Source organism: Dreissena polymorpha, chromosome 1 (genome assembly GCF_020536995.1).
Source record: "Dreissena polymorpha isolate Duluth1 chromosome 1, UMN_Dpol_1.0, whole genome shotgun sequence".
NCBI classification, from domain to species: Eukaryota; Metazoa; Mollusca; class Bivalvia; order Myida; family Dreissenidae; genus Dreissena; species Dreissena polymorpha.
The window spans coordinates 128,720,880-128,792,968 of record NC_068355.1 but is presented as its reverse complement, the minus strand read 5'-3'; the positions used below and the strand labels follow the sequence as shown (position 1 = coordinate 128,792,968).

The 72,089-nt window shown below is 35.4% G+C and overlaps 2 protein-coding genes across 3 annotated transcripts; one reads left to right on the top strand and one right to left on the bottom strand.

The window, feature by feature from the left end:
* The first annotated feature begins 13,326 nt into the window (after window positions 1-13,326).
* Window positions 13,327-67,954, top strand: LOC127849431 (fibropellin-1-like). Of its 2 annotated transcripts, XM_052382097.1 has the most exons (18): window positions 13,327-13,527; window positions 15,531-15,662; window positions 16,582-16,752; window positions 17,956-18,081; window positions 18,188-18,301; window positions 19,879-19,992; window positions 20,264-20,374; window positions 21,647-21,760; window positions 22,048-22,161; window positions 22,450-22,563; window positions 24,156-24,269; window positions 25,586-25,699; window positions 25,983-26,096; window positions 27,369-27,482; window positions 27,722-27,835; window positions 28,126-28,302; window positions 29,324-29,433; window positions 67,384-67,954. In XM_052382097.1, the coding sequence occupies exons 1-18, from the start codon at window positions 13,398-13,400 to the stop codon at window positions 67,540-67,542; spliced, it is 2,256 nt and encodes a 751-aa protein (XP_052238057.1). In that variant the 5' UTR covers window positions 13,327-13,397; the 3' UTR covers window positions 67,543-67,954. The 2 variants fall into 2 exon arrangements, with proteins under 2 accessions (XP_052238057.1, XP_052238058.1); XM_052382098.1 differs by lacking the exons at window positions 25,983-26,096; window positions 67,384-67,954 and adding an exon at window positions 31,667-32,024.
* A 140-nt stretch (window positions 67,955-68,094) lies between these two features.
* LOC127849473 (bargin-like) lies at window positions 68,095-70,665 on the bottom strand. The gene is made up of 2 exons (XM_052382100.1): window positions 70,553-70,665; window positions 68,095-70,389 (listed from the first exon to the last, which is right to left on the bottom strand). The coding sequence occupies exon 2, from the start codon at window positions 69,292-69,294 to the stop codon at window positions 68,839-68,841; it is 456 nt and encodes a 151-aa protein (XP_052238060.1). The 5' UTR covers window positions 69,295-70,389; window positions 70,553-70,665; the 3' UTR covers window positions 68,095-68,838.
* Between the last annotated feature and the right edge of the window lie 1,424 nt (window positions 70,666-72,089).

Sequence of the window (72,089 nt, the reverse complement as noted above, 5' to 3'; positions counted from 1 at the left end):
TAGCCTATATTATTTCAGCCAGAACACACAACGTTGTCAGTGTTTTACCTGATCATTTGGTGTCGACTTTCTATAGTCCCTAAGGAGTAATTGCGTACAGAATTCAAACGACTTGATATGTTCCTTCATTATTTCGCGACGAGTCGATATTTCCTTCTTTATGCAATTCCCGTTGCAGTAACGGCGACACTAATTAGACGAGGCTTTTGAAAAACAGGTTAATTCTTAGAAATGACACACCAGAACCGCACTGAACATGACTAACCATAATGCGATAGAAAATGAATTGAACTGAATTTTTTTTGCAGCGAAATTGAGCTCAATTTGACGGTATACACCTGAAATGACATAACCTTGACTGACTGCGATTTCAAAGAGGGTATCTGATCTGGTTGCAAAAAACTTTAACGACCAGTTAAGGTTACTATGTGTTAACTTCAGACCCTAAAAACATTAATTTTAATAGCAAGATTGTTATCAAATTTACAAACATACGCAATATTCGAGATTATAAAGTTGTTTACAATTAACACATAATATATCATAATATCATACTATACTTCAGGCTAAACATTCAAGCCACATGACGCTGCTTTATAAACATAAATTAACATCAAATTTCGTATATAATTAATTGACCACGTACTCAATTTTACTTTTACTGACTCATGCAGGTTAACTGGTCCGGACATTGCTGATTTAAATGCTTTTCAGATCATGATACTCGTTCTTTGCCAAAAACAAATTATTGTTATTTTACCTTAGCTGTTAGGTTTTTATTATTTGTAACAACTAAACCTGTACTGTTATTGGGGCTGGAGACAGATATACACAACTACCAGTGAGCATTTCTATTTTGCCTTTTAAAACCTTATTGCGATCTGTCCTTAATTGCACGACCATGATCAGGGGTGGTATTCCAGAAACATCTAAAGTCATTTCTCAATTTCACTTAAGTTCAAAATTACAATGTTTTGTATTTCTTTGCTAAATAAGGCAACACATGTTTGTTTTTTTGGTATTTCTAAAATAACATATTGGCATAATAATGTTATTTAAATGGATATCTTGATGTCAATCTATTGCAATATGAAATGAAACACTTAAGAAAATTTCCCAATTTAAGGATAAGAATAAAATTTGACTAAAGATGCTTCTGTAAAACGACCCCTGATTATACAACTTTATGATACAATTTCTCAAAAGCTTTTAATAAAGTTGAGACGTAGTTCATGCCTCAGAGAGTTACGGTTCTTGTGCTTTAGTCTGTATATGTATATACATGTACATGTATGTATATGAGCCGTGCTCTGTGGAAAGGGGGTTTAATGCATGTGCATAAAGTGTCGCCCCAGATCATCGTGCGCTGTCCGCACAGGTTTATCAAGGACGACACTTTCCGCTTTTATGCAATTTTCTGTTTAAAGAAAGTCTCTTCTTAGCAAAAAAAATACAGTTTAGGCGGAAAGCGTACTGTACAGGCTAATCTGGGAAGACACTTTACGCACATGGTTTTAATCCCCTTTTGCACAGAGCACGGCCAATATATACTTTTTATTTAAAAGGTAATTTAATTCTGCTTCTTCCGATACAGCACTCCTTCTAAGTTGAAGATGTGTGCCAGTTCCTATTGGTTAAGAAGTGAAAACTGTACTAAGAAAATGTAAATTGAAATGTATTCTCTTTTATAGCTATTTAATTTCAGTCGTGATCAGTGGTTTATTTTTTTATTTACTCTTAAAATGTACCATATGCACTAAAATTTTATATTGAGCATATTAAATTCAAAACAATACAAACTTACCTCGTTGATTAGATAGTCAATTATATTCCAGGAAAACTGTACTTGAATATTATTCCTAGGTCACAGGTAAAATGTATCAACAACTCCGTTTCACGAAAACGATCAAATACGCACGGAGGCTGAACACTAGCAGCCGAGGAGGACACTGTTTGTCAAGAAAAATATGTTGGATTTATAGGGCTTAGTATTAGTGAAAGCAACATCTGTTGCGTTGCACGTTTTTATGTGATACTGAATTGATCAATTCCGTGTGCAATTATGAGATTCTATACATGTTTTCTCATACGACTTTAGTCAATGTAGGAGATTGAAAATGACATGCTGTATATAGCGGATTGGTTTATAGAGATATATAAATTTCACACAGTGTTTTCAGATTCAGTTTTATCACAGCCAAGCAATTTGTTAATAAATTCATTTATAAGTTAATGAGTGCGGAAATACAAATAAACAAAGCAGCTTTAACGTAAACATAATCGTATAGATAGCGACATAATGCGGTAATTGTTGATGCTATAAAAACATTACACCATTGTATACAAACTTGTATCAAGTTATGGCTTAAGGATTTACTGCATTACGTGAATGTTCGCTTGAATTTGATGTTCATACAAGATAACACATTCGAACCTTGGTTCTTAAAACATCGTATTATCTTTAATAATTCATTTTAACACTATTGAATATAACTCACGAATTTCAATAATGAGGTATATGGTGTTAAGCGAAGCTAATAATTATTAGACGTACAATGTGCTATTTTCAGAAAGGTTCATTCAAATGAAATCGTGGACCGAATATACTGGGATAGTTTTATTCGTATTGTGTTTTATCTGTGAATAGTAAACGTTCAGATTCTAAAAACCATATTTATATCATGCATATTTAAAACATGCTCGGGCTTTTTGGGGCACGTCGGGTCATCTGTACTCCAAAAAGACTTCGATATATTACGTTACACTCTCTGGAAACACATCGTTTAAGTCTTTAATGTAATCAAACTTACCTGTCAGATTTATCTATATTCTGTACAATATTTAATCTCCATCGAAAAAAGTCCATTTAACTACATCAATACATATTTCACTAAAACGATGTGATTAAGAAAAGCGTTATTTAATTAAAAATTCACGAATGAAACTGATTTGGCTCAGAATATTTCTGATCTTGTTCCTCTTAAACCCATGTTTCTATGAGCATATTCGTTTGTATGTTTTAACCTATTCAACGACACAATTCCTATCATTATTAAGTTCGTCCACCAATTGAAGATTTTCAATAACGAAAGTCGCGCGTTCAACTTTCACCATCGCATGATCATTGTTTACCGATCGATCATTCTACCATTGAGTTAAACTTTGAAATCTTATAATCTTACCAACTCTACTATACATATTCCTGCTAAAACTTAAAGTGGCGTTATGTTTACATCTTGATTTAGACTGTTCAAAACTTGATAAAGGTCGCTGGACATTCATCCGTGTAATGCTCACACTAATGTTACAGACCATAATTTTGCAAATCAGTATGTGCTTACAAGCCGTAGGTACGGTATGGAAAGACAACCGCTGCCTGTTGCAGCAGAGGACAAATGGAAAGATGACCACCACATTTGCCTGTCTATAGTTCACCACTGGTGCACTGCAGAGGGTTTATATGACTAATAGTGTTTAACAGCTTGTAAGACGAGATTGGCCAGTCTAGTGTTTATCATTGAAATATGTACATATGGCTGCTTTCAGGGAAAACGGGGCTTAATGCATGTCAAATAAGATTAGCCTGTGCATATTGAGTAGCCTGTGCAATGCGCACACGCTAATCAAGGAGGACATTTTACAACAGCGAACACCTACAGTGCCTTCAGCGCTTTGATTATATTTCTGCAGTAGATGTAACACACATTTAACTTATACTCGTATACTCGCAATTGTTGGATGTCATTGTCCTAAATGATATGCATGCATCTGTTTTACTTCAATGATAACATTTTATAAATTATGCAATTCACATAATCTGAAAAATGTATATTGCGGTATCTAAGACTTGGCGCTTTGTGTGGTATAATTAATCATGTTCACATATGTATACGTGAATAGTAATGTAAAACGTAGCGCGAACATAAACATACACGCATTCATAGCCACGATGTCTCGTGCATTCAGTACCGTATTCCGCGAAATATCTGTGACCAAAAAGGTATAATTTGTTTGAAATTACATATATCGCACCAATCTTTTAGTCGTTCACGTTTAATACTATAATAACATAATTTTCTACCTAAATAAGGAAGCTCAGCGACATATATCCTATGTCTATTAGGACATCTTTCATTAATCGATCACCGGTATCATCTAAAGTAGCAAACACTATCGAAAATTCAACGTGGAATAAGAAAATGTTAAGTTTCGGCAATAAACATTAGGGGTAAATGAAGGAAACAATTATCGTTTAATCTTTATTATTACTTATTGCCACTGGATCATGTCATCTCTTTTTTCCTGGAGACACGTTACTACACTGAAGTAATATATTGAAGCCACGGGAGGTAACTTGCATACTTGCATATCAATTGCCACCACGCAGAGTTGTCGTTAATGCTCTCGCATACTAGATGGGGGTAGGATTTATTTTTTATTGGTGGGTGGGGGGGGGGTATTAGATAACGTTATTATATTATGAAAAGTATTATTATTCTCTATTATATTTTGAAAGTTCATTATAAAAATAATAATTAATTAAATTAAAAAAGTACAAATAACAAAGGTAAAATTATTTAACATCACGTGGTTGGTTATGAAGGCAGGGATTTGGACCAGCTATGCTGGTTCCAGTCCAATCTCTGCGGAGGTTGACAATCTCTGCAATCACAAGAAAACTCGTCCAATCCGGATCTTGAAGGATTTTTTAAGTATTATAAAATGACAAGTAGTATCATTTTCTATTATATTTTGAAAATAGTGTAGACTATAAGTTTAGGTTCATAACAATTTACTTTGCATAATAAAAAAAAACGCAAACATAACAACGGGAAAATCGTTGTACCACGTGGCTCGGAAATCATGACGTGTTGATTAAAAACCGCAGGGATTTGATCCATCAATTCTGATTCCAGTCAATATTTTCGCGGAGGTTGCTTGCTAATAACTAAGAAAACAGATTTATTGATCAGTGCTTACTTTAAAACACGCACATGTAAATACTTTTGAAATATAAAATGAAATACGTAATTTCATATAATTAGTATTTTCTCAGAATTAATTTTGAGGTGTAAATACATCGATATGATGACTAAATAATCAACTCCATTGGTTGTTCTTCATTGACTATGAAAACTAATTATTGAATTCATGAAGTCCATTACGTTTTGTTATGCTGTTTTTGCACCTTCTTCTCTTATCCTTTATAACAGCAAGAAAGCACATACAACATCCATTACACAATCAGTAAAAAAAAACTATCGTAAAATTGTTGTAAGACAATTTCCGACGCTAACGTTTTTTGCGGTGTAAACACTGTACTACCGTGTTTTCTTGGTACATGCGATTTTGTCGCGTTCGCGTTACTGTTTTTAAGCTGAATCTATGAGCGAACAGAGACGGGGATTTGGTGTTAAGGTTTCTTCTCTTGCTTGTGTTTATGTTTATAATGAGAGGTAAGATTTTTATTATTATTTAATATTAGTTTAATTATTTAAGTTAAATCCGGTTAGTTAGTAACATTCCATGTTAGATAAATGTATCGTGTGTTCGTACATAAATATTGAAAAAAATGAAAGATGAATTGGTATTGAAAAACTTCTTTAAACTGGTTTTATTTTTTTAACTATTTATTTGTTAGATTCAGGACAATTAAAGAAAGAAAGTTATCGCTATTTTATTTCAACGTTTGAAACATGTATGAAACAATTTTTCCTTACCCATATGAGATTCCTAACATTCATTTATGTATTTGGATCGAACGAATGAAAGATTTGATGTATGTTATTTTTCGATAAATGTTGTTGCGGCCTGGGACCTTATCATTCTCAAAGCCTTTAACAGAAATTTTGTAGAAATTCCTTAAACTAATAAAATTTAATTATGCCACTTAGTATTGTGTATTGAGATCATTTGACATGAACATTTTAAAAAACATCAGAGAAAGTTTACGTAAGTACATTCTATGTTCAGATTTTCATTTGTAATTTTTAGCTCTAGAAAAGAAAATCGTGTATCGTTTTTCGCAGAAAGTGAAACATAACAATGAGCAAAATATCGTGGAAAACCGAAATTCACGCATGTATTGTCCCAGATTAGCATGTTCATTCCGGATAGGTTAATCAGGGACGACACTTCCCGCCTAGACTGCAGTTTCGTTTAAAAGAGACTTCTGTTTAAAGAAAACTTGCACACACGCGGAAAGTGTCGTCCCTGACTAGCTGCGCGAAAACACTACAGTAAGCACATGAAGATAGTTTTTCACAGAGAAAGTCTCAATTGTGTCTTTTACGTTGGCAACATAGCTAGGTTTGATAAGTTTCTGCACATAGGCAACTGTTTTAAAATGCCATTTTAGATAAAACATACCTGTAACAACAAATGGTTGCTTTCAAACAACAAAGTGCACACCATGATAATGTAATTTTTTGAGCACATGGCTACTTGGGAGTATCTTCGTAGTGAACTCTGTTTTTGACATACACATCTGACACATATTTCATAGATTTTCATCTTGAGTATATTTGCCTTATTTCAGGCAGTGCGAAAAATGCACCGTCTATCGACCTACATCTGTGTTGTCAATAGTTATTTGGATTTCACAGATATCAATACCAGCAACTGACACAACCAGACGTACAAACATCTCTCAACCCTGACCCTATGCGACAATTCGTACCTACCATATTTCGAGGGGAACCAGTAGCGGAGAAACACCAAACACGCCGATGGAATCATCGATGCATTTAACTTCAGGGACAGCTTTCTGGTAAGCCGCCTGCAAAACGGAGACACTGGTGCATTCCGACAACTGAACGAACTACGTCAATCAGTGGACACCCCGATCACTTTAATGCGGAACATCTTCCGGCTTTTCCGAGAACCACCGAACATACGCGATCCGAAACGGATTTACCGGTATGATGCATAACATTGCCGTCGCAAGAGGTCTTCTGCCCAACTCTCACGCATTCACTAGTCCGAGATTCACTAACAGAGTAGATGTGCAAGAACTCATAACTAATCCTAGAAATACAACGCGTGAACTGAATAACATCGAAGGAACGACAACGACGTCTTCATCTGTAGACCAGCAGCGGATATTCCCATTTGTTTCCCAAATTCAAGACAGATTTAATTTTCAAAGACAGGTACAATCTCCTTTTAACTTTTTTACGGGTACAAATGACGCAAGGCAAACAACTGTTAACGAACAAAGGGTCCCCAATTTCAAGCAAGGCAATGAAAACCGATTTACAACATTCCAGAACTAGGCGACACCCATGCAAGCAAATGATCTTAATCGATAACACCGTCAAACCAACAAGGCAACCCATCACCAGAAAATAGTAATACTGGCTTTACAGCGTTCAACGAACAAGGCATCCAATTCCCGCCAAATAGTGGAAACCGATCTAGAATAACACAATTTCAAGAAAATAATCTAAACCAAATAACAACGTTTAACGAACAAGGAAATCAGCATCCATTACATATCGGAGACCGCTTTACTGAACAAGGCGCGCAATTACCTTGTACCATTCAATAGTGGAAATAGTGTAAATCATTAAATGAACAAGGAAACCAACCTTCAAGAAATATTGCAAACCGTTTAACAATGATTAACGAACAAGAACCGCGGTTTTCATTAAATACTGGAGACCATTTAATAACTGAACAAAGGATACTTACCAGTATTGCGAACACTTCACCAGTGTCAACTGTTGAGCAAGACAGCCAATCGCCACTAAATAATGAAAATCGTTTTGCAGATTCAATTGATCAAGATAACCGCGTTGCGACAAGTATTGAAAATCCGCTAGGAAATTTACTTCGTCAAAGAATCAGAATTCCAGTTGTCAGTGAAATTCCTTTAGCAACGTTATCTTCTCAAGGACTTCAAATGCCAGACACAAATGGGCTCGGATTGACTGGTTTTGATAACCAAGACATTAGATCAGTTTTTAATTCTGTAATGGATCAACAACGCCGCCGGAGCAAGGTAATCAAAGGCCTGATTGCGATAGGGAATCGTTTTCAAACTTTGTTAGGACAGGGCATCCGATTTACTTCAAATAATGGAAATCGAGAAATAACGTCTGTTGATCAAGCTATAAATAATATCGATTTAAACAATTCATCGTGACGCAGACTTAGGCAGTCAGCTGGTGGATGTAAACAATATGGTAGCAAGTAATGGTCCTGAGACGAACTTAGAGACCATTGAAAGCAACATACTTACTCCAATAGGTGAACCCATTATTGTCGAAAGAGCACGCGCTTTTTAAAATTAACGAAAACACGTCGGGGAGGTCACCTGATGTAGAAAAGAATCCACCATGATTGAAACGCAACTAAAAAGCCCATGGATGAATTGTTGCAAGATTTCTATGACATGTTTCCAAATGGCACTAAAGAACTCGATTTCACGTTGAACACGGACGTTGCAATTCCTAGCTTTTCTGTAATTGGCTTTACAGAAACATTTCCTAAGGCAGAAAATGGCAGCTCTGAATTCAGCAACATCGAGTCAAACATGGGGATAGACTTTCGTTTGGGTGTTTATAATAGATATTCCAAAAGGAATAAATGTTTTCTACAATATCGTCTGTTGTGGCGAATCAAATGAATGACACGCTGCATTTAGACATGTTTGCCGATAATGGTAACCGTTCTAATCACGCAGATAAGTTAATTTTACAGGAAGTTGGTTGAGGTACATCTGCAAACTAATAAAGTGACGCATCAGTATGTAGGTGACCTGAATATGAGCTTTCCGAGAGTATGCTGCAACGCTTAGGAGAAGAGACAGCCGACGAGCGAAGACACTACCCTTGTCGAATTTCAGCCGGATCCAGAAAACACCGGGCCGCGTACTTTACCTTTGCAAAGATTGCGGACAACTGATTTGGTGCCCGGAGAAAAGCTGACAGTCCATGGGTCGGGGGAAGTTAGGTTGGTGACCAGGGAGAAGGTGATTATTGAACATATAGGATATGTCCGCTTCCAACATGTGCTGGATTCAAATCGTACAGCTTCAAGTAATCAAGAGGAAGTAAATGTTCCCATGCTTCGTGTTGAGCCGCTTGATACTCAGACAGTGGTCGTTAATCAACCAGAAAACATGTCAGACATTGTCCACAACAATAATGTTACTTCAAGCTCTGCACGCCTTAAAATACTGAAGTTTAATGCGGGTGGTATGGACGTATTAAACTCTTGGTCGTAACAAATATGTTATATGTTGTTTATAATACTGTTGTTGTTAATAAAATCTGTCCCGCAAGCCAGCATTTTTAATTAATGACACTATTAACTTATCTTAATATTCAAGAAACTTATTAATAGATTCCGTATCTATGGCAATCAATGTCTTTAAAAATGATGCACTTACAAGTTCATATCATAAAACATAGTCTTACACAATTAAAATTGCACTAATTTACCGATTTCTATCGATGAATATTCTCATACCAATATTGTTAAAGTCTGAATTAAATGTTTTATATGCATTTATATTTTTGGGATTTCTCTTATGTTCTGAAACTGTGAAGAAGTCCCTTTAAGGGTGTCTTACGCAGTTAAGTAACCTTACATGAATTATATCGAAGACATCAAAGTTCCACATGTATACACTAAGAAAGTTCAATCATTTCGCGGGTAGGGGATAATTGTTTATTGTAAACTCGTGAACATTTCATAATATTACAAATAATGTACACTTTTGTGAATACTTTTTGAAAATCACGTGTTATCCTGATGTAAAAGTAATTCCACAACCATGAATACAACCAGTAATATTAGATTAAACTGTTGGAAGTTGGAACCGTACTTTGAAATGTTTAACGAATGTGTGATCGTATCTCTACGTTTATTCATGCCACTTAAATGCAAATAAAAACTAAACTCATCGGCCTTGGATTTGATTTTGCGGTTAAATGTCTGGTGCAGTTAGAGGCATACAAGCAAAAAACACCATAATCTCCTTTACGTTCCTAACGCCTCAACTTTTGTTCTGCTAGCGATGAGCCAAAGGGTATGTTAATCAAAGCGCCGACGGCATTTAAAGTTTGTGTTTGTTGGCAAGATACATTTATTTATTTCTCGGAAGTAAATGTTTGAGGAACAGTTGACTGAATGAAAATCTAAAAGGCTATCAAAAAGATTTTTTCAAAGAATACGTACAAACAAATGAAACAAGAAGCAAATATTCTCATAACAGGCTCGTTACATATATTTGAACAAGGTGGAAATAAACGTTATCTTGAGATCATTATTGTTTACAAGACGGAAAGACTTGTTCATTCGAAAGCTAAGGTAAAAAATATTTGTGTGCCTTTTGTTTGTTACTTCTCATTATATTGTTACGATCGCTTCATTTTCAGTTAAGCAAAAACAAATTATTTGTCGGTTTTGTTGTGTTGTTATATTTAAAACAATATGTTACAGAGTTTGCAGAATAAACTGTACTATCAAAATACTTTCATTTGCCACACTCTTTTGCCGCCCCAGATAGCAAGGTACATATTCGCCGTCACAGAGTTTAACAATATAACAGCCATAAAAAAACTTGTCTTCTACAAAAAACAAGACATTTCTCATTCAAACTATTTAAAGTACAGTACCATAGTAATACATAATTATATTACACAAGTATGTCATCACAAAATCTAATGCAACGAGATACACCTCGTAGAAAACACCTAACTATGCACAAAGTTAGCAAAAATGTTAGGAACATATTTATTGGAATGATGACATCTATGAAACAAGTTGTGGAATTACGATAATTTAATTAAAATCTCGTTTTTAAGGTAATTGTGAACAGAGTTTGTCATTTTTCCAAATCCAATTAAATGATTGCTTTTATGTTTTTAACAGTCTTAACTAATTTTCATAGTAAGAAAACAAGTCGTCGCTGTCGTTCTCAAATTTTATTTCGTCTTTTCCGAACATATGAAGTCTGGCGCGTGTTTTATGCTATATCTCGTAGCTCTACGCCAATCAGAGCCCTTGAAAAAGCCACGTGACGAAATGTTGTAGCTTGATTGTTGGCTTTTTTTTTCGGGCGAAAAGTCGTAGCGACGTCATTTCACCTATAGGTACGTCATTTCGTTTTGACAAATTTGACAAAAAACGTTTTTATATTTGCAGCCACGTGGTTTCCTATCAGGACGAATTGTCGTACCTCATACAAACGACAAAACTGTGGTGACACAATATCGTAGCTACCATTTCTGAATATCAGTATGACTTATCAGTATGACTTACGCGTCTACGGCTTATACCATATTTTGCAGCTTCATTTGTTTGGTATTGTTTTACAGAATTTCAATTTCTAAAACATCTTTATAAAAATGTGACGTTTTTTTTCTCTCTCCTGAAAAGTAGGCATTTTGTAGCTACGAGGTTTAAAAACGACTGCGAAGAAGTAAAAGCAAAAAATGCGGGATTCGTACAAGTGTTCTTTGGGACCGTACGCGAATGAGCTACCATTGCGCCACGGAAACTTTCATGACATCACATTTAACATAACACCTAAAGTAAATGTTATCTAAATCGACTACCAATATTCGGACATTTTCTGGCCGCAAAAATACACACCTGACTACGAGACATGTTCTGATTTTTAACTATATGGTCTATTGGAATACTGCCAATAAACTAAAAACTGTTCAAAGAGTCGAATATAGCTTTTAACTATTCTAAAATGCGTGTGTTAAGATACCAAGTGGAACTTAAAGTTGATGCGATGGGAAACAGAAATCAAAGCGCTGAAGGCAATGAAGTAGTTCGCTTTTAAAACCGCAAGTTTAAAATAAACGCAACCGATTCAAATTTATTGTGTGTGTGTGTTTAAACGCAAATGTAGAAATGTGTGTGCACTGTTAAGCATCCTATGGGTTTTATAGAGATAACTTAGACAAAAATAACAACAACATGTTCCTTTTTAGAATATAAAAACATAGAAGATAGGATGACAATTGTAGTATGAGTTCCAGTTAATATAAAATAAATGATGTGCAATCACCGTTTAATCAATATCGTTGGAATATAGAATACCGGTTTCAGTACGAATAGATGTTCATAATGGAAATTCCCTTCACAAATATTTTGTTTTATGCCATATAAAAGTTGTAAAATAATCAATAAGATAATTGATTAAACTAAATAAAAAATAATCTGCGAACATGACATTTTTTCACCACATTTATATAGCGCCCTTTTTATACTCATGGGCGTTCAAAGGCGCTTTACATTTTTTTCTCTGATCACTGGGTAATAAGTCGTCCGTTAACATCTTGGCACAGTATGCAGCCACGGCCCATCGGCTTATTTCCCTCACAGGTACCCATTTGTACACCTGGATGGAATGGAGCAGATGTGGGATAAATTTCTTGCTCAAGAAATTACAGTGATCAGGGCGGGATTCGAACCCAGGACCTCTCGATCCCTAAGCCAGCGTCCTACCATTAGAATACTGCTCCCACAAATTTCTCACAAATTAGGTAATCATAAAGACAGCGCTGTTCACGCGCACTTTGGTGGACATGCATTTCTTGTTACCCTGGCAGTTCACATAGTGTCAACCAGTCTCCGACTTTAACGTCGGTATGGGCACAAAGTACATCTGCGTCTCAATATCTTTGATAGTTATTAAATTTATTTGTTGTTGTTTTTTAATATTTGGTACTTGACAAATTGCCGATAAAGTGAAGGAGGTTATATATAGATTTTAAGAAAGGATAATCATTACAATCGTAAAATAGACAAATCAAAGCTGTTATAGAGATCAAACCAGCAAATATACTTACATCAATGATGCTGAGTCCTTGCGCACAGGTTACACTTTTAATGTAACTAGCTTCTGATACAAATATTATACAAATATTTGAGTATTTGTACGTGTATGCAGGCATAAAGAATAAGATCAGCGCGTCTACATTATTTTGATATGTAGTAACCCGCGACGGAAACCAGCGAAGACCCAACATAAGAATTATAAGAAAATAGTTATTTGTTATTGGAACAGACCGAGACTCAAAATCAAATTAATAAGAGCTATTAGATACTAATTCTAAAATATGTTCTGTTAAATTACAAATTATTTGAGGATTTGGAGTATAAAATGTTCACCCTGGAATAGAACTGTGTCGCAACATACATTTACTTGTATATTTATAGTAATACTTTACTCTAGATGATACACTTTGCGTGACAAAATAAGATAAACAATTTTCTTCCGCATAATCAAAAGAAGCGAAACAAAGAATAGCATTAAAATTTCCTGCTTATACGGATAATAAATGTTACCCCATTGTCAAATCCCCGTGAAATTTGTAAACTGTAACTATTATATTGAAATATATTGAAATCCCTGAAGAGAAGGTTTGCATATGAATTCCAAAGTCAGTTCAGAAACTGTTCGATCGAGCATGTATACAATTAATTTAAAAACAGTTGCTGTATTATGGTGGTATCTGATTTGGAATTTCGAATATTTGAACGCCCAAATCGGAGTAACAGGTATTGAACTTTTGAACTTCCTGTATAATTTTATAAATGTGGGAACTTTAAATATATGTAACAAATGTAAGGTAATTCATTCTTGTTTATCATTCATTGATGTAATGATATTCAATGGTATACGTTTTTACCTGAAACTGTCTGGAACTTGTATGTTGCATATCATCATAAACCTTAATAATACTAGCTAACTGGAGATAGCTTTTATTCTGTGTGGTTTTCTTCCCAATTTCAAAGTAAATCGTAAACAGTGTTCTTGGTATTTGGCTACATCCCTCGAAAGACAGTAAGTATTTGTGTTTTTTTTTGTAAAACATTAGACAAACTAACGCGCTTAAAATAAATAAGTGGCATGTGTCAAATCAATCAAGAGAAAAAAATAACAGTAAATATTTGCAAATAAGTGTAATTATTTTTGCTAACGCTATCGGTTGTGAATCTTATAAGGTTACGTTAAAAACGAAAATAAGAAAACACAGCTTAACGTTTTACAGAAAACAACAACAACAACACAATTTGTAAGCGAAATATTTAAAAGGAAAACAAGATAAATAAGACGAAACTGTATTAAATGAACTGTGTAAGCCTACTTCCAAATGAACTATTAACTACTACGATATCTGCTAATGCAAATACTTCAACAACTCGTATTAGGACTACCACATATCACTAAAAACAAGTTAATCGTCTAAAAAAAGCTTGAAATTGTATTTCACCCGTCTGAAAACTGTATTGAATATACTTATGTGTGAATTTAATTTGAAGTTAATCCTCCAACGATATTAAATTGTCTTAAAATTACAATATTCTGTGAAGACTCTATGTAACTGTTATATAAAAGACAGTGTTGTGTACGCAGCATACAAACACATACAGGTGCATATAATTGAAATCCTGACGGCGATATTGAATTATCGGTCATCAGCTGGAGAGTTCACGTCGCGACCGGGACGAGAGCCACCCGCAGATTTTCTTAAAAACTATTCCGAAAAATCGACAAGCGGGACAATAATGGCGGTATAGTGGGATAGTGGACTCACTACATTGTCTGAGGATGGTCGGATAGGGGAACTTCTGCGGGGGTTCTCTGCCAATCCAGCGAACACCATCATTCTTCGAGCCGGATGTCCTCTCCCGATGATTTCGATGACTCGCTGAACTTGTAAGAATCGCCAAGCGGAATGGTAATTGTTCGTTGATGGATAGTGGTTTCACTACATCATCGGAATAGGGACGAGAGCAGCGGGACATCGGAGGTGGAAGCGTTGAGGACGGACGAAGCGGACCTGGAGCAGCGATGCAGACCAGGGCTGCGATGGGATGGCCTTATGAAGGTAATGGAAGTGTCCCAGTATTCAGTACGCTCAACGTGCTTAGGAACGCGTTCTGGAATTCGGGTAAACGGCTGGTGACTTTAAGATCGACCATAAACACGGCGCAGCGCGCTAGGAGCGGGAAGAGATATACCGGTATCTGTACATTGTGAGCACGATGGGTAAATTTGGGGGTAAATTTGACCTACTTTGGCTGAAAATTAAACAAAATTCCTGAAAGATCACATGGGCATATCTGTGCATAATGTAGTTGTGGAGACTCGTCGACGACCTGTGAATAAACTCTGAATTACAGCAACACGATATTGAATATATTTATACACAGACATCTTTGTGTAACAGTCAATATCAACTTCATGCCCACATACATTTCTTTCAATATAACGATACTATATTTGTTCTGACATGAATAATGAAATTGTAAAGCTTACATAAGAAGTACGACAATGTTTGTCATTTTCGGTATAAGCCTTTACGCCATAAACCAACGTGTCAACACGTATGTTATTTTAAGCATACCAATTAAATACAAATATGCATAGTGTTATTGTGACTAAACGTATAATATATGAATATATTTTATTGCTTCAATATAATTTATGCTTACATTGACTTCACATAATAAAGATGTTAATTATTAAAAAATAAGTAAGGTGTGTGTTATTACAGTGTGCACGGATGGTGGAACAGAATGTGTCGCACTACCAAACTCTATTTGTGATCGGTTCAACACACTGACATGCGTATGCTCGACTGCCCAGAAGTACCAGACTAAACCTGATAAAAGTGGATGTGATTACAGTATGTAACCGTTGATAAATTAAGAATCAAATACAATCGCATTTAAATCGAACCGATCTTTCAATTGTTTCCAATATAAAAGAATTGCTCTTACGTCGTCCCATTTTTTCCCCTGTAACTTATTAGGCTTGTTTACGTTATAGTGGCGTGTAGTATAACTAATGGACAGCACGTGCAAATATTAGGCTATACGTTGGCAAGATTATAAGAAAGATATAAGCCTCAAACTGTTCATTAAGTAAAATATCAAACTTTATTTTATGCTTTCCGATGATTTATAGAGAAATATTAATTTCAATTAAAACTGATATTTCACAGTTTCAAACAGTGAAAAATGGCAGTGAAAATTACCGATAATTTTCATCGTTTTACCGGAATTATTTTTAGATATCTTTGGTTTCCCCAACTAAAGTCAATTTTACAAAGGGCGACTACTCTGCATTGAAGTTTATAAAACATTGATTTCGGATTAGGTTTCCTTTTATACATGTAATACGATTTCGAGGCGTCTAACGGGGAATTATTTTGTCCGGAATGGCAAAAATGTAAAAATATTCATTTGAAAGCACAAAATTGAAAAGCAAATTCATTGGATATGGTGGCATATCGGTTTTTTTCTATGATCACTCGTGAACTAAAATCGATATTCCACCAAATCCAACACATATTCTCTATATGTTCGGCGTTATACCGTCCTGTTCGGTCAATATCTATTTCATAGTTTTACAATTGTTGATGTTCGTAAATAGCCTCATCTAAGTGCGAAAGATTCTTATTTATTTCCTAAAAAATAGTGTATTCTTCCTAATTGTAATTTAAGAGCAAAATTTATTTATTTAAGAAAATATAATTGTTTGATTAAATTAATATTCACGTATAAATAAAAAATATACCAGTAATGTTTATTATTTGGTTGTAGACTGTGGTACACTCACAAATCCCACTAATGGAGCAGTTTCTACAACTGGTACCCTGCAGACCTCAGTTGCTACATACACATGTAGTGCAGGCTTCAAACTAACTGGAGTTAGCAGTAGAACGTGTGTGCTTGGATCAGGGTGGTCAGGCGTAGCCCCGACATGTGTGGCAGGTAATCAAGGGACGAAACTTTTGTTGTCAATGTTGTTCAATAAATGCAACCTCTGCGCAGAGATTTTACTGGACCCAGCATAGCTAGATCAAATCCCTGCCTTCATAGCCAACCACGTGATGATAGCCGGGCCACGTTGTACAATAATTTCACCTTTGTTATTTTTATTTTTTTTTATATTAGGTAATTTATGCTTTATTACGAACCTAAACTTAAACACTATTTTCAAATTAAAATAAAATGATACTACTTTTCAAAATATAATACTTAAATAAATAAAAAAATTCTTCCAAATCTGGTTGGATTTTCTTGTGATGGCATGAAACGAAAACTCTGCGTGGAATTTGAAATTAAAGTTAAAACAATTATCGTTCATACGTACTATAGTATACTAACACCAACAACTATTTTAAACACTCTAACACATACATATTTAGATTTGTTTGACACATGCTATCCGCTGTGCTTGGTTTAGGTAAGCTAGATCGTTGGGGGTAAGTCCCACAACGGTTTTATTTTAATTTAAAGAACCGGCACCATCGTAAGTGTCAAGTGTCAAATTATACCAAAAATTAAACTAGTTTTAGGGCAATAACTAGTTTATGAAATTTGCTGCTTTTAGCATTTGACAAATCAATGTGGAACTTTTTATTATGCTGATCTCGAAAATATAAATAAACCTTGGTTGGGCTTAATACCATTCAAATGTCCTTCTTGAGAAACAAACAATTATAATTTTAGTTAATCAGCGAGCTACCAATTTCAGTGGTATTTGTAAACACATATTGATGTTTTCACTCATTTTCTAAAGATATTATATAAATCAATCTTAACTAGTATGGTCACTAATTCTTTGTAGTTGCCGTCTGAAGGCGGTAACTTAAGCTTTAATAAATATTTTATGGTCAGTGCTGTTTTGTATGAATATAATTTTTTTGTTAAACGGAAAGTGCCCTTGCCTTGAATAAACATCTAACGGAGAGAACATATTCCATTCTGGTTGTGTTTCATTTTTCCTTCCTTAACTCTTGCAGCCAAATATCGACTACGCACATAGAATTATCAAAACAATGTAAATCGTATTGTCAAAGTTTTCAAGAGCAATCATTGACAATGAATATTACTATGAAAGTATGAGAATGTCCGTCTTCAAAAAACATAAGCATTTGTTAATAAACATTTCATTTTATATCGTTTTCCTAGGCATGGTAGGAGATTCCTGTGCAACAGTTACCAACTTATGTGTGAACCTGATCAACGCACCATGTACAGGAGGCACCTGCACCTGTCTCCTTGGATACACACAGAGCACTGACACTGAATGCGTGGGTGAGTTTGGCTTTTACTATCATTTTTCTTTATGTTTGCATTCACTTTTTTACTGTTTAAGCAACATTAACCAATCTGAATTGAGTAATTTCGATTTACTCTTCAGAAATAAACGAATGTGTCTCTTCTCCCTGCATGAACGGAGGCTCGTGTACCAACGACATAGCAAAGTTCACGTGCAGGTGTCCTACTGGATTTAATGGAACAAGATGCGAAATAAGTAAGACAACATTCGTGTATTTGGTTATAATATATTTTTATGTTTGTCTGGCGACCGACTGGCTGAACGGAACATTTTTGTTTTGCAGATGGAGCAGTTTGTAGTGGAATTTGTTTCTTTTAAGACGGTCTGTAATCGTTATACTGTGAACTCATTTAATTTCATTTGCATTAAAAGTTCGTGATTCCGCAAAAATGGGGATATTCGTTGGATTTCAAATGCGTGGATTATTTTTGGTAATGCCTGGTTAAATCTGTGGAATAAAATATTCTTTGAACATTTGATATTGTAGTTAAGCTTTCTCACGAAAATCTACGAAATTAAGACTCCGACGAATAATATTTCTTCCATAGTACAGCTCATGTACGTTTGTACACAGCCAACCGTTCAAGTGCATGTGCAGAAAGCTTCGAATTTCCTTTAGGCCAATCGCCCATGCAAGAACGTGACTTTCAACTCGATACTCGACAGAAATCATAACACTTCGATAAAGAATTTTCTCAAACCGAAAAAACAAATACAAGATTTATTTAATTTAAAATTGTACGCAACAACGTCCACACAAATTAAAAATCCCTTTCAAGAACTCGAATACATACAATAAAACGTGTACGCTGCGTTGTAAGCGTTAAACAAATTAACTACAGTACTGACTTCCATGCTGTGTGAATAAAGATTGTACAACAAGCGATGTGTTAAACAAATGAGTTTCTGTTTGCGCTATTCACTAAACGATGGCAAGCAAGTAGGGTGGAATAAGTAGATTCGTTGAAATATTTACTTATACTTATAAATAATGGAATTCGTCTCCTTATAGATGTACGCATTAAGGTTCTACTAAACCGATCACTATTTTGAAAACGCCTGACTCGGTTGCGAACTTAGGATAAATAATTCTTAACTTGAGCAGATTAAGACAAAATTGTATAGGAATTAAATCAATATAGACACTTTTAAAACATGTTTAATTGTATTATACATTATTTTGTTTGTACATTGTCGACGTGGCTATAACAATGGGTTAATAAACTGATATTGTTATCTAGTTTTGAGTAGAAAAGTACACTCTGTGTATCAACATACAACAACGTGGTCATTTTACTTGTTTCAAACAAAAGAAATCCATGCTTCCGCGAGTTTCATATAATTCATTACTTGAATACAGAAAGAAGTTTTGTACAATTTAAAACTTATTCGTCTTATATATATTTTGGCGTTGAATAACATTTGTCCAGTAAGTAAGAAGTTTACAATTCGCTTGTAATTTTCCATATTTTCCATAATTAATGCAGCGTTTGGTCGAATGTTCAAGATTAATTACCTGCCTGCAAAAGTTCACTTGGAATCCATGTAATATCCCGTTTCTGTATGTGCTTGAATATATTAACACAAATAAGCGACACTTTGCAAAAGCAAAAACAATTGTTTTAGCCTGTTCCAAAAATATTTTCCTAGTTTTTGGCCTATATACACTTTAAGGTAATAAGGACGCAGTGGCATGGACAAATTTCAAAAACAATTATCTTTATTAACATCAGGTTCGTACCATATAATTTTTTGTTTCAAACTTATCGTAGATCCAAACGACTGCATGTCAGACCCCTGTCAGAATGGTGGCGCGTGCACTGACGGACTTGCCACTTACACGTGCAACTGTTTGTCCGGTTACACGGGAGCTACATGTGCTACAAGTGAGACAACTTTGTAATGCTTCAACAGAAAAAAACATACTCGTATGGCAAAAGTATGACAACAATGACTCAGGTTTAATACTTTAAGAGAACGTATGTTAATCATGCAGTTACATAAATATTAAGGGGAGCGATGCTTATAGTCCAAACTTTTTTTTGTTTTATTAACTTTAGTAATGTTCGTATTTTGTCTCATTCATCGGATATACGCTATACTTTGAATGTTTTTATCAGGAATGCCAAACATTCTAAAAAAGTATTGTGCTTACAGACATCAAGTGTTCCTCCACTCCGTGTCGAAACGGGGCTACTTGTAACGATGGTGTCATTGGATATACGTGTTCGTGTGTTGTTGGGTTTACCGGTATCCACTGTGAGACAAGTAAGCATTTTGATTGGCTAATTTTATAAAGGGCGAGCAAAAGCACTTCTACCATATTGTCACGTAATCGTTCATAGTTCATAGACGACACATAGTTACTAACAATGTTCTTTACTCTTAAATTACCGGTGTGTAGCCTATCATTCGATATCTCGTCATGCGCGAATTGCCAAGATGACGAGATTTGTATTAACTACCATTTTCTCGTATCACGCATGGGACAAGTCGGTCCCTCTCTTTTATGTTGGTTTCTCTGCATAATGTAGGATAAAATATTCAACAACACCATGTATCAGTTTCTAGTCCAATTTAATGTCTGACTTAACTAATATTTCGGTTATACAAATACGTTGTGATTGCTACATGATTGTGTCTTTCTCGATCCGTACGTCTCCAAGTCTAAACGCTAACTGCCCTATTCCCCTCTAACATTTGCCCCATGAAACTCTGTTATGAATCCCATTGGTCATTGTTCTATGCGTGTTTATTTCTGGTTGGCTGAATTTCAACCTACTGGAGAAATCACTATTCAAGTATGCACACGTTAAACAGCATTGTGATACCAATAAATAATGCAAATACAGCCTAAGGCTTGTGTCAACAGCATTGTAACCCCTTTGTTGTTAAACATACACCAGATCCAAATATTTAATCTTTTGACCGTCATGCATACTCGCCACTGATATACTTGTCAATATTTCGTACATAAAGAAAACCCAAATATTTCACCCAATGTCTCATCATTATTTGACAATATGAAGTTAATGCAAAACCATTCGATATCACCTACCCATTCGTATTCATATAGGAACTATGAATAAAGCTTGTGAAAACTGTTTTCACATTTGAATAAGGCTTGAAATTATATTATGTTAAAGCACCATATTTTATAAAACAATTATTGATGTAACACCCTATTGATGCAATTGGCTGTATGTAACCCACTATTGTCTATAACGTCTGATGAAACTTTATAATAACGTATGAATTCGAAAACATGCGGACTGCGATCTTAAAAATCGCTGCATTTATCTTTTATTATAAACAAATTGTACGGTTCTAGTTAAAGATCGTATTTTTGGTCGTAACTGCTCATATTTGTTCTAATCGATTCCGAAATACATGCCGTTACATCTGTAATGCACATTTTACGCATTTATATTAATTAATATAATTTTGTTTGATTACACACATTGTAAAAATGACCTAATGGCGCTATTCCAAGAAACTAAACACATACTTATTTTGCCTAACAATGCTGTTTATTATCAGACATAAATGAGTGCATATCAAGCCCATGTAAGAACGGCGCTACCTGCAACGACGCCGCTAACAAGTACAGTTGCACCTGTGCAATCGGCTTCACGGGGACACATTGCGAAACAAGTAAGACAAACCATCATTTTGTACGCATATAATTACTATTAATACATAAATTATGTATCCCACTTTGCATGTTTGAGACATTCTGTTATAGAAACTTTTGAGTACATGTGGGACTTTTATGTTAATAATATATTTTAAACAAGCATCCATCGTACGTCAAATCCGATTTTCTTACATAAGCATAGGTGTTAGTGTTTTTTATTTAAATACACGCAGTATGACTGAATGGCATGTTTTGCATACTACAAGGGCATTTGTATAAGATACATTTCCTTTTTTAATGTAAGACATTGACGACTGCGGATCTAACCCGTGCCAAAACGGAGGAATATGTGCAGACGGAATTGCCAAACATACTTGCTCGTGTGCTGTGGGCTACACAGGAACGAACTGTGAAAAAAGTGAGTTATCATTATAAAGATATTTGTTGTATTGAGTGCGAGTGATTTTAATTTTGATAATGGTCATTTAATTTATCATATAACTATTATTGTAGTGGGTTTTAGTAAAATAGTTTGTGTACGTCCATTAAACGTTAAGAGTTGTAATCCATCAATGTAAACATGACATTAGTGGCGTTTAAGTTATGTAATTATGTTATCTTAAACAAGTGTATGTGTTCGATCTTGTCTCACGTGTAGTGAAGTGATTGCAGTGATTATGCCGGGCTACTGCGTATTAATATTTAGATATCGACGAATGTGAATACAATGCGTGCAACAATGGCGCAACATGCCAGGACAAAGTTGCCGGTTACACGTGTTCTTGTGCAGCGGGCTTTACAGGCGCTTTTTGTGAGACAGGTAGTTTGGCATATGTTTTATTCGTGCAGTTAAGCACAATTGATGAAAGACACATGCTCGTGTACGTATCATGTCAATTCAGAACACGGTATATCGATATTAATTACTGAACGTCTTAACAACAGAAAGTATAATGATCTTTTATAATGATCACGATGGTAAGATTAAAGTCAAATACTTACCGATATTTATAGTACTCAAACAATAATTTATGCGTTATATTTAAACAAGCAACATAACACTCCTCAATAAGAAAAATGTTTAAAATTTATATTTGTTATGTATAATCATCAATCGAAATCGGTGGAAATAAAATATTGTTACGCCATTAATAAGAGAGCCAAATTGTTTAAACTTCCTCATTGACTTATACGCCTGCGTGGTCCAGTGGAACATTAAGTGATACTAGTAATGTGTTTGCTTTTCCTTGGAGACGTCATGTGTAGGCACTTTTTGGATCTGTTTCCTTGTTATTGTATTTTTTTGAAAAATAATTATGTCAAACATTACAATGTTTTAACTACTACCCGTAATTACTCTATGTTTTCGGACACTCTAAGTTTTCGGACACCCCTTTTTTTAGCAAAATAATTATTTTTCGTGACTCTTAATTTTCGGACACACGAGTTTTCATCCATAATTAATGTCTCTAAGTTTTCGGACAGTATATTTTACAGCGCTATTTTACCAAATTTCGGTCCTGTTTTCGACATCTAATGACACTTCGATCATGGGGTTTTACAACCAGATTAACATCATAAAACATGGCAGGTGTATATGCCTGAGGGCAACGGACCATTACATTTGCGTTATTGGGTAAATAACCTTGTAAACCGGTATTAAACACTGGTTTCGCCCGATAGCATAAGCGTTATGACAATTACCGGGGGTAGTGCCAATTAACAGTTCAATTATCTACCGCAATGGTACTCCCCCTTCTCAGTAAACTAACTGTGGCAAATACCAAACGCTTCAAAGTGTGATGCACCCAGGATTGCAAGTTTTACGAACAATGGAAGATGTTCGACAACAACTATCGGAAATGAACAAACAAATAATTTATAGTTTTCTTTTTTATTTCGTTAATTACAGGTTCATACTAGCGAGTATCGGTACATCACATGCTCATCTTTGAACTCGTTGGTCAAAGTACAACCTTGTAGTAACTTTCTGTCAAATAAATTAAGCATTTAAAATTACTTAAAATGCAGTGCAAACATATATAACTGTAATTTGTACTATACGGCTTGGTATTTTACAAGCGCGTGCTATTACCGGTAGTCGTTGATATTATTGGCGCTATTCTCGGACACTTCAAATTTCGACTCTAAGTTTTCGGACACCTGTATTTTGTGAATATTTTTCGCATCTAAGTTTTCGGACACGAAAAAAATTAATTATTTTTAAGTGTCCGAAAACATAGAGTAATTACGGTAGTAAACTAATATGATGCCATTATTAAAAAGTATGAGAATCTTCCTTACAAATTTACTCGAAAAAGTGGTCGTCAAAATAATGTTCATCTGGTTGTCGGATAAATTTTCCTATGGAAATTTCCAAATACCAATACTTGCTGGTTTACTCATTGATAGATATAAACGAATGCACTAGCAACCCATGTCGGAATGGAGCCATATGTGCTGATGCTGTAAATGCTTTCACTTGCACCTGCTTGGATGGATTCAGTGGACAGTTTTGTCAAATCGGTATGTATCAACCGCAGAATGGGTAACATACATGATATGTTAAGTAGTCAAAGAATGGTTTTTAACAGGGTCATAATTATTTTCGAAAACAGATCGTATCCATAAGTTTACATCAACCATACGATTTGAAAATTAAAATTACTGTTGCAAGATGTCTCTCTGTACTAATTTACTACATTTATATTAAATCCGGGAGCATTTTAATGTATACATTATTTTTTAAATTCAAGACAATTTCTTTGAAAGTTGTTATAACTTCCTACGGGGAACAAATCCCTTTAATTATCAAATGTTAAGTAATACGTTTTATGTAGCCATTTCAAATACATGTACAGTACTAGAATAATAGCCGCACGTGATCAATCCAAGACAGCGTTTCGAATATTTTTTAAAAGTAAGATTGAATATATGCGCGTTTATAGCCTTTCATCAACACGGTAATATGTTGAATCACCAAAAACAATGGCGAATGTTGCTACGATGCGGCCATGTCTTGAACTTCTTTTTGCGTGGTTAATGAGTAGATCACAGCGCCTAATTATATTTTTGTCGATATGAAGATACGAGCGTGTCTTATTAATCATTTAAAAATGACGTTTATAAAACGCATACGATAACATACTTGTACATAAACAATGCAATTGTATCAATAACTAATTTGAAATATGGGGCGTGATTTATAAAATCTAAAATTATTTCTGGTATATCAAATGTAGCGAACATGTATTTGTTCTATCAAAACTGTTCAACATTTGCTAAACCTGCGACACAAGTAGATCACTGAATTCCCGCCGCATGTGGCGGGGAGTCATGTGGCGCCATTCATATCTCATTTTCATAACATATTAACTGAACAAATGGTCCATCAGATGAATGTACATGAGGATGGCGAATAAACTTTAAATGTAATAAAATGCACGCATTTATCCGAAACTTGAGTTGACTTCCATAAAGTCATTTAGTTGTAGGATAAAAAAACAACACGTTACTTAAATCAAATCAATGAAACTGAAACACGTGTGGTTAGCGTGTGGCTATGATATTAATTAGTGAACAAATCATTTTGAATGATAAATAATCAAATTATTACGAACAATCAATTTTTCTGTAAAAACTAACAATTCACTATAAAATATTTATATAATCTTGGTCTTATTCAACGCAGAAATAAATATCCTTTCTGGATATGTAATCGGCACTTTGTCTAATTGTCTTGCATGACTATTTCCAAAATTCTAATTTTTTATTAGAATATTTTCAAATACCAAACAATATATTGGGCCGCTTCCAAATCCTTCACTGTTCCTCATTGATAGATGTAAATGAGTGCACAAACCACTCCTGCAAGAATGGAGCAATATGTGTTGATGCTGTGAATTCTTACACTTGCTCCTGCATTGATGGATTCAGTGGACAGTTTTGTCAAATAGGTAGGTATCAGCATTACAATAATTAGCATAAATGCACCGTTTATTATTCGAAAGATGGTCCTTTTTAACAGGGTCATTGTTATTACCAAAAACGGATTGTATCCATAAATATAAATCAGACATACTAAGTCGCAATTAAAATGGGCTTCATTTTGTCATTCAGAACTGCAACGTCAATGCTTATGGTTCAGTATATATAAAATTTCATGAAAATATTTCTGTATTCAACAACAACTTTGTGTTATGCATTCGACATCATTATTTGAAGAAGATTACGTTATAGATATCAACAACTGCATTAATCATTCCTGCCAGAATGGCGCAACATGCTTAGATGGCATCGCAAAGTACACGTGCGAATGTACGCCTGGTTTCAGCGGAACATTGTGCCAATATAGTATGTTGTACACAATTGAGAAATTCTTTGAAATAATCGTATAACAAGTACCTTCCTAAAAACCTATCAACCTTCCAACCTACGCACCTACCCCCCATACTCAACCCTAAAAAACACCCACCCAAACCCATCCACCGACAAACACCCAATACGGAAATCCATACAATGCAACCTACCACACACCTACCGACCCAACCATCCTCTGCCCGCCCGAAACCAGATCACCCGCCCGAAAAACCGCCCGACCACCCGCCCGCCCGAAGCCCGACCAACAAACCCGACCACCGAAAACCCATCCTGAACCTCAAACCCACCGAAACCCATACACCCACCTACCGAAACCCATGCACCCACCCACCAAAACCCATACACTCTCCCACCGAAACCCATACAACCCACCCACCGAAACCCATACCCCACCCACCGAAACCCATACACCCACCCACCGAAACCCATACACCCACCCCACCGAAACCCATACACCCACCCACCGAAACCCATACACCCACCCACCGAAACCCATACTGCCACCCACCGAAACCCATACACCCACCCACCGAAACCCATACACCCACCCACCGAGACCCATACACCCACCCACCGAAACCCATACACCCACCCACCGAAACCCATACAACCACCCACCGAAACCCATACACCCACCCACCGAAACCCATACACCCACCCAACGAAACCCATACTACCACCCACCGAAACTCATACACCCACCCCACCGAAACCCATACACCAACCCACCGAAACCCATACACCTACCCCCCGAAAACCATACACCGAAAACCCACCCACTCACCGAAACCCAATAGCAACCCATCCATCAACCAACCAACCCACCCACCCACCCATCCACCCAAAAACACCCACCCAAACACACCCACACACCCGCCGAAACCCATCCAAACACCCAGCCTACGAAACCCACCCACCCAAAACAACCCACCCGACCACCAAAACAAATCAAAGCATCCAGCTACCGAAAACCTAAACCAACCCACCAAAACCCACCCACAGAAACACTAATCACCAACATACCTGCCTGTTTGCTTGTCTGTATGCCTGCTTGCCTGCATGCCTAACTAGCTGCTTGCCTGCCGGCCGACCAGCAATCATGGCGGCCTGCCTGCCTGTCTGCCTGTCTACCTTTCCACTTGCCCACCTACACACCAAACCACCCACCCACTCAGACCAACCCACCCTTGTGAAACAATAATGTATGACAAGGTATATACTTATCATGTTTTCCAATATTTTCAGCTGTGAATGCATGCACATCTAACCCTTGCAGAAATGGCGGAACTTGTAATTACTCATGCGGTAAATATACGTGTGACTGCACACCTGGATATACTGGAACAACCTGCGCATCAGGTATAATGAAGTATAATAAAGTAATTTTAAATATCTACTATATTTGCGATTACGACACAATCTTTATGAAAGCAAAAATAGTGTATGCATTTAATGTCTATGGTACAGCTCAGACATTATATTTAACTTAACTTGCCCGCATTTTGGCACGTGTACATTTCCATGTAGTTTGGGAATTAAATTATTCGTGTTTTACAAGCAAATTTTATTATATGGTGCATTTATATACATTTATTCAGACGTCAACGGGTGCTCCAGTGTCACGTGTCAGAACGGAGGCAAGTGTGTGGACGGTCTGAACTCGTACACATGTCTGTGTGAGCAGGGATTCGATGGAAGACACTGCGAAAATGGTAGAATTCAAAATACGTGAATTTATTAAATAGGAAAATACTGCCGAATCGGGAAAACAAATACAATGAACTAATTGATTGCAGTGTCCAGTGTAATTGATTGCCAATGCCTCTTGCTTTCGTGACAAATTTATTAATATAGTACTCTCTATAATTATTTTACGTAGTCTTCTAGACTATGTTTTATAATTCCAGCCATATCCATAACTATTGTGTTATTAATTGGTTCATCATGTAAATGCAATATTTGAAAACATATCCACTGTAGCAAAAATCCGCGTGTATTACAGGCGCATGCCCTGTGCTACCCGACATTCCACACGGACACGTGGACATGTCATCGGGGCGGCATGTGGGTTCCATAGCCATGTATTCCTGTAACAACAACTACGCACTCGTGGGCCTTTCAGTTCGATCATGCGAAACCAACGGGATGTGGAAAGGAGCAATACCTGAATGTGTATACGGTACAAATATGTGTTTTTATATGTATAGTCTTGTTTATCATTTGAGTCAAATTATTTTATTAAAAACGTGCTTGCCGTCTTTGCACATAATTTGCATAATTTGCCTATAATAGACAACATAGTAGATATTTTTACACATTTTTTGAAACCGAGGGTAGTGCTCACTCTACCCGGTGGCAAAAGCTTAACTTGTCAAAATCGAACAGTTAATTAAGATACTTACACATTTTTAAAACAGAAGGTACACATCGATTCAGCTACATGTATCAACATCCGTCGGGTAACATCACATACTTTAATAGAATGCACATCACAAAGTCTTCAGCTTGATCAAAGTCAAGCATTGTGTACTTACCAAACTAAGAAACATAATTATAATGATGTCGGCTCAGGATTTTCGAGGCCTAATATTCGTTTAGAAAATTTAAAATTTCGAGATTGTTTTGGAAATTCAATTGTAATGATTTTTATATAAACAACGACACAGTAAAAAAGGTGCACGCCTATCGAAATTAATTCCTTGAGCATTTTATTGAGTTAATTCAATTACAATTTTTTTTTAAAAATAGTGTTTGATCAGTATTTCGGTGACATCGATAAAAAAGAAAGAATTTAAGAGTTCGTACCATTTTCCTTACCAAATTATATGTTTTGGGCATCTTCCTAATATCTTTTCTTACTAATGCTAGGTAAGTATGTATATTGGCTGAGCAAAACTGTGGTAATTACGTTTAATTGTTCCGGGAGAGTTAGAGAAGTCATCCGCAGATTCTAAAAAGCTGCCAGACACTTCGTGTTGCGGCCAAATGTTTCTCGCATCCGGATCCCGAATCTGTTTGCAGTAGCGGTTCTCTTCTTTTTCACAGATGACGGCAAGCTTAGCCGTGTTAAAGTTTCTTCAAATCATTAAGTACACATAGACACTAACAAAATATTCTCTATTTAAACCGATCATTTACAATTGCATTGGTTAAAACCACTAAAAGTTTGTACAACAATCATGTCTTGCCTGTGTTTTCAGTGTTTACGACTGGTCTGGTGTGGGTCGCCCTCGGCGAGTTTGGACTACTTATCGTTGCAACCAGCGCTTTCTGCATTTGGAAAAGGCATAGAAAATTCTGTTTGAACAAGGTACATATTTTAGGAGAACATATGGGCATATGAAAACAAATATATTTTCCGATGTTTATCTTTAACGATCACGTAAATCTATTTGTCATTCATTCCAAAAGCATTTTTTAGCCTAAAGTTGATTTTAGGGTAGAAGAAACCTCTTCGTGTCGGATAAACTTGTGCTATTCATGCCTACAAGCCGTCTTCCTTCTCCTACATGCATATAACGGACTACTTGTGTGGTCATTCATTTCCGGTTAAACATCAAATGCAGTTAAGACTCAAAGGCTCGTTAAAATATTACAACATCCTTATTCCTTTTTTTAAATCAGACAAAATACATATATTGGCTGTTTATATTTTACAAATTAATGTACATTGTAAGTAAGCCTTATGTTATTAATCCATAACAGCGTTTCCTTTTATCGTTTAATTGATTGCAAAACACATGGCCCGATTTGCACGCGCTTACCAGCTGAAGTAATCACTTGATTGCATCATTTAATTCAATAACGGTATGTTGAAACGCATTTGTATTTATATATAAGGTATTACAATTTGAAATGGATACAATCATCTAATGTGAATTAAAGTATTGGACTACTTGGTTCGAATGAAACAAATGACGGTTTGAAAACAGTGTCAGTTATCTAAAAGAGTATTATATCTAATAATATTTGTGCATTGTCCCGAAACTTTTCACGGGAAATTGACGTTCAATTCAAATGGTAATTTATTTGATGAATTAGGATTTTCTGTGTTAGTTGATCAAAGAAGGTCTAACCACAAAGCGTTGCCTGTTTGCAATTATTTTAAAATGGAATACACGGATTTCGTGTGCTGATTTTCAACTCACAATTAAATTAAACAAAACATAAAGCAAATAAACATAATGATTGTCACCCGTGGCATTACTTTGGTCAGTAGAGCAAGACCATGTATATGTTCGACTTTATATGCGAGGTTCTAAAAAGTGTGTCAACAGAACAGTTTAAGAAGGTAGTGTATTTACTCAAATAAACAATATCGGCGGGGACAAATACTGCATTATGCTTTACGTAGTGATACACATAATGAAAGTTGAACATTGTAACCATTTGTTTGTTTAGTGTTTTTCTTTGGTAAAACAAGAGTTTTAGTCGGAACAAAACCGTGGGTGTTCAACTTGAGTGTTCAACTTTTCAACTTTAAAGGCTGATTAAATTTGAATAGAAGCATATAACGATATTTTGTCTTGTTAGCTTTTCTACTCTGCTTTTATATATAATTCTTAAAATAACATAAAAACTGAAAAAGCAACGAATATTTCGCAAAATATTTTATAAAATAAAGTTAACCGCAAAACATCAGTGTTCCTTATAGCAAAAGCCTAAATTTCAACGCTAGATATGGCATGGTAACATGTATTTAACGAAATACAAAATGCTGGTTTTTTGTGTGGCACAATATATTTTAATTTCACGCAACGATATCTACTCATAAGACATACGAACACTAACATGGTAAATGAACATGTGTTGAATATATTGTCCCACACAAAAACAAATAAGAGCATTTTGTATCTTATTAAATCTATGTTAGTTCAAGACCAGATATAGAATTTACATTTTAACTATTGCTATATGGAACATTAATATTTTATGTGTTTTCTTAATTTTTCGAAATATTGTACGAAATATTCGTTGATGTTTGTGTGTTTATGGGCTTTTAAGGATGATTTCGTTTGGCATAGCCAGGAAAGATTACGCACAATTGTAATACTACTACGCAGAGTAAATTTCAGTTATTTTAATATTGTTTTGATTATTGTATTTAACAATTGAATTATATAATTTTGTTTCAGCTTAAAATACTTTTTTTCAAATCGTTGGATAATTGAAATATAAACAATTAAACAGACACAAAATATTTTCTATTTAGTTACGATTTGGAGCATGCTTTTTAATCAAGTATCTTAAAATAATAGAACGCCAAAAAATTATGAGAGAAAGACATATTTGTTTGTAAAGGCGTTACAAACAACAGAAATCGAAAACGTCATTGTATATATTTTTTATTTTGCTTATTGTTTTACAAAAATAAAGGGACACTTTTGGACTTTTGCACAAAATAAAATAATTTTACTTTTCAGAATACTCAAATGAGTAACCTATTTTTGATTGCAAGCAAATATTAATAGATAGATGCAAAGCAACATGTACACACAAGCAAATATACAAGACGTAAAAATAAATGTAGGTCTAAATTACAGCCGTCAACTAAAATCGCTGGAGTCAACATCAGAAAAAGCAATGCGTATGATTGTCTGAATGAAGGTGAAGCGTCGGGCACACAGGAATACGTCTCCATGAGTCACGTGGGAACGGAAGTGGCTCGTGGACAGGTGGACACCGCTCTCTCAAACATTTGAAGAGTCTGACAAGAAAACCGTTGTTGCGTTAGTTTATTTCGCCATCAAGTTGAATGACAAATAACAATCAGACGAACATCGTTGCTCCGCATTTATGTCTTATCAATGTCGTTTTACAACGCTTTGAAATTATTCGATAGAGTTATTCGATCTTGTTATATAATTTGCAATTGAAATATTAAATAATATGTGTATTGTATATATTAATTGAATCCAATGTTCAACTGTGCCCCGCCCTGTTCCTACTGATGTTTAATACAAACACTTGTACAACCGTCTGTTGGAGTTTTGAGTCGCAGGTCACTCAAAAAGTGCCGCTGGTACTAAATAAAACATACTAACTATTATGTTGTCTTAAGAATCTTTACAGTTTGTTTCGGAGGTTCGGAGGAATGTTCCCTTTTGAGCAGAATAAAAATGACATATTGATACCCCGCAATTATAATGGCGAAGGTCATATAGTTTTACCCCTGGCTGTCTGCGTGCGTAAGTGAGATTCGAAATCCATGGACGTAAATTATCATCATATCAAGAGAACGTGTCGCGTGGAACACCATGCCGCTAGCTTTAAGGTCAATGTCATAGGGGACGCTTGGAGTTTTTGAATATTTGTAATAGTGATAACAGATGTTCATGTCACTGTCAGCTGTAATGCACTCTCAAATTTCAATAGGACATTTTATATGCACTAACCTTTGTGCTTGTGTAAAGGTCATTTTCATATGTTTGAAATAGTGCTTTATTCGTAGCAACAATTACAAAGGCCTGGTACATGCATGCTTTATTAACTGTTCCCATGATGTCCTTCATACATCACTTGTTTCTGTGTCTAGAGACATGTAGCGGGATCATCCGTATCCTTCGGACTAGTTTCTAGTTTTCCTTGTTTTTACTTGTTTTTACAAAGTATTGCTGCTACAGTGATGACACTTTACAAACATTGACCATCATGTTATGCGTTCCTCTACAGTTTTCAACATAACCGGAGTCATTGCAAATTAAGCAGCAAATTATTAAATAAAAATGTGCGCGCGCAGGTAAAACAGTATTGCTGCAAGATTAATGAAACTTTCATAGCTTTTATGTTCATGATTATGGACTTTGAGAAAAGACACATTAGCAGTTTCCATTAAGACGATATATTAAATGTCGACATATTTATACATTTGGTATTTGGGTCGCATCTATGGTTTCGTAATAACATCTGCAACTTATTGTGAACATAAAAAATACATTGTTATTCTTTAACCTATTACAAGAGAGTGAATCGCACTATTGTACACAAATATTTTCATTTCACTAACAACGATGTTTTATGTACAGGTCTAAGAAATGTAAAAAAGAATAGTCATAATTTATTTTAACAAATAGAGCAAACGTGTTCAATTGTACGGTGCAGACGATTGTTTAATGCACTGAAACTAGATTTCGAATGAAAAAATGCTAATATAAATAATAAAAATGTTGAAAATAGTGAACTTAGCATTTTTAAATACTGACCGCTCGTCACATATTGCCGAGTTTTAAACTATTCCATATCTTCAAAGGTATTGATTTAACAAAGAATATAACGACTGTATCATCTATATACACACACATGTGAAGTTGATCCGAATTAGGTAAATAATAATAATAATAATAATAATAATAATAATAATAATAATAATAATAATAATAATAATAATAATAACAATAATAATAATAATAATAATAATAATAATATAAGAAATCACTTCGTATGGGTTAAAATAAAATATTCATACCGGCTCAGCTCATCAGGGCTTATAAATATATATAATATAATGTCAAATTTTATACATTTAAAATTGGCGTTAATAAATTAATAAATTCAAATACCCAGTTCCAGTATATACATCTACATTTTTAATTGCGTTTATACTAAGACATAAACAGGAAATCACATATTTTGTTTACTATTTGTTTATTTAAACACGGAGAAGGACTTGCCTTTGTTATAAAACAACAATAGACGTCCTCGGCATTTCATATAAAAAGTTTCCCATGACAGAAGACCTGTGACGTAGTCTTCCGCCCGATTAGCAATTATATGAGCCGGCATACATTCATCATATTCATATCTGATCAGTGTGCGCAACCTCAAATAAGTAAACTTATTTTATTCAACAATTTTTAACTGTGCGTCTTGTGTAGATTAACCTGAATCATGGGCGAAACCTTTTTCGTGGCCGATTAATATACCGTGATGTATTGGTAGACAGCAGACTGTACCTTGAACCGCAACATGATCTCACGCTTTCAATTGCCTGCAATAGACAATGACAATTCAATCTTTTATAACAATATTAAATGGTTGTATCGCATGAAAATCGAGTATATACACATATACCTCAAATAGTAATACATCATAGTTTTTGAAAATGAAAAAGAATGATTTAAAATTATAATAACTGTTACTCTTGAAATAAAGGACATGAACGACTGCTCCTCGGTTACACACACAATGCCACAGTTAAAATAACATCAAAGCTGGGGTCGTCACATTCGAACGGTCAAAGCAAAGCACTCAAGAGGTTGAACAAGTCGTTTACTAACAACCCTGTGCTATGATTTGATGGATATTAATTCATTATTGACGTTGATTACACTAGTGAAAAACTCGAGTTTTGGGATAAAGTTTAACAACACTGTTAACCTTATGTGTAAATTGTGAAGGGTCAATTGTTCAATATTCTGACAGTACATTTTCTTAGATTTTGGACTGTTACATAATGTTATGTGACAAGCGCAATATTAGTGCTTTAGCTTTAAAATGAATATTACGATAATGAAAAAAAACGTGGCTTTGTTCAAACAGATATTTGTGATATTGAATCTTGCATACATGCTCGTCGCCAATTACTAAGGAATTGTAGAATACAATAATGTTTTAAAACATAGTCCTTTGCCCATAATATTCCCCTGATGGAAACACGTTTTGTAGGCATTTAATTTGGAACATATAATACAGGAAGTGATTGCAATTTCGGTGCAAGTGCATTTTGTGCTTTAAAAAACACAACAGAAAATACCATATCTTAGCGATTAGGAGTTAACACTAAATTATTGGCGAAACGATTATGAATATATGAATAAAGATCATCTAAATTAATGTTAATGTGTTCACCTGAGAACTTTGTTCTCAAGTGGAGCTATTGTTTTAGCAAATTACCACTCCAGAGGCCACGCATTTTATCCATTATGTATGAAACTGAGTCAATTTGTTCATCTTGACAATACATAGGTAAAATTTGAAATTAGGTCAATTACATCCACAAATCTGGTCACATAGTGCTAATCTTGATAAACGTGTTTCCAATGTATGGCCACATTTATATCACAGTTTTAATGATCTTTGTCTAAAATTTATATTTACATCTAGGCGAGTTTGATTCTGGGTCATGTGCATAACCAACTAAATCACATGGAAAGATCTCAGAAAAAAAACTTAAAACTACTCTAGAAGCCACATGTATGACAAAATCTCGATGAAACTTTGACATAATGTTTATTTTGACAATATCTAGACCAAATTTGGGTCACATGTTTCCAAAACCTAGGTCATCAGGTCATATCTTAGGAACCCATATTACCACTTGAAGCTATATTTATGACTCATTCTTAAAGAAACTAGGTGCGATTTCTTTTTCTTGACAATATCAAGGCAATCTTTTAATCTGGGTCAAGTGGATCCAAATATTATGTCGCCAGTTCAAGTCTTCGATAATTGTGTACTTAGAACTCGGTTGAGCACTTAACACTTTTTCCCTATTCGTCTTTCATACTGGCAATTATTTGTATCATTTGTATTATTGTCTTTTAAAATGAATTCATTTGTAAATAATATTCTGTATTATATTATGCATATAAGTGTATCATGCTATGCAAGAATGTTCATAATTCTTTCCAACATGATTTATTGTTCCAAAGTAAGTGCTATTAATTTTGTTGCTTATTTTGTTCAAATTAAACAGTACAATAACACACATTTCCTTTTAGTTGTTAATACGTTTTGTCTAGGCGTCAGGTACATGTACGTAAGTCACTAAATTTTTTGACACCTTTTTCGGCGTAAGCTGTATTAAGCCAGCTTTTCACCCTGACTTGACCTTTGTAAGTGTCCAATAATATTCAAATAAAATTTCCCGCGGCTAGGTACGAATGAATACACTTCATTTATTCCATTGGCTGATTTGAGTATAACACCAGAACATTGGAAACATATCCGCGTCTTTGTAACACTGTTTTACTGCATGAATCAATTTTATCTCTAATGAAAAGGCTCAATAGATAGAACAGTTTTACAATCAATTTTCGACATAAATACAGTTTGTGCGTTCACCTTTTATTTTCAGAGAATTACCAGCGCAAAAGCGTTTATACTAAAGGCTATATTCTCATATTTAGTACTTACTTGCATTGCATTTCAACCCGCGAGGTTTCGGGTCAATTCGCGGCCAGTGTGTGAAAGTCAGAGTTTATATACAGTTCATCACCGGAGTTCGCAGAAGGGGTTGCGATCTTTTCATTGAAGGAAAAAATTGGAATTTATGCTATTTTTGTCTGATGGAGTAAATAGTTCGTTTAGTCGCTTTGTCGATATATCAATATTTTAGGCACAGCTGTTGCCTTGGTCGTGTACAGTTGGCGTAAACAAGCCGTCGTTTCAGCAGCAGAATTGTTACCTAACTTTAATGCATTGCATTCCAATCTGCAAGGTATCAAGGTCAGTTTGCGGTCAGTTGCAGAAATCTTTATATAAACGCCGTCTCGTAAACTTTGTGCACTTGAAGTCTGTTTTGATCAGAAAGATACTAAATAAAGATATTCGGCGATATTATTGTGGTATGTCAATCATCGATTTTTAATATGTTTTCAACATTTGCATGATAAGGACCAATTTTGATATAATTAATTAGAAATATTTATCCATTTAGACCAGTTTATTAAGCATGAGCACAATAATTCACTATACTATAATTATGCAATTAAATAAGATTCGAGTATTGCCGGCTGACCTATATGCACTCGTTTATTTTCATGTTTCTTGTGTTTTTCTTTTCTGTAAATATAGATATCTGAGTAATAATATCACATAAAGCAAAATAAGCCACGAAATCTGGCGCAACACCCCGTAATTGATTTGCTTGTGATGTAGCTAAGAACTGCGCAGAAAAAAGGCATCCGCTACTTTTTATCTCATAGAGATAACTTTTGATCGTTCATAAACATCGACCACAATCAACGCCGTATATCTTTTTTAAAGATATTTCTTGTTATAGGTTTGGCTGATACTATCCACAGCTAAAAGATAATATGACTGCAACCAGATTTAACACTAATTTGAGTAAACGAAATATACTGTGTAAGGAATAAATCGACGCATTCCCCATTTCCAAAGGAACACTGTATTTGACGGCTTCTTTCTCAAACGATAATAACCAATAGCACATTCATACAAAATAGGTCAGTACGTCAGTAATATACTTATATTATTCTACAAGAATTTTTGCTTTATTTGAGACGCATATATTTCAATGAACAAGATATATTTTAGATCGGATGCATGTACATTTTTCACCAAACATTCGTTAGCAAACCTATATTTGCCCTAAATCCGGCTTTGGTGCAGTGTCCTAGAGCTGGAAATAACTTTTGCCAATACATTTTTGAAGTCAGAAAAGAATCAGCAAAACGGACTTCGAAATGCATTGGTCGGCTACGAGATCTATCAATGAACACATGTAACTTAAAAATGTCGGTGAGGTAATCATTCTGCCTTACGTTTTGTATTTGCCTGGCCTTACATCCGTCGACAAGACATGTTATTACTATTGATACAAACGGGGACTATCAGTTTACCCCGGGTTCGTCCTTGTGTCCGTCTGAAAATGGATGTAAAATAAGTATTTTACCTAAGTTCTCGAAACTTGGTATGTGAATAGAGGGCCATTTTGGGAATATGCAAGTTATCTCTTTTTGTCTTTTGAAAAAAGCATTGTGGTTGCTTTGGGTACGGAATTAATTGAAAACTAAAGCCTGGATTCTGCAATAACTCAAACATTATTTGAGTTAAGTGCATGAAACTTATTTTGTGGACAGAGTGCCAAATGTACTTAATTTAAGATTTTGCCGTAATGCAAAAAGTATTGTTCTGGTAACAGATGTTATGGTTACATAAATAAATAAACACTAAAATCTGGCTTCTACTCAATCTAAAAAAATACGTAAGCTAGGGCGATTAATCTTAACATGTATTAGGAAACCGTTTTTAAGCTGGGATGATAAAACTCAGTAAGTGAAAAGGAGGCCATATGGTGAATATGCATTTGATCGCCCAATATAAATTATGTTTTTTTTATATAGGAGTGAATGAATCATGCGATAACTCATTAAGTAATTAAGATTGCTATAAAGCTTGGTTGATCAAACTCTGTAGATAGAGGGCCATATCTGAAAGAGGGACGTTGCATCATCTGTAAGTTTCTATCCGAAAAACAACAACACTGGATCTTGCCATAACTCAAACAATTGTTAAACTATGTTGATAAAACTAAGTATGTGGATAGAAGTCTTTATATGACATCTGCAGTTTTTTTTTGTCAGACTAATGGTTGCAGGAGTAAACGAAAACTTAAATCTAGATACTTCAACAATACAAAACGTACTTAAGTTTATTTAATGAACGTTTGTCCGTTGGACAGTTATTCGTAACCACTTAGGGGCGTCGTGCCATTGCTAAGAGCCAAAGAAGTATGTGACGTTCGGCAACAACTTTTCCTTATGATTTCGTTGAAAATGGGGAATGGTCAACGAGTGGTAGACATGTAAACGATTCCGCTAATGGAGGACTAGGTTACCATGTCTTTCTTGTCATATCCTTTCCCTTTCATTTGATTTTGTTACGGATCGAGATGAAGAATGTGTAGCTTGTAAACAAATTTGGATTATTGAATACGTTGTACACGTCAACAGCGCCGTAAGCACTTCGCGTATGATATATCGCAACTTCTTGCTCACCGTAAGAACGCATTCGACGTTGTAGGGACGCTAGGGAGATGCATTATAATGCAATGAGTACGCCGTAAAGGCGACGTGTGATCGCAATAAAATACCAATTTTGTATTTAAGAAACATTTCCCGGCGACCACGACGCTTTGATATGTGTTTAGAACGACATGAAAGCGCTATGGTATTACCGTACGGTGTGAGTGGGGTTTAAAAATAAAATGACATATTCATATTGTTGATCAGTACTTCGAGTGTTTTGTCCTACTCGTCTTTCTCGCTTTATTAACACAACCATTTGTAGAAAAAATGCGATCGCTTTGGGTACCAGCTGGTGAAAGTGTATTTTGATCCGGATGTCAAAGATGTCGTAACGTGCGCATGCGCCTTGACCGGAACGAGAAGCGTTTCAAATGTCACACGCGGTATCAATAAGCTTTCCGATCACAGCCCTAAAAAACAAACCTGAAGTAAAATCCATGCGCATACCTATCAACGGATTACATTTAAAATGAAAAAAAAAACACAAAAAACTATTTGTTATACAGACACAAATACTTTTCAAAATGGAACATTTCAGCTATTAACAAAATGACTAAAAATTTGTCGAAATACCAATGATAAGTTCAAATTAAGATGCTATTTACAAAAACCTTTATTGCTGAGGTGGAAAAATTATATGAATTATGATGTGCATGACGTAACTATGTAGAAGGTAAATCCATCTAAATTCACGTTAGACATGTCAAAAAATGTTTGGTTTTCTACAGGTCCAATATTTGAATCACATTAATGCGATTATTCAACGATGTGCGTTTTCCACACATTGAATTATGCATTTTATTTTATTAAGAGCGGGCATAGTCATGTAAGTATTCGGGTGGACATTGAAGTAATTTTTTGCATAATATGGCAATGTTGTTTTCGATTATAAACACAAACCATCCCATCGTTGGAAGCTCATCCGCCGTTACCCGTCGACCTGTAATTACCTCCGCCCGCTACAAAAAGCGGGAAGTACGTGTTGTTGTCGCATACGCAAGTCTACGCAATGGTGCCGTTCGTTGCACCGTCCACGCTATCAAACAGCGACAAATGCTTCAAAATAGGTGAATATTTCGAAATTGCAATGATGAAAATGATAATAAGACCTACGCTTGAACTCGCACCATCTTTTGCACTGATCGTATTTCGGAAACATATGTGAAGAACACGACTTATTTGGCATAATGTAATCAAGCCAAAAACATAACAGTGCATTACTGTTAACTAGGAAACTCTAAAATGTTGTCTTTGTTCACAGAGAGTCATAACTTAGGTGTGTGGTTTTGATATCAACATTGTGCATCTCATCTTGACAAAACTATTGTACACAACCATATAATCGTAGATAGCATGGATTATAAGCCATACAAAACAATTGATACTAGTAATTGAGTTTTCCCCCTTTTTCTTGAAAAATGTAATAAAATATTGACTGTTTGGCCACTAGCTATTAGGATTTTCGTTCAACAACTCATGGCAAAAATTACATGTGTTTTAATATATTTTTCTGACTTAACAGGTTAACTGGGTATTTTTTTCAGATCGACTCCACATACGGTGTTGATCATTTCTTTCATTAATTGTACCTTTTCTTTCGATTTCGACATTGGCTTTCATTGTAGCTTCATCTTATTGTTTGTATGAAGCATACTCTCTGATGTTCAGTAAACATTTTGCTAAGTTGTTTTGAAAATAATCCTTAAATAAATAAAGAAACTGCAGCTCCAAGATGCCCCACGTTAGCATCATGTTTCGACCTTTTGCATTGAAGTATAACCTCGATCTTTATGATCTGATCTCTATGTGTCACACACCATACTGATACAGCGTAACGTTTGTAGCCACTTTATTTTATAACCGTTTAAATACATGATGAACATACAGCGGGAACAATAAATAGTTTTTGCGTGCAAATGCTATTTTTGCACACATGTGACTTTGAACTAAGACATTGATCTTACAAATAGAGCATTTGTGAAAAGTTATAAAAACATCATGCGATGCATATCAAAGTTTTAGCTCGGAAAATCTATGTACAATATTTTACCTTTAAATATAACATTAACCTTTAAAGGGGCGGTCAACCAGATTGACAAAGAAAATTCTAAAATACCGTCATTAAATTTAATCAATGGATCTAAAAAAATCTCCAGTAAAAATCAAGAATAACATGAAAAAAAAGAAAAAAAGTAACCCTGAACTGGGTTAAAACCACTTATCCCTGGAGACCTGAAGTAAAGTCTCCCAAGTAGACCATTCGGCCATCCATACTCATACATTGAGCGTTGTATTTTATACTTTATATAAGCAATCCTCGTAGTTTCACAAAATATAACAACAACAGAACTCTCCAAATTACCTGGTGGACATACTCAGTAAAATTGTATTACCGAATATACTGAAAATATGAAAACTTAACAACCTTTTTAAGTAATGTACGTTATATACCAGTCGTGATATTTTATTCAATATAAACTATAATAATTGGTAAAACAAATACGGTATTTAAGAACTTTTCTTTTTTTTGTCAATCTGGTTGACCGCCCCTTTAAATAAACGACCGCCATCGTGCAGCCAATCGGCAAACCAAAGCTTAGATCTAGGTCCCGTCTGTTCCGGTAGGGTGATGGTCTCTTGACAGTTCATGGATTCAAAATTAGCAGAATAACGCCGTTATGATATTTGCCCATTCTAAAACAATATATAGCTGAATAAAAAAGTCTTGATATGTACGAATATTAAGGAAATCTTTCTGTCCGGTCTTGGTAGAGTATTTCCTTTATAAATCATTGCATTCTTTATATTTTTAAGCGAACATAAAATTATATTGATTAAGACAAAAAGATTAAATTTCGTTAAGAATTTGAAGAATTTTTGTCTGAATCGTTTATTATCTAAATGCGGATTAGTAATTTTAGGAACTTGATCAGAATGCAACAATGTCGCTATGAAATCTAGGGCTAGTGTAATACTGTGTTACCTTTTAAAACAAGTACAACACAAGGTCAACATTTCACAAGTGCGCCTCACTTTTAACCTTTTTATTAAAATAATCTATCAATTTAGGAAGTTCTGCAAATAATGAACTTCGATTATGCAGTGCTTATTATTATTGCATAGAAGAAACCCATCAAGTCGCAAGCGGCAAAACGCCTATGTAACATCACAGTGCATTATACCGGTATTATGCATGCACTCATCACGTATGTATTATTTATGAACTATAACATAACATCGATTTACGAAATAAACTTTAATTTGGAGTTTTTTGTCTTTAGAACAACGATCTCGACATCTGATGCCTACGAGTAGAATCACGATTTATTTTGAAGTATCTTGCATACATGTATGAAAATGTGAACGATTTAAGAATACGACATACATCTTTGAGTTCGGATGAGTGTTTTCACAGTTTATTTAATTTCAATTCAAATGCATGGTATTTTTTAACATGTTAACAATAAACATGAAACGTTAATAATATGCTATAATGTTTTATCAATTCGTAACCATAAAAGTCGAATTGCGTAGGCTATGCACAGTTTTTAATTCAAATACATAGTCCCCCGTTTGAACGATTGATCTTTTATAGAGCAATCTCAACGAGGAGTTATCTTTCCTTGATCATCCAGCAATGCTGATTCCAGACAAATTTCTGCGCGGATGTTGATAAAAGAAATCAGTGTGACCGTTTTTTACCGGTTGTTCTTGTGACCGATTTGACTATTCCTACGCGTGCCTGCTGTCTAGCCGCCAAATTCAGCCTTTCGATAGACAGCTGTTCAACCGAAAAGACGTGTGCGAAGTGATTGACGAAAAAGAAATAAGTGCGCAAAAGAATATTGGTGAAGTGTCTTTTTATATTGTCTATTAGTCCCCTTCCAGTGAAACCGGAGAGGGACTTAAAAGGGTTTGCGCTCTGTGTATCTATCTTTCTGTCCCACTTTTCTGGATCCTGCGATAACTTTAAAAAGAGTTCTTCATATTTTTTCATGAAACTTGAAACGTGGACAAATGGCAATATGGAGATTATGCACGTCATTTCATTTTGTTCCTGCGTCAATAATTCTGATTGCTATGGCAACAAATAGACTAGAATATAATAATATAATAAAATAGAATATGAAATGTAAGATCGCGGTGGTGTAGTGGATTTCCAGTCATTACACCCCCAGACATTACACCCCTAAGTATTACATCCTTTAAGCCTGGACATTACACCCCTCAAGGGGTAGTCATTACACCCCCAAGATATTAACATAATTGATTAGATTACTAAGGTATGATCACACCTATAATGGGGCACACTTCAATTGATTAATGATGTTCCTGCTTTAAATATATTATATATCGTATCATATATGATTTTTGTGTGTGCCGGGTTCCTATGTTTAAGTCAATATCAATTTGTGTTTCAGTGATCATGCATGTGCGTTGAAAAAAGTAATTACCATAAAAAAACAATTTTGAACTTAAAAAGTAATTATTATGAACCTACATTTAAATAAATATACTATGCCTTATCAGGTTACCATAACATTAAACTTAAATTAATTTAATCTATAACATGCCGCAAAGATAGAAAAACTAATAAGTTAGTTGGTATGATCACACCAACGAATAAATAACTTATATTCACTGATTGGGCTTGTAATGTAAATGACACACTTTTAGATGATGGCTGCTCGATAAAATAATTTGAGCAACCATTAATCTCATTAGTGTCATCTTACACGCAACAAATCCAATCAGTGGTTCATAAGTTATATATTGGAAGGTGTGATCATACCTTACTAATCTAATCAATATCTTGGGGGTGTAATGACTACACCTTGAGAGGTGTCATGTCCAGACTTAGAGAGTGTAATGACTAGGGTGTAACGTCTGGGGGTGTAATGACTGGATAGGGTGTAGTGGATGAGGCGTCTGCCTAGCGATGGGGAGTTTGTAGGTTCGCTCCCTACTCGGGGAGCTTTCTTATTATCTCCTCCATAGAAGCCCACGTACTGGTTCCTCCCAGGTAACGGACTCGATAATGTCCATATCTTCCTATAATGCTCGAATGGGCACATGGCAGTATACAAAGATAGATAGATCAAAGACCTATAGACTACATGTGATTTATAGGTCTTTTTTTATAGTATATAGAAATATTGCTGAAAATTGTGGATCCTGCGGTGTGTACAGGGGTACTAGAGGTTTCGGTAAATTGTATTTATATAGTTAATGTTGTCAGGGGAGTTCCTGAGGCTATTTCAGCTATACACACGAGAGAGCAGCGAAGCTGCAATGAGGGGGCGGGGGGGGGGGGGGAGTAGGTGGGGGGGGGATTGGGGTGTTTCCCCCAATAAAAAATTCAAAATATTCATTGCCAAATGGTGCGTTTTGGTGTTATCTTTCAGCCACGCTTTGGCATTTTTTTTCAACAATTTCTTGCTTGAAAAAGACCAATTAAAGGAAATATTTTATAAAACATTGTCAACAGCAAATATACTTTCGATCATAATTTATTTGCTAAGTTTAAGTGTCAATGCTTAAAAATCAAGAAGCCTTATTGGGAGGGAGAATGGATCCGTAGTTGCATAGGTGTGCGAGGGTGTTCAACTCTTTTGCTTGCGGTAGTATGAGGTCCTCCCCTAGAAAATTTTGGGAATTTCTTTGCAAAAGGTGAAATTTGGTGTTGCATTTATCCTCAAATTTAAGCTTGTAAAATTTTAGAAAATTAAATATTTTCAATAAACATTGCCAACTGCAAATATACTGTCAGGGCCCTCATCTATCAAATCTGCCGCCGAATTTCGGCTGCAGTCCCCCACCTGAAAAGTATATTTTTTCCCCCAATAACAGATTTTACCCCCTCAGAAAATGTAAAAAAAATCACAAAAAAGTTTGTTTCTGTTATAAAATCCGCATCCGAATTTAATGTCCAAACTTTACGCACTGCGGAAAGCGTCTGAATCGTTCAGAACTGTTTTTTTTTGTTAAGTTTTTGTTTCATCGACATTTATTCTAATCAATAAAAGCTTTATTAAAAACGCAGTCTTTAGTTTTCAAAGAATATTTATTTGTACAGTAATTTACAGATAAAGACAAAAGCTTTTTCTGTTACAAAATCCGCATCCGAATTTTATGTCCGAAATTTACGCAACTGCGGAAAGCGTCTGAATCGTTCAGAACTGTTATGTTTGTTAATGTTTTGTTTCATTTACATTTATTCTAGTAAATAAATGCTTTATTAAAGATGCAGTCTTTAGTTTTCAAAGAATATTTATTTGTACAGTAATTTGCAGATAAAGACAATCTGGATCAAAAATCTTCTTGTTAAGAACTATATCTGAAAGGTAGTACTATGTCGTCATGCATTTCACACTGCTGATACCTGAAAATAATCACATTCTCATTGCGTTAAATATTCAATTAAGTGTTGTGGTAAGAAAAAAATGCCTACCAACAGACCCACATTTAAATTAGATTACTGTGATGTAGATTGAGTAAAAGTCCACCTTTCTGTTTATAGACAGTCACATATATATATAAATATATATTTATAACAGTTAAACACAGTTGTTTCCCCCATTTATAAAAAATTCCCCCTCCTAAGGGCTGCGGACCCCTTCCCCCAAAGTAGTGTGAGGGCGCTGACTGTTGACCATAACAGAGCTCCAGATAAGGGTCTTATTTTCGTAATTACGAATTATATTCAAGTCCGTTACGTATTTATTTTAAAATCTTGTCGTACCAATAAGAATTACAAAATAAAGTTACGAATATTATTTTTACATCGGTTCGTATCGATTTTTATTGAGTTCTTTTCGCTTATTAGAGATCTTTTCGGTGCTTGTATAAAATGGTTATCGGGTTTGTTTAACAAAGTGCATTTTTCCATTAAAAGCCGCGTGTACAGTCTATCTGTCAAAAAACAATGGCGGCGCCCAGAGAGCGTCCTAACAAACTGCAAAGCGTGTAAAAACACGCTTTTAACATATTGTACGCAAAGTGAGCCGAAGTTGAATGTTTAGAAAGGCATTATAGAAAATATCTTATACAATGTTGTATGTTTAGTTGCCGAAACAGTCGGAAAAGCTAAAAAAAAACGCGACACGACGGGTCCAAACTTAAACAAAAAAAACATTGAACGAGTGGAAGGGACAATTCCCGTGGCCAATCTTTGAAAAGATTGAAGGGGAGACCCGTTTTAATTGTGAAATATGTAAAAGTTCATCGAAGGCATGCAATCTAAGCACAGTTTGGGCATATGAAGGTATTTGATAAATAAAATTGTATAATACTGAATAGACACTGTTGAACTCGTTTAAATTAATTTGCTAGTATGTTTATTTTAGTTTTTTGCATGAAAATAACCATTATTATTTATTTTAGGTCATTTAGAAAAGTTACGAATTATTTTCCAAAACTTAGTAGTAACGTTTAGAATAACATTTCAGATTTAAGAATTATTTTTGAAAATCTGGTAGTAACGTAAAGAATTTCACAAAACCTTATCTGGAGCTCTGCCATAATCTATTAAGTTTTAGTGTCAAGGCTTTAAATCAAGAAGTCTATGACTGCGAGGGAATGGGTATGTAAATGTAAGTAAATGTTTGACTCTTTTTTCATCCCCCCAAAAAATTTGAATTCCTTGCAGAAAGAGCGTTTTGTTGTTATCTTTCAGCCACATTTTGCAACTTTATCCCTAAATTTCTTCCTCTAAAAAAGGTTAAGGATTTAGTATGTTTTCCATGGAAAACTTTCCCATGTCCGTGTCTTTGTTGCGACTCTGTAAAAATATAGTGCCACGCCCACGGTGTTTGTATTTGTTTGACGAGTCGTCAAACCTGGTGCGACGGGGCGCAAACAACTAAGCCCGTCATTCTTTTCTGCTGTAACTGATTTTATTTGGATTATTTGGTAAACTGAAAATTGAATTCGTTTTTAATTAAACTGTAAAAGAAACACTTGTTATGCCCCCGGATCGATAGATCGGGGATATATTGTTTTTGGCCTGTCTGTCATTGTATGTGTCTATGTGTGTGTATGTGTGCGTGTCCCAAAACTTTAACCAAAACTTTAACCTTGGTCATAACTTTTGCAATATTGAAGATAGCAACTTGATATTTGGCATGCATGTGTATCTCATGAAGCTGCACATTTCGAGTGTTGAAATGTAAAAGTCAAGGTCATCCTACAAGGTCAAAGGTCAAACAAACAAATTCAAAAACTTGAACCAAAACTTTAACCTTATTCATAACTTTTGCAATATTGAACATAGCAACTTGATATTTAGCATGCATGTGTATCTCATGGAGCTGCACGTTTTGAGTGGTGAAAGGTCAAGGTCATCCTTAAAGGTCAAAGGTCAAACAAACTAATTCAAAGCGGTGTTTCTGACAAACACATCTCTTGTTGAATGAAACAACAGCATGCTCGCTGAGTCGCGCATACCCACTGTCATTTTCTTAAAGTGGACGTCTTGTTTTCTTGTTTACATAATTATATCCCTAACCCCCCCTTAGCCCTCTTTTTATTGCATTTTTTCGAATTTTAAGAGTTTTCATGTTTATCCCCACGCTTTTTGAAAATCGTGGGAATATTGTGGTTATCTCTGCCATCCATCTGTCCGTTCGTCTGTCCGTCCTGGCCACTTTCTCCACCTACACTATAAGAACTAGAACCTTGAAACTTACACACATGGTAGCTATGAGCATTTGTGCGACCCTGCACTATTTGGAATTTTGATCTGACCCCTGGGTCAAAAGTTATGGGGGTTGGGGCGGGGCCGGGTCAGAGATTTTCACTCATTAGCGAGGCTGTTTTCGGAGAAAACCCAAGCTATTGTCCTAGCCAGCTCATCGTCCGCCGTCCGCCGTAGGAGTCGTGCTAAAACATTAACATTGGACATAACTTTTTTAATATTGAAGATAGCAACTTGATATTTTGCATGCATGTGTATCTCATGGAGCTGCACATTTTGAGTGGTAAAATTTCAAGGTGAACATCATCATTTAATGTCTAGGGTCGAAAAAACAAATTCCAGGGAAGTAATAAGCTTTAAATGGATATAGTTATCTGACCTGCCCACGTATATATTTTTGTTAAATAAATCAAAGCGGCGCAGTAGACGGCATTGTGTTTCTGACAAACACATTGTGGTAAAAGGTCAAGGTCATCCTTTACGGTCTACGGTAAAAAATACAAATTAAAGGGAAGTAATAAGCTTTAAAGGGAGATAATTATTCAATATTGAACATAGCCACTTTATATATTTGGCATGCCTGTGTACCTCATGGAGCTGCACATTTTGAGTGGTGAATCTAGAGTGTCGGTAGTGGCTTTTAAGGTCAAAAGAATAAATATTAGTTAAATTGCCATAACTTCTTTATTTATGATCAGATTTTATTAATAATTTGACAAAACAACACTTACCTGAATACCACAATGGATTCCACCCAAACAATACCCCACGCCCCAACCCAGAATCCCTGCCTCCCTCAAAAAAATAAATTTGTGTTTCCTTATTTTTATTTTTAGCTCCACTGGCCAGAGTTCCTGGGGTGAACCTCTTTCAAATTATTTCAAATTATGCCCCTGGGGTCAAATTTGACCCTGCCCCGGGATGTCAAAAATTGAAAATTTGCTTATATTAGGCCTATTTTGTAGGGCTACCAAATTTGGTATGTAGTAACATCTTATAGTCCTCTACCAAGTGTCTTCAAATTATGCCCCTGGGGTCGAATTTGACCCTGCCCCGAGGGGTCAAAAAATTGAAAATTCGCTTATAAGGCCTATTTTAAAGGAAACGTCTAGTAGTTGGGGGACAAGAATTGTACTATATGTGTGGTTAATGGACAATTTCAAAGGGCCATAACTCTGTGAAAAATCATCCGACCAGAACCCGCTGATAATATGCACATTTCCTGTTGGTAGAGAAGCTTTCCATAAAGTTTCATTGAATTCCGGTCATTAGTTGCTGAGAAATTGTCCGGACAAAAATTGTGCACGGACGGAAGGACACACGGACAGACGAGGCGGCGACTATATGCTCCCCCTAAAATTTTTTTTGGAGGAGCAAAATGAACTAATCGGCCAGGATTTTGACGTTGCGATTAAAAATGTCTGGTGCAGTTAGAGGCATAAATCTCCTTCACGTTCCCAACGCCTAAACGTGTGTTATGCTGGCGATGAGCTAATTTATATGTAAATCATAGCGCCGACGGCGTTATAAATTTGTTGGCAAGATACCGGTAAGATTCTTCTGAAGTAAATGTTTGAGGAATAATTTACTGAAGGAAAATCTAAAAGGCTATCAAAAATTATTTTGTTTAAAGAATAAGTACAAATAAATGAAACAAGAAGTAGATATTTCTTATTTCAGGCTTCTTTGAGATATTTGTACTATGTGGTAATTAACGTTATCTTGAGATCATTATTATTTACAAAACGGAACGACTTTTTCATTCGGAAGCTTAGCTCAAAAATATATCTCTGATCCTCTTGCTTTGCGTGTAACTTTTCATTATATTGTTACGATCGGTTCATTTAAGATAAGCAAAACGAAACTATTCGTCGTTTTTATTGTGTTGTTCTTGTTGGTCTATTTACCGACCACGTTACTTACGCAAAATATTGCATGCACGCTGTATTTTGGAGCACACGTTCTGACGCCTTTCATCCTCATTCAAGTTTGTCAAAGAATTCCAAATAATATGCAACATAGTTTGCAGATTAGTATCAAAATACTTTAATTTAACGATATTACGCTCGCCTTCTACAAGAAACAAGACCTTTATTAACCCTTTTATTTAAAGTACCTTACCATAGTCATACATATATTACGAAAGTATGTCATCCCAAAATGAAATACGACGAGATACGCGTAGTTGAAATTACATAACTATGCTAACAATTAGCAAAAAAATGTTAGCAATATATTTATTGAAATAATGGCATCTATGAAATAAGTTGTGGATCTACGATAATTTAATACAAATCCCATTTTCAAGGGAATTGTTAAGAAATGTTGTCATTTTTTAATGTCATTAAATATGATTGCTTACAAATCTGTTATGTTTTTAGCGGTCTTAACTTATTTTCAAAGTAAAAACAAAAGTTCAAGAAAAAATGCTGTCGCCGGGATTGGTACACGTGTTTTTTGGGGCCGTAAGCGAATGGGCTACCATTGCGCCACGGAAACTTTCATGACATCGCGCGAAACATAACACCTAACGTAAACGTTATCTATATCGTCTACCAACATACGGACATTTTTAGACCGCAAACATGCACACCTGACAGCGAAGTATGTTTCTGATTTTCAACTCTATTGTCTATTATAATCCTGCCAACAGACTAAAAACGGTTCAAAGAGTCAAATAATGCTTTTAAGTATTCTGAAAAGCATTATTAAGATACCAAGTGGAAAGATGATGACATGGGAAACATAACTCAAAGCCCTGAAGGCACTGGAGTTGTTCGCTATTGTGTAACCTTAGACTCCACTCATTTTATAATTAAGATATAGATGTTAAAACCGCTAGTTAAAAATAAACACACACGATTCAAATTTATTGAGATGGTGTCTAAACGGAAATGTCGAGATGTGTGTGCACTGTTAAGCATCCTATGGATGTTATAGCGATAAATTAAACAATATAACAACGACATGTTTCTTTTGAGACCTTCTAAAAACATAGATGATGTGATTACAATTGTAGTTTGAAAACCAGTTAATATAAAATAAATTATTTGCAATCACAATTTAATCAATATCATTTGAATATCGAATGCATGTGTACGTATTTCACTATGAATAGAATTTCATAATGGAAATTCCCTTTACAAATATTTTTTTTAATACCATATAAAAATGGTCAAATACTCAATAAGATAATTGATGAAACTAATTAAAAAAATTATCTGCGAGCAGGACTATTTACTAACAAATTAAGTTATCATAAAGACAGCGCTGTTGACGCGCACTTTCAAATTGGTGGATAGGCATTTCTTGTTGCCATAGCAGTTCACACGGTGTCAACCAGTCTCTGACCTTAACATCGGTATGGACACAAATCACATCTCAGTCTCACTATCTTTTATAGTTATTAGATTTATATGTTAAATCTGTAAGTGTTGGTCTTTGACAAATAGCCGATAAAATAATGGATGTTATATATAGATTTAAATAAAGAAGAATAATAACAATTGTAACAATCAAAGCTGTTATTGAGAGATCAAAAACAGGAAATATACCTACATATATGAAGCTTCGTCCTTGCGCACAGTTTTAACTTTTAATGTAACTAGTGTTTGCTACAACATATTTCACTATGTGTACGTGTATACAGACATAAATAATATTTTTTAGCACCTTTAAATTATTTTGATATGTAGTCACCCGTTGCGGAAACCACCGAAACCCCAAAATCAAAGTTATTAGAAAAGAGTGATTAGTTATCAGATTCCACCGAAACTCAAAATCAGATTAATCAGAACTACTAGTATTTGATACTATTTGTGGTATATGTTCTGTTAAATAACACATTATTTAATGATTTTGAGTATAAAATGTTCACCCTGAAATAGAACTGAGTCGCATCATATATTCACTTGTGTATTTATTTTAATACCTACTCAGTAACTCTAGATGAGTAACAAAAAAAGATAAACAATTATCTTCCGCATAATGAAAAGGAGCGAAACAAAGAATGAAATTAAAATTTCCTGTTTAAACGGATATTTAATGTTACCCCATTGTCAAATAAAACAAAACAAAATCTTATATACGTACACACGAACAATGAGAATCCCCGTGAAATTTGTTAACTGTAACGATTATGTTGAAATATATTGAAATCCTGAAGAGAAGGTTTGCATATGAATTCCAAAGTCAGTACAGAAACTGTTCGATCGAGCATGTATACAATTAATTTCAAAATATTTGCTGTCTTATGGTGGTATCTGATTTGGAATGTAGAATTTTCGAACGCCCAAATCGGAATAACAGGAATTCAACCTTGGAATTTCGTGTATACTTTTTTTTTATAAACGTTCGAACTTCAAATATGTAATAAATGTAAGGTTATTCATTTTTTTTATCATTAAAATTTGTGTAATGTTTGTCTACGGTATAATTCTTTTTTATCTGAAAATGTCTGGAGCTTGTATGTTGTATATGATCATAAACCTTAATACTATTAGCTTACTAGCGATAGCTTTTATTCTATGTGGTTTACTCTCCAATTTAAAAGTTAATCGTAAACAATGTTCCTGGTTTGTTTGTTTTTCGGTAAAACATTAAACAAACTAACGCGCTTAAAACAAATAAGTCGCATATATAAATTAAGAGGACAACAACTGGCAGTAAATATTTAAAAATAAGTGAAATTATGTTTGCTAACGTTTTCGGTTGTGAATGTTATAAAGTTACTTTAAAGATGAAAAATAAGAAAGCATAGATTTATAACGTTGCTGAACTTTTTTATAAATAAAACAACAACAACAACAACATTTGTAAGCGAACTATTTAAAAGGAAAACGAGATAAATAAGAGGAAACTGTATGAAATGAACTGTGTAAGTCTACTTACAACAAAACTATTAACTATTACGATTTGCTACTGCAAATACTTTAACAACACGTATTAGGACTACTACGTATCACGAAAAAGAACTTAATCATCTAAAATATAAGCTTGAAATTGTATTTCACCGGTCTGAAACCTGTATTGAATATACTTTAATTTGACGTAAATCCTCCAACGATATTAAATTGTATATTGTACAATATTCTGTGAAGACTCTGTTTAACTTTTCTATAAAGGACAGTTTTGTGTTCGCAACATACACTCAAACCGCTGAAGGCACAGAAGCTGTTCGCTATTGCATAATCTTAGACGCAACTTATTTTTCAAAATTATGTTATAGCTTTTAAAATCGCAAGTTTGAAATGTACACAACCCATTCAAATTTATAAAGTGTGTGTCTTAACGCACAGGTTGAGATGCGTGTGCACTGTTTATCATCATATTTTTGTTATAGAGATGACTTAAACAAAATAACAACAGCATATCTCTTTTTAAACGTTTTGAAAGCATTATAAATATGATGAAAATGATATTATGATAACAAGTTAATATAAAATAAAATTTGCCATCACCATCATATTAAATGAATATTTTGGGAATATCGAATACCGATCGCACTAAGAATATAATTTCATGATGGAAATTCCCTTTTCAAAACTTTTTTGACACCACATAGAATTCAAAATAAACAATACAATAATTGATGAAAATATAAAATAAATCAATCTGCGAGCATTACTTTTTAATTACAAATAAGGTAGTCATAAAGACAGCGCTGTTGACCCGTACTTCGTTGTTTATGGATTACTTGTTACCCTATTAGTTCACACGTTGTCAACCAGTCTCTGACCTTAACATCGGTATAGAACACTCATGTGCTTTTTCGGCGTAGTTTTTTTATCCAGCTTTTCACCTTAAATGACCTCTACATAACGCAAGCAGGCACGAATTAATACATTCGAATATTTTATAGGCTGATTCGAGAGAACTTCTCTTAGTTTGGCTGCATCATTGTGTCTGTGCACAGCGTAAAGGATGCAACACTGTTCAATGTACAGAATTCCTGACTACTCTCTGCATGTTCAAACGACACAGACACAAATTGTGGCCCGGTTACAATTACGCGTGAAAATCCATCTCGCGGAATTTTAGGGTCTGTACTCGGTCACTAAATCATCAGGTGAAGACATTATTGACTATTGATAAACACAGTTTTGCTTTCAAGATGAGAGAAAAAACTAGCGAAATAGTATAGTGTCACGTCAAGTGGAAAATCGTTTAATTATCTAACCATAAATGTTTGCCGTACTCGGTCAGCACGTCTGGTAATCGTTCCTGAACGCCTGAATAGGCTACCCTTATTTTCCAGTTTGCGGTATTTGCTTTTTTGAATTCAATTTTATATCGAAATGCATTGTGCTAAAATATACTCGTTACAACTCGCAATAAGATTTAATAGACCCGCGTCATGCAAAAATGGGGCTTATACCATATGCGCCCATCATAGTTATAGCCCACCCAGCCTGCTCATGTCTCAGGCTGGTCAGAAGATACATAATGAGATCATAAAACCTTGAGTGATTTTATAGCGGATAGCATCGCCTCCGACCAGACTACGCAAATGCACAGGCTGGGCGAGAGCTACGCTGGCCGAAACGCCATAAGACCCACTTTTGCATGAAGCGGTTATGAAAGTGTGATTTGAATGTTTCCGTAGTATAATTTGTATCTACTAACACTAATGTGTGGTTTGACTATAATAATGCACATTTCATGCGGTACGATAAAAAAATTTGGGTACGAAAATAATGTGGGTAGAAAAAAATGTGAGTACGACAAAAAAAATTGTACGAAAAAAATGTGGGTACGAAAAAAATTGGGCAGGAAAAACAATTGGGTACGCAACATTTTGGGTACGATTTTTTTTATTTGGAAAGATGGGGTACCTGTAAGTATACCGGGGTACCCGAAAGTATCATTTGAAAATCGGTGTACGGTGAAGTATACTTCAAAGTACCCGGGGTACGGGGAAGTAGTACCCTTTGGGAACTTGACCCATTCAACCATAATTACGATGTTATTTATTTAAAAAAACACACTAAGGTTTTCTGTTGTTTCAGTGTGTACGTGGGGTGGAACAGAATGCGCCTCACTACCATACTCCGTATGTGATCCGTTCAACACATTGACATGTGTGTGCTCGGCTGCCCAGAAGTACCAGGCAAAACCTGATAATAGCGGGTGTGATTAAAGTAAGTAACCGATGATAAATTAATTGCCAGAAACAGTCGCATTTTATTGAAACCGATCACTCAATTGCATCCAATATTAAAGCATTGCTCTGTCGTCTTTTTTTGCTGTACCTCATTAGGCTTGTTATAAACGTTATATTGGCATGTGGTATGAATAATGGACAGCACGTGCACATATTAGGCAAAACGTTGGCAAGTTTATAAGAAATATATAACCTCAAACTATTTATTACGTAAAATATCAAAATGTCTTCGTCGTTATCCCGTCCCGTTTGGTTAATATCTATTTCATAGTATTACAATTTTTGTTGTTCGTAAATAGCCTCATCTAAGTGTAAAGATTCCTATTTATTTCCTAAAACATAGCGTATGCTTCCTAATTGTAATTAAAGTACAACATTTATTTATTAAAGAAAATATAATTGTTTGATTAAATTAATATTGAACATCCACGTATAAAGGAAAAAGTATACCAGTTAATGTGTATTAATTGGTTGTAGACTGTGGTACTCTCACTAACCCCACAAATGGAGCGGTTTCTACAAACGGTACCTTGCAGACCTCAGTTGCTACCTACACGTGCAGTGCGGGCTTCAAACTGACTGGAGTGAGCACCAGAACGTGCGCCCTTGGATCAGGATGGTCTGATCGAGCACCGACATGTGTGGCAGGTAATCAAGGGACGAAAATTTTGTTGTCAATGTTGTTCAATTAACGTTGAAACAGTTATCGTTCATAGGTACTAGTGTATTACTTTACTAGCACCAACAGCTATTTACGCATCCTAACACATACATATTTAGATTTATTTGACAGATGCTATGAGGATCATCCTCTGTTCTTTGTTTAAGCTAGATCGTTGCTGTAAGTCAGACAGCGGTTTCATTATAATTTAAAGAATCTGCACCATCGTAAGTGTCAAGTGTCAAAATATAACAACAACAACAACAAAATAAACTAGTTTTATGGCAATAACGTGCTTATGCAAATTGCCGTTTTAAGCATTTGACAAATCAATGTGGATTTGTTTATTATGCTGATTCCGAAAATATTAATATACCTTGGTATGGCTTAATACCATTCAAATGTCTTTCTTGCGAAACAAACAATTTTAATTTAAATTAATCAATGCGAGCAAAACAATTATAATTTAAATTAATCGGTAAGCTACAATTTCAGTGGTATTTGTAAACACATAATGATGTGTTCACTCTTTTTCTAAATATATGGTATAAACCAATCTTAACCAGTATGGTCACTAATTCTTTGTAGTGGCTGTCCAAGGCGGTAACTAAAGCTGTCGTGAATATTTTATGGTCAGTGTTGTGTTGTATGAATTGAATTGTATGTTAAACGGACATTCTCACTATCTTTGAATAAACGTTTATCGGAGGGTAAAATTTCCATTCTGTATGTGTGTCCGAACCGCCATTTTTCCTTCCTTTACTCGTGCAGCCAAATATCGACTACGCCCACAGATTTATCAAAACTATTTAAATGGTATTGTCAAAGTTTAAAAGAGCAAGAATTGACATTGAATTTTAATATGAAAGTATGAGAATATCCGTTTTCGAAAAACCCAAACATTCGTAATAAACATTTCATTTTATAACTGTTTCATAGGCAAGGTAGGAGATTCCTGTGCCACAGTTACCAACCTATGTGTGAACCTGATCAACGCACCATGTATAGGAGGCACCTGTACCTGTCTCAATGGATACACACAGAGCACTGAATATGAATGCGTAGATGAGTTCGGCTTCTACCATAATTTTGATTTAAGTTTGTATTCACTGTTTTAGTTAAATAAGCAACATGCATCTGAGCTGAGTAAGTTCGTTTTACTCTTCAGAAATAAACGAATGTGGTTCTTCTCCCTGCAAGTTCGGAGCGACATGCATCAACGGAATAGCAAAATTTACGTGCACGTGTGCTACTGGATATAATGGAACTCAATGTGAAATAAGTAAGACCACATTCATGTATTTGGTTATCATTTGGTTATTCATCATGTTAATCTGATGACCGACTAGGCTGAACGGAACATTTTTGTTTTGCAGACGGAGCAGTTTTTAGTGGAATTTATTTATTTTAAGACGGTCTGTAATCGTAACACTTTGATCTCATTTCATTTCATTTGCATTAAAAGTTTGATTTCGCAATATTGGGATATTTGTTGAATTTAAAATGCGTGGATTATTTTTGGTAATGCCTATATCGTTTGACTAAAACATTCGTTGAACATTTGATTTTGCAGTTGAGCTTTCTCACGAAAATCTACGAAAATAATACTCCGACGAATAATATTTCTTCCATAGTATAGCGCGTGTAGGTTTGTACACAGCCAACCGTGCAATTGCATGTGCATGAAACTGAGGATTTCCTTTAGGCCAATGGCCTATGCAAGAATGTGACTTTCAACTCGATACTCGACAGAAATCATAATACAAGATGTATTTAATTTAAACTTGTACGCAACTACGTTTATACAAATTTAAAAATCCCTTTCAAGAACTCGAATACAAACAATAAAACGTGCACACTGCGTTGTAAGCGTTAAACAAACTAACTACAGTACTTGACTTCCATTCTGTGTGAATATACTTTTACAACAAGTGATGTGTTTAACAAATGAGTTTCTGTATGTACTATTCACAAAACGATCAAATTGCAAGCAAGTAGGGTTGAATAAGTAGATTCGTTGAAATGTTTACTTATACTTATAAAAAATGAAATTCGTCTCCTTATAGATGTACGCATTAAGGTTCTACTAAACCGATCACTATTTTGAAAACGCCTGACTCGGTTGCGAACTTAGGATGAATAATTGTTAACGTAAGCAGATTAAGACAAAATTGTATATGAATTAAATCAAAAGGACACTTTTAAACACTGTTTAATTGTATTATACATTATTTTGTTTGTAAATTGTCGACGGGGCTATAACATGGGTTAATAAACGGATTATGTTATCTAGTTTTGAGTAGAAAAGTACACTCTGTGTATCAAAATACAACAACGGTGGTCATTTAAGTTGTTTCAAACAAAATAAATCCATGCCTCCGCAAATTTCATATAATTCATTCATTGAATACAAAAAGAAGTTTTGTACAATTTAAAACTTATTTGTCTTACATATGTATATATATTGGAGTTGAATAACATTTGTCCAGTAAGTAAGAAGTTTACAATTCGCTTGTAATTTTCCATATTTTTCATAATTAATGTAGCGTTTGGTCGAACGTTCAAGATTAATTACCTGCCTGCAAAAGTTCACTTGGAATCCATCTAATATCCCGTTTCTGTATGTGCTTGAATATATTAACACAAATAAGCGACACTTTGCAAAAGCAAAAACAATTGTTTTAGCCTGTTCCAAAAATATTTTCCTTGTTTTTGGCATATATACACTTTAAGGTAATAAGTGCGCAGTGACATGGACACATTTCAAAAACAATTATCTTTATTATCATCAGGTTCGTACCATATACCTATTTGTTTCAAACTTATCGTAGATCCAAACGACTGCATGTCAGACCACTGTCAGAATGGAGGCTCGTGCACTGACGGACTTGCCACTTACACGTGCAACTGTTTGTCCGGTTACACGGGAGCTACATGTGCTACAAGTGAGACAACTGTGTAATGTTTCAACAGAAAAAAAAACATACTCGTATGGCAAAAGTATGACAATTATGACTCAGGTTTAATACTTTAAGAGAACGTATATTAATCATGCAGTTACATAAACATTAAAGGGGAGCGATGCTTATAGTCCAAACTTGTATTTGTTTTATGAACTTTAGTAATGTTCGTATTTTGTCTCATTCATCGGATATGCGCTATACTTCGAATGTTTTTATCAAGAATGCCAAACATTATAAAAAAGTATTGTGCTTACAGACATCAACGAGTGTTCCTCCACTCCGTGTCGAAACGGGGCTACTTGTAACGCCGGTGTCAATTGATACACGTGTTCGTGTGTTGTTGGGTTTACCGGTATCCACTGTGAGACAAGTGAGCATTTTGATTGGTTAATTTTATAAAGGGCAAGCAAAAGCACTACTACCATATGAAGTTAATGCAAAACCATACGATATCACCTACCTATTCGTATTCATATAGGAAATATGATTAAAGCTTGATAAAACTGTTTTCACATTTGAATAAGGCTTGAAATTATATTATGTTCAAGCACCATATTTTATAAAACAATTATTGATGTCATTGGCTGTATGTAACACCCTATTGATGCCATTGTCTGTATGTAACCCACTATTGTCTATAACGTCTAATGGAACTTTATAATAACGAATGAATTCGGAAACATGCGGACTGCGATCATAAAAATCGCTACATTTATCTTTTATTATAAACAAATTGTACGGTTCTAGCTAAAGATCGTATTTTTGGTCGTAACTGCTCATATTTGTTCTAATCTAGTTCGAAATACATGCCGTTACATATGTTATGCACATTTAACGCATTTATATTAATTATTATAATTTTGTTTGAATACACAAATTGTAAAAATGGCGCTATTCCAAGAAACTAAGCACATACTTATATTGCCTAATAATGCTGTTTATTAAAAGACATAAATGAGTGCATATCCAGCCCATGTAAGAACGGCGCTACCTGCAACGACGCCGTTAACAAGTACAGTTGCACCTGTGCAATCGGCTTCACGGGGACACGTTGTGAAACAAGTAAGATAAACCATCATTTTGTACGCATATAATTACTATAAATATATAAATTATGTATCCCACATTGCATGTTTGAGACATTCTTTTATAGAAACTTTTGAGTACATATTGGACTTTTATGTAAATAATATATTTTAAACAAGCATCATCGTACGTCAAATCCAATTTTCTTACATAAGCATAGGTGTTAGTGTTTTTTTATTTAAATACAAGCAGTATGATTGAATGGCATGTCTTGCATACTACAAGGGCATTTGTATAAGATATATTTCCTTGTTTAATGTAAGACTTTGACGACTGCGGATCTAACCCGTGCCAAAACGGAGGAATCTGTGCTGACGGAATTGCAAAACATACTTGCTCGTGTGCTGTGGGCTACACAGGAACGAACTGTGAAACAAGTGAGTTATCATAATAAAGATATTTGTTATATTGTTTGCTAGTGATTTTGATTATGATGATGGTTATTTTATTTATCATATAACTATTATTGTAATGAATTTTAGTAAACTAGTTTGTGTACGTCCATTAAACGTAAAAGTTGTAATCCATAAATGTAAACATGACATTAGTGGCGTTTAAGTTATGTAATTATGTTATCTTACACAAATGTATGTGTTCGATCTTGTTTCACGTTTAGTGAAGTGATTGTATTAATTATGCAGGGCTACTGTGCATTTCTATTCAGATATCGACCAATGTGAATACAATGCTTGCAAACATGGCGCAACGTGCCAAGACAAAGTAGCCGGTTACACGTGTTCTTGTGTGGCGGGCTATACGGACACCTTCTGTGATACAGGTAATTTGACATATGTTTAATTTGTGTAGTTAAGCACAATTGATGAAAGACACATGCTAGTGTACGTATCTTGTTAATACAGAACATGGTATATCGATATTAATTACTGAACGTCTAATCAACAGAAAGTATAATGATATTTTATAATGATCAAAGATTAAAAATTAAAGTCAAATCCTTTTCGATATTGTACTCAAACAATAATTTTTGCGTTACATTTAAACAAACAAAATAACACTCCTCACTAAAGAACAAAAAAGCAATCTTCACCAATAAAAATGTTTAAAATGTATATGTATTTACATATTATCATCAATCGAAATCGGTGATATAAAACGTTATTTCGCCATCAATAAGAGAGCCAAATCGTTTAAACTTCCTCATTAACTCTTACGCCTTCGCAGTCAAGTTGAACATATAATAATTATGTGCTTGCTTTTTCCTTGTAGAGGTCACGGGTAGGGAATTTTTTGAGTTGTTTCCTTGTTAGTGTATGTTACTAATCATTATGTCAATTATTACAAGTTTTAAACTCAACTGATATGATGTCATTTTTTTAAAGCGGGTATATACGATCTTGTCAAATATTTATTAATTAATATAAAATGTGTAAAAAACTTATTATACATATATTTCAATATAAACTAAAATAAAAGTTAAGAAGAACATGTGTCGAAAAATGCTGAATAAGCCAGATATTTAATTCTGAAATCGAAAAAGGCTGTACAGCCGAATTCGCCAACATGTATACCATGCATGTACGATGTAAATCTAAATTTAGTTTAACGGTTCATTTGAAATTCCTGCAGCGATATCGATTCATACGACACACGAACACTTACTAAAAAGACGAATGCATCGGTTATTGTAGGAAAATAATTACGAATTATCTTCGTCACAATCGGCTCGGGGCGCTAATTTGTATTAGCTGTATTTTATGAAATTCGTCTTAAATATATCATTTTTCTTGCATATTGTGTGTTATTATAACATATTTGTATCAATATTTTACAATTCAGCACATATAAAAATCGTATATACCCGCTTTAAAGTATGAGAGTCTTCCTAACAAATTTACTCGAAAAAGTGGTCGTAAAAATATGTTCATCGGGTTGTCGAATAAAGTTTGCTACATAGGTACCATTTCCAAATACCAAATGCTTGCTGTTTTACTCATTGATAGATGTAAACGAATGCACCAGCAACCCATGTCGGAATGGAGCCATATGTGTTGATGCTGTAAATGCTTTCACTTGCACCTGCTTGGATGGATTCATTGGACAGTTTTGTCAAATAGGTATCAACCTCACATGTTACGTTTAGAAGTCGAAGAATGGTCTTGCTTAACAGGATCACTATTTTGTCCGAAAACGGATGGAATTCATTAACATAAATCAACCATACCATTCCACAATTAAAATGACCGTTTCAAGGGGTCTGGTTCTACTACTTAGCTACAATTAAATTAGATCCGGGATCAGTTTAATGTATACATCCTTTTTTGAATCAAGACAATTTCTTTGAAAGTTGTTATTGCTTCCAACGGTGAACAAATCCCTTTAATTATCAAATGTAACGTAATACTTTTTATGTAGCCATTTCAAATACATGTACAGTACTAAAATAATAGCCGTACGTGATAAATCCAAGACAGCGTTTCGATTTTTTTAAAAGTAAGATTGAATATATTCGCGTTTATAGCCTTTCATCAACACGGTAGTGTGTTGAATCACCAAAAACAATGGCGAGTGTTGCTACGATGCGGCCATGTCTTGAATTTTTTGCGTGGTTAATGGGTAGATCACAACGCCTTATTTTATTTTTGTCGATATGAAGATACGAGCGTGTCTTATTAATCATTTAAAAATGACGTTTATAAAACGCATACGATAATATATATGTACATAAACAATGCAATTGTATCAATAACTAATTTGAAATATGGGGCGTGATTTATAAAATCGTAAATTATTTCTGGTATATCAAATGTAGCGAACATGTATTTGTTTTATCAAAACTGTTCAACATTTGCTAAACCTGCGACACAAGTAGGTCCCTGACTCCCAGCCGCATGTATATATCATTACCAGGTCGTAACATGTGGCACCATTCATATCTCATTTTCATAACATATTAACTGAAAAATGGTCCGTCAGATGAATGTACATAAGGATGTCGAATAAAGTTTAACTGTAATAAAATGCACGCATTTATCCGAAACTTGTGTTGAGTTGACTTCCATAACGTCATTTAGTTGTAGGATGAAAAACAACACGTTATGTAAATCAAATCAATGTTACTGTTGAAACACGTGTTGTTAGCATGTGGCTATGATATTAATTAGTGAAAACATCATTTTGAATGATAAATAATCAAATTATAACGAAAAATCAACTTTTCTGAAAAAAAAACAACAACAAACATTTCACTATAAAATATTTATCAACGCAGAAGTAAATATCCTTAATGGAAATGTAATCGGCAATTTGTTTAATTGTCTTGCATGACTATTTCCGAAATTCTATTTTTTTATTAGAATATTGTCAAATACCAAATACCGGGTAATATATTGGGCCATTTCCAAATCCTTCACTGTTCCTCATTGCCTGACTAGCTGCATCCCTGCATGACTGACTAGCTGCTTGCCTGCCGTCCGGCCAGCAATCATGGCTGCCTGCCTGCATGTCTGCCTGTTTTCCTGTCCATTTGCGCACCTACCCACCTTCACACCAAACCACCCATCCACGCACCCAGACCAACCCACCCTTGTGAAACAATAATGTATGACAAGGTATATACTTATCATGTGTTCCAATATTTTCAGCTGCGAATGCATGCACATCTAACCCTTGCAGAAATGGCGGAACGTGTAATTACTCATATACGTGTGACTGTACACCTGGATATACTGGAACCACCTGCTCATCAGGTATAATAAAGTATAATAAAGTAATTTAAAATATCTACTTTATTTGCGATTCTGACACAATCTCTATGAATGAAAAAATAGTGTATGCATTTAATGTACTAGTATATGGTACAGCTCAGAAATTATATTTAACTTAACTTGCCCGCATTTTGGCACGTGTACATTTCCATGTAGTTTGGGAATTAAATTATTCGTGTTTTACAAGCATATTTTATAATATGGTGCATTTATCTACATGTATTCAGACGTCAACGGGTGCTCCAGTGTCACGTGTCAGAACGGAGGGAAGTGTGTGGACGGTCTGAACTCGTACACATGTCTGTGTGAGCAAGGATTCGATGGAAGACACTGCGAAAATGGTAGAATTCAAAAAACGTCCATGAATTAGAAAGGAACATTCTGCAGAATCGCATCAACAAATATAAATACTATGAACCAATTTATCGCAGTGTACTTGCAAATACATCTTTCTTTCTTGACACATTAATTCATTTAGTAATTTATTTAATCATGTTCTATTGTTTTCTAGAATCTGTTTAATTAATTCCAGCCATAGCAATAACTAGTGTGTTATTTATTGCTTGATCATTTAAATGCAATATTTGTAAACATATCCACTGTAACAATAATCCGAATGTATTACAGGCGCATGCCCTATGCTACCTGACATTCCACACGGACAAGTGGGTATGTCATCGGGGCGGCATGTGGGTTCCATAGCTATGCACTCCTGTAGCAACAACTACGCACTCGTGGGCCTGTCAGTAAGAAAATGCGAGACGAACGTGATGTGGAAAGGAGCAATACCTGAATGTGTATACGGTACAAATATGTGTTATTATATGTACAGTATTGTCTATCATTTGAGCCAAATTATTTTTATAGCAAAATCGTGCTGGTCGCCTTAGCGCATACTTTGCAAAATTGCCTATAATGACAGACGACATTGTAGATATGTTTGCACATTGTTTTTGTAACCGGGGGAAGTGCTCACTTTATCCGGAAGCAAAAGCTTAATTTTGTCGAAATCGAACAGAAAATAAGATACTTACACACATTGTTTAAACATTTAAGCGGGACAAACATTACTTCACGAACTAGCCAAATGTGACGTTACATGTCACGGGGAAGGTTCACATCGATTCAGCTACATGTATTAACATCCGTCGGGTAACATCACATACTTTAATACAATGCACATCGCAAAGTCTTCAACTTGATAAAAGTCAAGCAAAGTGTACTTACCAAACTTAGAAACTTGTAATGATATCGGCCCAGGATATTCGTTTAGTAAATTAAGAACTTCCGAGATTGCTTTGGAAATTCAATTGTAAGGAACGTTGTATTAAGCAAAGACACAGTAAAAAAAGGTGCACGACTATTGCAGTTAATTCATTTAGCATGTTATTAAGTTAATTCAATTACAAATTTACTTGTAAAATATTGTTTGATCAGTATTTCGATGACATCGATAAAAAAGAAAGAATTTAAGATTTCGTACCATTTTCCATACCAAATTATATGTTTTGGACAAAAAGTTTGTATCTGTTTTTTTACGAATGCTAAGAAGGTATTATTTTTTCTTAGCAAAACTGTGGTAATTACGTTCAAATGTTCCGAAAGAGTTAGAGAAGATATCCGCCGATTCTACAAAAGCCGCCTCGTGTTGCGGCCCAATGTCTATCGCATCCGGGTCCTTAATTTGTTTGCAGTAGCGGTTCTCTTTGTTTAACTATCACAGATCACGGCAAGCTTAGCCGTGTTAAAATTTCTTCAAATCGTTAAATTATCGTACACAAAGACACTGACATAATATTCTCTATTTAAACCGATCATTTCAATTGCATTTATTAAAACATTAAAACCACTACAAGTCTGTGGAACAATCATGCGTTGCCTTTGTTTTTCAGTGTTCTCGACTGGTCTGGTGTGGGTTGCCCTCGGCGAGTTTGGATTACTTATCGTTGCAATAATCGCTTTCTGCATTTGGAAAAAGCATAAGAGATGCTGTTTGAACAAGGTAAATATTTTAGGGGAATAGATGTGCATATGAAAACAAACATATTGTCCGATGTTTATCTTGTACGATCACGTTAATTTCTTTGTCCGTCATTCCTATAGCATGTTTTACCCTATAATTGATTTTAGGGTTGAAGAAACCCATGGTTGTCGGATAAACTTGAACTATTCATGCCTACAAGCCTTTTTCCTTCTCCTACATGCATACAACGGACTACTTTTGTGGTCATTCATTTTCGGTTAAACATCAAATGCAGTTAAGACTCATAGGCTCCTTAAAATATTACAACATCCTTATTACTTTTTTTTAAATCAGAAAGAATACATGTATTGGCTGTTTATATTTCAAATAAATGTACCATGTATGTATATAAACCTTATGATATTAATAAAAAACAGCGTTTCCTTTAATCGTTTAACTGATTGCAAAAAACATGGTCAAACCGGACGCGCTTACCAGCTGAAGTAATCACTTGATTGCATCATTTAATTCAATAACGCTATTTTCAAACGCATTCGTATTTATATTCATTGTATTAAAATTTCAATTGGATTATGATAATCAAATGTGAAAAGTGTTGGACTACATGGTTCGAATGAAACAATTGACTGTTAGAAAACAATGTCAGTTATCTAAAAGAGTCTTAAATCTAATAATATTGGTTCACACTTTTCACGGGAAATTTACATATAATTCAAATGGTAATTTATTTGACGAATAAAATTTTTCTGTGTTAGTTGATCAAAGAATGTCTAACCACAAAGCATCGCGAGTTTGCAGCAATTGTTTTAAAATGGAATACGATGATGTCGTGTGCAGGTTTTTAACTCATCAACACAAAACATAACGGAAATAAACATGGTGTCATCCATGTCATTACTTTGGTCGGAAGAGCAAGATCATATAGATGTTTGACTTTTAATGCGAGGTATTACAAAATGTGTCAACAGAACAGTTTAAGAAAGTAGTGTATTTACTCAAATAAACAATATTGGAGGGGATAAATACTGCATCATGCTATATGTAGTGTTACACCTAATGAAATTTGAACATTGCAGCCAGTTTCGTGTTTTATCTTTGGCTTTCGTAAAACAAGAATTTAAGTCGCAACAAAACCGTTGTTGTTCAACTTAAGTATGCAACTTTTCAATTTTACAGACTGACTTAATTTGAATACAGGCATATAGCGATATTTTGTCTTGTTACTTTGCTTTTATATAGAATGTTTAAAGTATCATAAATACTCAAAATCAACGAATATTTCGAAAAATATTTCGTAAAATAAAGTTTACCCATAAAAAATCAATGTTCCTTATAGCAAAAGCAAAAATTTCAACGCTACAGTATAGATATGGTAAACAAATTAACGAGATACAAAATGCTCGTTTTCATGTTTTGGTGGCACAATATATTCCATTTGTATTTCCCGCAACGCTATCTATTCATACGACACACGGACACAAACATGGTAAATGAGCAACATGTGTTGAATATATTGTCTAATATAAAACAAACAACATTTTGTATCTTGTAAAATTATATTGCTGGACCTGATCTAGAGTTGAAATTTTGGCTATTGCTATGAGGAACAATAATTTGCGTGTGTTATTTTTATTTTTCGCAATATTGTACGAAATATCGTTGATTTAGAATGTTTATTAATACAAGGATTATTACGAGTGGCATTGCCAGGAAAGATTAAGCACAATTGTAATATTACTACGCAGAGTTAATTTTAGTTAATTTATTCTTTTTTTTTGCATATTGTTTTTACCAATTTCTTGATTTATTTTTGTTTTGTTTTCAGCTTAAAATACTTTATTTTCAAATTGTAGGATAATTTAAATATATACAATTAAAAAGGCACCAAATATAATTATTCTCTATTTAGGTACGAATTGGATCATGCTTTTGAATGAAGTATCTTAAAATAATAGAACGCCAAAAATTGTGAAAGAAAGACATTTTTGTTTGTGAAGGCGTTAAACAATACATAAATAGAAACCGTCATTGTATATTTTTTACCAACTTTTGGACTTTTGACAATAAATTAATGTTATCTTTCAGAACACTCAAATGAGAAACCGTCATAACCTATTTTTGCTAGTAAGTAAATATTAACATATAGATGCAAAGCAACATGTACACAAAAGCAAATTTACACAACGTATACATAAATGTTGTTATAAATTACAGCCGTCAACTAAAATCGCTGGAGTCAACATCAGAAAAAGCAATGCGTATGACTGGCTAAATGAAGGTGAATCGCCGGGTCCGCAGGAATACGTCACCATGATTCACGTGGGGACGGACGTAGCCCGTGGACAGGTGGACACTACTCTCTCAAACATTTGAAGAATCTGACAATAAAAATGTTGCTGCGTTAGTTTAGCTGTCAGTCGCCATCAAATTGAATGACAATTAACAATTAGACGGACATCGTTGCTCCGCCTTTTTTTCTAATCAATGTCGTTTGTCAACTATTTGAAGAAATTCGATCGAGTTATTCGATCTTGTTACATAATTTGCAATGGAAATATTAATTAATATTAAGTGTTTTTTTTTAATATTTGTAACAACTGTTTACTGAACTGACGATGGATAAAATATGTATCGTATATATTAATTCAATCCAATTTTCAACTGTGTCCTGCGCATTTCCAGCTGATGTTTAATACAAACCGTTGTACAACCGTCCGTTGGATTTGTGAGTCGCAGGTCACTCAAAAAGTGCCGCTGGTACTAAATGAAACATACTAACTATAATGTTGCCTTACAAATCTTAACAGTGTGTTCCGGATATTTAGAGACACATCCGCATCTCAGCAAAACAAACAATAACATATTGTTTCGATCAAATTTTCACAAGATTGGAAATTTATACTATGATGAATTTTATATAGACCATCTGGTTCACCAGATAAAAAAAAAATCGCACATTGTTATGGGATTAAATTTCATAGATATTAACAAAGCAGTTATATTTAAATTATGTATGTTTCCGAAAGACATGGTAATTTGCCTGAATTTGATTTGTTATTCGGGATACAAAGATAATCTAAGCGCAAACATTAATCATTTATACACATGAAATAGTCATTTACATGATTATTTGTATAATGCAAACACTGGATACTTTTCAATTCTTACACAAATAACTTCTGGTTTCACAAGTGTTATCTGGCCCAGTGATTATTCATTTATTACCTACCGTAATTTTATGAGCATACACAGCCTGTGTAAGTTTCGTTAACATCGGGTGCAGATTAAGTTTCTAATATGCGAAAAAACACACCTTTCTCTGACGGACAACAAATAAGAAGTTGCTTACACAAATAGCTTACTGTAGTGAAATAACATTACTACAATGTTACCTATACACATAGGTAGATGAAGATCTCATCGATCATGGTGCCTTCGACAGGATTCAAACAGATAAAAGTAACAGTAACAATAATACAACACTTGTTCTTCACAGATCTAGGTAGGCACTCTGGTTCCCTGCGTTCTTTGCGGCTAGTGTACCGATTGTCCGAAACGGTCCCATGACAGTTCGGCCATTTCACCACACTCCTCCCCACTTTACAGTCCTCCATTGATACTTTGGGCTCGATTATACTCAATTTGGGCGGGGAGAGGGCGGTCGGGCCCTTAATTGTTCCTTTTTCTCTCCTGGTACACGTTTGGAGCGTCCTCATCCGCTTCCGTGAACAGCGCAATTAATCCCTTTCCAGACATGAACAGATTGGGTCCACACACAATGGCCATGGCCATAGGGCTCATCTTGTTGACCTGCTCGTTGCATGCGACGATGGCCAGGAAGCGTATCACGTGCTTCAGAAAGTCATAATGTTCATTTGGCGGCTTCTTCAGCAGAGGTTTCAGATAAATCACACACGATTTGGGGTCCTTCGGGTACCTTTCATGTATGGCAAAGAACTGGGCGGTCATCCTGACAGGCCCTGAAGAACACCTTGAGCATGCCTGCGATGCCATGATGTTGCCACACTCGTCCAGGCTGGCTTCTCCGCGGGAGTCGAACGGGGCCCTCAGGTTTTCTATCGTGGCATGACTACTACTCGGCCGGAATATGTCCTCCGGGTGCATTCCCTGAAGTTGGATATGCAAGCAGATCTTCTCCACAATGAACGGCACACGATTTCCTTACTAACGAGTTACGAATGTTCGGGCACCTTGCAGTGCTGGACGATACTTCCATCTACAATGCCACATGAAATAAGTTCTCAACCGAAACACTCTTTTGGGCACAGACGTTACAGGTACTTCTTGTGTTATCTTAGCAACATGTGCCACGCGAAGTTATTTGTGCCGGTTTTGTTGTCCGTAACAAGGATGGGTTGGTCACAATGCGGGGTGGGGATTTTAATTGCTTATTCCAGCAACAGCATCCCCGGATCCCATTCTGAACAGCATGAAGTTCAGGGTCCCGGCGTCCTTCGCGTCTAACATGGCAGCGGTGCCGCTTAGCAATAGCGGCAGAGACACAGGCCGCTTCACCAACAGCGGTACCGCTCAGCAATAGCGGCAGAGACACGAGCCGCTTCACCAACAGCGGTGCCGCGTAGCAACAGCGGCAAGGACACGCGCCGCATCACCAACATTATATTCCTCCCCATGTTATAGTCGTCCCTCCCAAATGAAAGGCTCTGACCTCATGCCCACACATTACCCTTGTTCATGACACAGCCCTCTTTTGACCTGCTACTTATTAATAAGCATGGGTCAGGCAGACTCCCATTTATCTACCTGAAAAATCCCTGGCACGCATTACATTGATTAACCAGACCACTCATTACAGCATAGACCCAACTTAAATCATTTTACTAGATTTAGGCTCATATTTAACCCGTCCACATTTCCCCATACAGCACAGACCACAAGGAGGGATCCTGTCACCTGCTCCATGGTTTGACCTTACTCCTTAATCATATTAATGACCGAAAAGACCCACAGGATCCCTATGCGTGCCACACCTAGATCCGTAACGGCCCTACTAATGACCGCATTTAGCTTAACCTTGAACAAGATCGGCCATAAAATTGACCGCACAACCTCAGTGGATATTAGTCGCACAACCGACCACATCTAGTACCACCTCGAACAATATCGGCCATATAATCGACCGCGGCTAGCACAACCATAAATAATATCGGCCATCAAACCGACCGCATCATGTACAACCTCGAACAATATCGGCCATATAATCGACCGCAGCTAGCACAACCATGAATAAATTCGGCCATCAAACCGACCGCATCTAGTACAACCTCGAATTGTATCGGCCATATAATCCACCGCAGCTAGCACAACCATCTGCCATCAAACCGACCGCATCTAGTACAACCTCGAACAATATCGGCTATATAATCGACCGCGGCTAGCACAACCATGAATAATATCGGCCATCAAACCGACCGCATCATGTACAACCTCGAACAATATCGGGCATATAATCGACCGCAGCTAGCACAACCATGAATAAATTCGGCCATCAAACCGACCGCATCTAGTACAACCTCGAATAGTATCGGCCATATAATCGACCGCAGCTAGCACAACCATCGGCCATCATACCGACCGCATCTAGTACAACCTCGAATAGTATCGGCCATATAATCGACCGCAGCTAGCACAACCATCGGCCATCAAACCGACCGCATCTAGTACATCCTCGAACAATGTCGGCCCTAGAACTGACCGCATCTAGCACACACATGAATAATAACGGCCATAGAATTGACCGCATCTAGCACAACCAAGTGTAATGTCGGCCATACAATTGACCGTATCTAGCTCAACCTTGAACAATGTCGGCAATACAACCGACCGCATCTCGAACAACCTCAGAAAATGCCGGCCTTACAACAGACAGTATCTTGCAAAACCTTAGACAATGCTGGCCTTACAACTGACCGTAATTTGCACAACCTCAGACAATGCCGGCCTTACAACTGACCGCATCTTGCAAAACCTCAGACAATGCCGGCCTTATAACTGACCGTATCTTGCACAACCTCAGACAATGCCGGCCTTACAACTGACCGTATTTTGCACAACCTCGGACAATGTCGGCCTTACAACTGACTGTATCTTGCACAGTTACAGGGCGCCCCAAATGGTGGCGCCATCCTATTATGATTCTTTATCACATTGCTCAAGTCACCGTCTTCTACCAGGACTCCGGCATTGACCCTGCCACTTGAGTACATGCCATTGCCTGAGCCCCCACTATTACACCGCTAGCTTTCGCGCGTGAAATAAAACTGTTGCGGACAATCATAAAAGCACAGAAATTACCAGGTGGATCAGTTCCGTGCATGAGCCATTCCCGAATAAATCGGAAATGGCTCACCGCCTTCACCACAACTCGCACAAGTGAACCTCTAAGCATACACTTTCCCTTTCCTAAACCCCTTTCTTGTGCCATAGCGACCATCTGCCCACTTAAACCCAATGCGGCCCCCACTACGTCAATAGTGGCTTCATGTTTTCGCAATACAATCAACTAGAGCACCTGTTCCAACATTGGAACCTTTTCCGGCAACTGACCAACTACCCGGTCCGAGGCAAGGGTATTCTCAGCCGCTGTATTAATTACCGCCTGTATGGCAAAGCCGTTCACACTTGCATCGATCCGGTACATCGAGTCTGATTTGATCTGTTCGATTATCACCGGTAGGCCCTTATCGTTTTGGATACACTTTGGACATTCTTAAGATAAGTGCCCTATCTCTTTGCAATTGAAACATTGCTGCCTGACTGGAGATGGCGATGGACTTCTGGTGGGCCTTGCCAAAAGCTGGTCAAGCATCCCTATACAGACGTCCATCAACTCATCTAACATGTCCTCCTTTCTCTCCACGGCCACTACCCTTTCTACC

Excerpts from the sequence above, each read along its gene's own strand:
- LOC127849431 (XM_052382097.1), top strand. The coding sequence starts at position 13,398 with ATGAATTCCAAAGTCAGTTCAGAAACTGTTCGATCGAGCATGTATACA. Across the intron at positions 18,082-18,187 it reads CACTGACACTGAATGCGTGG|AAATAAACGAATGTGTCTCT; the intron begins GTGAGTTTGGCT and ends TTTACTCTTCAG. Across the intron at positions 22,162-22,449 it reads AGGAACGAACTGTGAAAAAA|ATATCGACGAATGTGAATAC; the intron begins GTGAGTTATCAT and ends ATTAATATTTAG.
- LOC127849473 (XM_052382100.1), bottom strand. The coding sequence starts at position 69,294 with ATGCACCCGGAGGACATATTCCGGCCGAGTAGTAGTCATGCCACGATA.